This window comes from Thamnophis sirtalis, unplaced genomic scaffold (assembly GCF_051295495.1).
Source record: "Thamnophis sirtalis isolate CommonGarterSnake01/CBP01778 unplaced genomic scaffold, rThaSir2_p1.2 scaffold_15, whole genome shotgun sequence".
NCBI lineage: Eukaryota > Metazoa > Chordata > Lepidosauria > Squamata > Natricidae > Thamnophis > Thamnophis sirtalis.
The window spans coordinates 27,587,629-27,659,717 of NW_028261395.1; the positions used below are offsets into that span (position 1 = coordinate 27,587,629).

The 72,089-nt window shown below is 42.1% G+C and overlaps 1 long non-coding RNA gene across 1 annotated transcript; it reads right to left on the bottom strand.

The window, feature by feature from the left end:
- Positions 1-8,884: 8,884 nt before the first annotated feature.
- Positions 8,885-51,558, bottom strand: LOC148042532 (uncharacterized). The gene is made up of 3 exons (XR_015695118.1): positions 51,490-51,558; positions 13,668-13,851; positions 8,885-9,006 (listed from the first exon to the last, which is right to left on the bottom strand). It is a non-coding gene; the product is annotated as an uncharacterized LOC148042532 (long non-coding RNA).
- Between the last annotated feature and the right edge of the window lie 20,531 nt (positions 51,559-72,089).

Here is a 72,089-nt window from a genome sequence, read left to right on the forward strand (position 1 = left end):
AAGCCCTTATTAACAGTGACAATAATCATCATCAGATGATCAAACGACTGCCAAAGAGCTCTTTATGGGACTGCCTTTAAATGTATGTCAGAAAATACAAGAATATAAATGTAGTCACCAAACAGCTAACAGCAGTAAGTTTAGTGATAATGAAATGTCTGCAAGAAAACAACAAATCTCAGAGAGCACCAAGGACCCCATAGTCCTGCTCCTCCCCCTCCCCCCACTCCTCCTCTCCATACTCTGCAATCCCTTCTAGCACTGATGGTGTTACCTAGTTTGGGTTATGAAATGTCTGCAAGAAAACAACCAAGCTCAGAGAGCACCAAGGACCCCACAGTTGTGGGAGCTTCATCACTGGAGGCTTTCAAGAAGAGATTGGACTGCTATCAGTCAGAAATGGTATAGAGTCTCCTGTTTTGGCACTAGGTTGGACTAGATGACCTATAAGGGCCCTTGCAACTCTGTTAAATACAAGATCAATACTTTATTCACTACATAGGGCAATTTGTAGATGCTCTGAAGATCACATAAACCTTTCACTAAAATGTGTTTGTTTTTTCTGTCCCTGGATTTTTTTAAGCATTCAAAATGTCAGGGTTCCAAGTAACACCTCAACAAAAGAAGACTTCAAGACTTGAGATTCCTCAAAGTTCTATTTTATTAGAGATGTCATATTGGCACATCTGGGAAACTCCAATTCTGAAAGTTTCCAGGTTTTCCCCACCCAAAAGAAAGTTCAAGACCCTGCCTAGCACCCACATGTCCATCACATGGCCCAATCAGGCACCATCCAAAACTGGAGATGCCTCCAAGTGACACCATCACAGCTGCAGGGCAAGGTGTCCTTGACTCTCTGAGAAAGGAATGTTATTTTGACTATATATCTCCCATACTCCATATCATCCCCCCTCCCATTTTCCCTCAGTAGAAAATGTGGCAGGCCTGAAGGCCTACATGTAAAAATGGCTTCCAGGTCTCACACAAAAAACAGGAAAGTACATTGCTCAAAAAATTATTAGAAATTCAGTTTGGAATCAAATTTATTAGTACAAATAATCAGTTATATTGATCAGTAAAAGCAGTAATTAACAGTTAGCAGTCAGATACAGAATCTTTTCAAATAAATGGAGGTACTAAACTTCTTACCAATATTATTTGGCTTTAATATTAGCAAAGAATAAGAGAAAAAATAGCAACAATAGTCTTAAAATAGAACATGATGGAATTGATCTGTTTTCGGATGATAAAGTTTCCTAGCCATCGAGAAAATTATTTCTCAACTGATGTTTGAATTAAAGAAATGTCATTTGGCTGAACATTTAACTTCAGTAACTTGTCTGCTATATTAATTAACTGATAAAATAAATCACAGAAATGGCTTCAAAAAGTTGGACCCTATTAATCCAGGTGGATTTAGATATCTAGAAGCAATTATTATAAAAGACTGGCATCAATGGCAACAATAGAATTAGGGAACCTTTTTTAAATAAAACTTTTAAGGTTAAAACAAAATTTTAGTCATGGCCAAACCTCTCTGTGTGTCAATGGTAGGAATGGATGATGTTTGCAATTGAGGCCACCCTATACGGCTTCAAACAATTTCACTACCGGAGTAAGGCAGGGGTGGGCTTCAAAAATTTCAGTAATGGGTTCTCTGCCTGGTTGCTGGGTGGGTGTGGCCATGGTGGGTGTGGCCTAGTTGGCCTTCTGCACCATGGCAGGGGGGCGGGATTTCCCTTTCCCCAGGCTCCGAAGGCTTTCCTCAAGCCTCTAGGAGGGCAAAAACTGCCTCCCCTGGGCTCTGGAGGCCCTCTGGAGATCGGAAATAGGCCCATTTTCAGCATTCTGGAAGTTCTGGGAAGTCCATTTCCCCCCTCCCTGAGCCTCCACGTGGGCCCTGCACTTACCTCGCATCCAAAACGGGCCACGTGGAGACTCCTAGGAGGGGTGGGGTGGGAGGGGCAGGGTCGGGTGGGCGAGGCCAGCCAATGATGGGATTTGGAGATTCTCTGAACTGGCCATAATGTTATCTACGGGTTCTCCCAAACCCGGGTGAACCCATAGCAGCCCACCCCTGGACTGAGGCCATAATACTTCTTATGAATGCTAAGATAATGCATATAAAAACTGAGGTTTAGTCCTGAAGAAGGACCTGTTCAATCTTCCCTTTTATGCAATAGGAAATGGATTCCTTAGCATCTTTCAGAAAGTATCTTACATCCAAGAAGATAATTCAGCTCATAATTAACTTGAAATTCAATTACTTTGGTACTTGAGAAAAATAGAACTCATAGGTCAGTCGGAAGAGTAACTTACATACCTTGAAAAGCAGCCAACCCAGCTCTAAATCGAGGATAGAGGAAAAAATGTCATGGTTAAAAAAATGCTGCCTGCAGGCTTGAGTTTGGCACGTAAGACTCAGTTACATCAGACAGGATGACACAATATCTCCAGTACCTTTCATTTGCTGCCATAATCCAACCCTTTCCTGCATTTGAAATTGTTTTGTTTTTCTCCTCTTTCTGTTTTTGAGCTGTCATGGTGCAGTGGTTAGAATGCAGTTCTGCAGGCTAATTCTGGCGATTGCCAGCAGTTCGATTCTCACCAGCTCAAGGTTGACTCAGCCTTCCATCCTTCCAAGGTCAGTAAAATGAGGGCGCAGATTGTTGGCAGCCATATGCTATTTCTGTAAACCATTCAGAGAGGGCTGTAAAGCACTGTGAAGCGGTATATAAGTCTAAGTGCTATTGCTTTTGCTTTGAGGCAATGTGACAAAATAGATTATGGGGAAGATGCAGAATAATGCAGTTGCTTTTTAGAATAAAAATAAGACAATCACATTACCTTTTATTCCATAATGTAAAGGGGGTTGTAAATAGGTTTCCTTAAAATTATGTTAGTTTATGTTTTTATAGAGTATTTTCTTGGGCTTCACAGAATGATTACTTATGGTTTATATTTCACAAAGTATTTGTAAGTTAGTAATCCTTGTTTGGAAATAAATACATATTTCAAAACCTATTATTCTGACACCTGAAAAATCTTCTTGGGCTAGAACTTCCAGACCAATGCATCTATTCCCACTTCCCAAACCTCTCCCTTTGAAATTGAAACTGCAGTTTAAATGAAGTACTCTTTTTTACTCTACTTTGAGAATTTTGATACTCAACCATCACATGCAAAGAAACCACTCTTGTGCACTGTAGTATGCCATTTCTGGACGCATCATGTAGACTTCAACTCCCAGCTATGCTGGCTGGAGTATTCTTGACATTGAAGTACACAATCTTAAAGTTAACAAAGTCAGGAAATCCTGCTCTAGAAGAAAGTCCAGAAACTTCCATTGGTACAACAAAATTATTGATTAGAACTGGACATATTGTGTGTGTGTGTGTGTGTGTGTGTGTGTGTGTGTGTGTTGTCAAATCACCTGGTATGCCCAAATATGGAAGGGAGGATACTGCTTCCCTTTTGCTTTTTGTGTTGCATTTGTGCTGATAAATAAATAAAGGGAGACTAGTATAGATCTACTTCAAGCTATTTAGCGCTCGTCATCTAGCCATAACCTTACTAGGATTTGAACCTGTGGTCTTTTTACATGTTAGGCAGTTGTATTAGCCACTAAGCCACTAAGCTTTCCTCCCTTATCAGCTGAACCAAGGAAATGTTATGTCAAAGCATATTTGGGCATACCAGGTGCTTTGATATAACACTTATTTATTTCCTTGGCTCAGCTGATAAAGGAGGAGAACTTGTGACTTAGTGGCTAATACAACTGCCTAACATGTAAAAAGAGCACAGGTTCTAATCCCAGTTAAGGGTATGGCTAGCTGATGAGAGCTAAATCGCTAGTCTCCCTTTATTTATTATATCTCTTCACTGGTTCCCTGTTTATTTCTGATCACAATTCAGGGTGATGGCATTAATCTAGGCTTTCATCATTTAGTACCATACCGCTTTCCTATATATTTCTACTACACTCTGGGATCAACTTTGATTGCTCCAAGTGCGGTCTTAGGTTGTGGTGCAGTGTGTAAACGTCTAGAAACAGGGCATTAAATGGTCTCTGGAACCTATTGAAGAGCCCACCTTATTCTCTTTTTTCTGCAGTACAAAACCGTTTTAATTTTCTCAAGCATTTTAAGCTGTTAAAAAATGTATTACTGTGTGGTTTGGAGGTATTACTGTTGTGGACAGGAATGCTGTGCAGCAGTGGTGGGATTTAAATTTTTTTAGTACTGGTTCTGTGGGCATGGCTTGGTGGGCGTGGTGGGGCTGGGTGGACATGGCTTGGTGGACATGGCAGGGGAAGGATACTGTAAAATCTCCATTCCCACCCCACTCCAGGGGAAGGTTACTGCAAAATACCCATTCCCTCCCGATCAGCTGGGACTCAGGAGGTAGAAAATAGATGGGGGGGTGGGCCAGTCAGAGGTGGTATTTACCAGTTCTCCGAACTACTCAAAATTTCTGCCACTGGTTCTCCAGAACTGGTGAGAACCTGCTGAATACCACCTCTCCTGTACAGGGAGTGGTGAGGACAGCAGAAAAGATTATTCAAAGTTCCCTTCCTTCTTTCCAGGACATAGTATATAAGCGCTGCTGGACCAGGATCCGCGGTATTGTCTGAGATGCTACACATCCTCTCCATGACAGATTTTCTTTGCTAACTTCTGGGAGGATGCTTTGTATTATCTGAAGCAGAACAACTAAATTATGTAATAGCTTACAGTATTAATATATAATATATTATTATATATAATATATTATATATATATATTATATATATATATATATTTATATTAATATTTATATATTATATAAATATTATATATTATATATTATATAATATATAATATATATTATATAATACAGTATAGTATCAACCTTGTTAGCTCTCAATACTCTTTTTTCTGCTATGTATTTTAAATGGTCTGTGATTAATATATATTAATATATATAGGATGTGTGTGTGTATGTGTGTGAGATGGCACAAAGAGACACAAAAAGATATATGCTCAGCATTACAAGACAAGATAAAAAGACCTGCACATGGATTAGAGAACAAAAGTATACGATATCATCAAGAGAGTAAAAGAATTGAAATGGAAATCAGCTGGTAACATAGCAAGAAGAATGGATGGCAGCTGAACCAAGGGAGTCGTAGAACAATTGCACTTAATAAAAAGCATCCACAAAAGAGACCTAAAACAAGATGAATCAATGACATCAGTGAGTATTGTAGGCCCAATGGCAAAAGAAAGCTCAGGGTCATATAGGATGGAAACAAGTGGAAGAGGCCTTCATCCTGCAGTGGATAGACAATGACTAAAATGATGATGAGGATGAGGATGAGGATGATGAGGATGATGATAGCAAATGTATATGTATGTGCATGAGTCTATATATTTTATTTTGAGAGTGGGCATCAGAATTTCATTTCAGCATGTTCACAGAAAAAAGTGACAATAAAAGTAAGATTATGTCATCTATTCTTTGTTACCCTGTTTCCTTGAAAATAAGATCTCCCCAGATAATAAGCCCAAACAGGCTTTTGAGCGCATGTGCTAAAATAAGCCCTCTCTCAAAAATAAGCTCTTCCTGAAAATATTGCAACATAGAAGCAGTCATGAGGTGACCACACTCGCTGCCTCCTGAACCTCAAAAATAATAAGACCTCCCCGAAAATAAGGCCAGGAGCTTATTTTGGGGGTCAAATGAAAATAAGTCCCTGTCTTATTTTTGGGAAAACATGGTATGTAACATGAACTTCTATGCATGCACAGTGCATATACAGCAGTCTCAGCCAACACAAAAGGACATGGGAGGTGGATTCCTGTACTTGAGCAAAATAAAGTGCTATTAAGGCAACTTCTAGCTGATCTGCACTAGCTTAGTATACATAAACTAGTTGAAATGGATTTTCTCTAATCTTCAGTTGCCAAATGAAACTTCAGTATCAATTATTTTAATGAGATGGCCCCTTCTATAATCATCAGTGAAATGACTTGGAATGGCAGTCTCGCCTCTTTTAAAAGGAAAGATTTACTTGCTACAATATCGTTACAGAAATAAATTTGAGTAAAACTGAAAATAGCTATTGATATTAAGACTGTTTTATATATTTAAGCATATAAACCCAGTAGCAGGGCTTCCATTAGCCTTTTTCAAGAGATCTGAAGTAGGATCATCAAAAAACGAGACTGTTCTCCTTCCTCAAGTACAGGATGCAAACTCTGAACTCTGCAAGATCTAATTCTGATCTATGTTCTTCACAGATAATGTGTCACTAAGTCAAACTGTTTCCTTAAATCAAGAAGGTAGCAGAAGGACTTCCTGTAAGTTCATCATTAGCCGTTTAACCTATCTTCTCAAATATATTTTCAACAGAGCCTATTCGTGGCTTCACATCCTGGAGTGTATTTTTTTCATTCCCTGATTTTCTCCATAAATTAATGTCTCTTAAACTCTCCATGACCTTCATCAAAGGGCTATTCCATTGAGAATATGGTCCATATCAATGCCTAGGCAAATTTGTCTTCCTGTTCTTGACAGGGAGTCATGATGCAAATCAGGGTACACGGAGGGCAGACATAATGGAAATGGAAATGCATCACTGAGCAAGAACAACTTTAAAACTTAATAGGAAAACTATTTATGATTCTGTTGCTATGTTCAAAGCAATAAAATTACCTGTATACAGCAGAGGTGGTATTCAGCCAGTTCTGACAGGTTCTGGAGAACCGTTAGCAGACATGTTGAGTAGTTCAGAGAATCGGCAAATAGGCACTGAAAAAAAAGAGACTTATGACCAGTTTTCACACTTACAGCCATTTTAGCATCCCCATGGTCATAGGATCAAAATTCAGATGCTTGGCAATTGACTCATATTTATGACAGTTGCAGTTCCTGGGGTCACATGATCACCTTTTTGCGACCTTCTGACAAGCAAATTCAGTGGGGAAGCCAGCTTCATTTAACAACAGTTTGACTAACAACTATGGCAAGAAAGTTTGTAACATGAGACAAAGTCACTTAACAAATGTTTCACTTAGCAACAGAAATTTTGGGCTCAATTGTATTCATAATCAAGGATCACCTCTATTTAGATATTATAATCCACTTTTAAAAATATGTTGTCAGTATGGCATATAATACAATGTAATATTTAGCAATATTTTTAAGTTATAAAAATAGCCAGTACTTTAACAGAAAAATATAACACCTGCTAACTTCACAAACAGATCCATGTTGTTTTTTTGACAGCAGTGCAGAAGGGGTTGGCACTATTTTCTTATAGGATATTTTTCAACTTTCAATCTGGAATTTCCCTATGCAACTACTAATCAACCTAACTATCTCCTTAGCTTCTAATTTATTTTATTTATTACTAGCCGATTACCCGGCGTTGCCCGGGTATTTATTTATAGGGGGAAAATGTCCAGACCAAATGTGATTTCTAATATTGGATTCTCCCCCTTACCAGAGGGAGCCCCCTTGTAAAGTATCGTGAAGCCGTTACCATGGCAACTCCACAACACTGTACAGTAGAAGCCATTTTAAGGCACAACAGGCTGTATCTTAACAGAACACCCCCAAAAAGGTGTTAGGAGTATCTTACCCGCACACTATTTTTTTTCCAGAGAGTAAGTCATCTGTGTATTAAGTATAATGGCCTTAATCCTAGATAAAGCTAGCCAAGTGCAGCAATCTGCTCAGGTAGCTTTACAAAAGCTGAGGACTCAGCTTGAGTGAGAAGATAAAGAGAAGTAGACTCAAGCCTTATTGCCTGGTGTTTACAGCAAGGGAGAAATGACCCAGGCTACTTAGATAGCAAGATATACATATTTATGAAACAAATAGCATCCAAAAGCAAATCAGAGTCCGAAGCAAAATATTGCTCAAAGTTCCAATTTATTAAGAGAACCATGTTGGCACATCTGGGAAGACCCGAATCTGAAAGCTTCCTGATTTTCCCCACCCAGTTGAAAGTTCAAGATCTTGCCCTCAGACCTACAAGTTTATCCCATGGTCCAATCTTCCACTGCCACACTTGCAGTCCCACCCATCAAATACCGGCCAGGTGCAGAGACAAAGGATGACCTTGGCTTTCTAAAAAGAATGTTGTTATGCCTACATAGCACCTCAATCCTACAACCCCCCTCCCATTTTCCCACAATAGAAAATGCATAGCAGAATAATAGAAAGGGTGGCAGGCCAAAGATCCAAAAGAAAAGATGGCTGCAGGCCTGACAGATTCATTTGATGCCCAGGGTCCACATTGATTGCTACCTGATTGCTATCCAGTTTGCTATCCAGCCCCCGTTTTTGGCATAGCAGGCCTCAGGGAAGTCTGTTGGAAGCAAAAACAGACCCCCCACACCCTGTTTTTTATGCCCCCGACCCTCCGTTTTTGGCCTAGCAGGTTTAAGGGAAGTCTGCTGGGAGGAAAAATGGACCTCCCACACCCCTGTTTTTGGCTGTGCGGTGTGCAATCGTTGGAACTTTTTTTAAAAAAACTTTTTTTAGTATTTTTTATTACTGGTTCGGGCAAACCGGCCCAAACTGGTAGCATTTCACCCCTGAACCTAACGTTGCCTTCATAAACTCTTACCAGGAGAGTTTCCCTATCTCATGACAGCCACACCAGTCCTACAATGCCCTCTTATGACTGTTCAGAGAAATTAAAGCCAGCTTCTTCGCTTCAAAAATCATGGGGGGGGGGGACCTGAAAGAAATAAAACTCTGGATAATTCCACTGAAAGATTTAAGAATGGATTGTCTTCCACTCACTGAACATAATAACTATTAAGAATCGATCGTAAAATACCTTTATTCCTATTAAGGGCAGAGAATTATTTTGGCCATCTACTATCGTAATCTCAATGTGGAAGTTTCCTCCCGTTCTTAGGGGCAAACCTGATTATTCTTCCACTCCAAATTTGCATTTTTCATAAAGTTCTGGCACAGTTCACAAGTCAGAATGTACGCACGAAAATTCATCTATCAGAGAAACGAAAAAGTGCCAAAGAAACTATTTAAAAAGTGCTCCTGAAAACTTGTTTTCTTTTTTTAACAAACTTTTTTTTATTTTTTTGTTACATAATTAAAAAAAAAAATTATGAACAAAGTGTTGTCCGGATTTTTCCTTTAACATATTCACATATGCATACCGGTAATTCATTTTACATTATCTTTCCATTTCCAATTTGGCCATATTACTTTTCTTCTCATATTTTCCAACATTTAATTTTTATTATACACATAAATAATATCATTTTTTTCTTCCCTTTAATAATAAACCAAATTCATCATTCCATTTCCATCTATTTTCTATAAGTAACATCTATCTTCCAATTCAGTTTTTTGTATAGTAAGCATTTAACATAATTATTTTGCATACTTAAAAGTATTAATTTAGCTCACACACATCTTGATTAGATACATACTATTGCCATGTTTGAAATATTTCATTTCATTCGACTAATCCAAGCCCATCCCTGAGTGACCTGTGACACACAAAGTGGGACCATTTTAGTAATGTGCTTTGTGGTCACTACCAAGACTTTTTGTATCTCCCCCCTCCCTCCTGGACATCCTGAAAGCATCAATTATAAGCAGGAAGCCATTTTGACTTGGAAACTTTGAGATGGTCTCAGCTTCAGTTAAAGCTGCTAAAGTAGGAAGTTAAAACCCACACCTCTCCTAGAAAAATGAAATACTTTAGGAAATATTAAAAAGGGCAGAATATTTCCCCTAAAAGGGAGGCAGAAACTCACCCCCACCCACAACTTTGTCAATGGGCCATTAAGGCCTGAGCCAGTTCATCTGCAACACAAAAGACATGGGCTCCAGGCAGTGGTGGGTTGCAGGTGGTATGCCCTGGTAATGCGCCTACTGGAGCCTGCCCAGAGCACTGGATACCATTCCAGTACAGTGCTCCAGAGGGCCCGCCTGCCCGCCAGAGCTCCTTATTGGTCTTTTAAGTCTTTGGTGCTTCTGTGCATGTGCACAGCACATATAGACCCTGTGCTCTGCTCCGCTGAGCAGCTGGAGCATCATGGAGGCTCAAGGAGGCACTAAGATGCATGTGCATGCTGCACACGTGTGCACGCACGCTGTGCACATCCATGTGAACGCCGCTGGGCCCATTCCAACTGTACCAGTTGGAACAGGGTCCAGAACCCATCACTGCCTCCAGGACATAATAGGACCCATCTAGCAACAGAAACTCACCACATGGCACCTGGGAAGATTACATCATCCAGCAAGGCTCAACCAAGCCTGGAACTCAGGATAGCCTAGAGAGTTGCCCCTGCATGGCCTCATGGGAGTCTGACAACCAATCAGAGTACAAGTTCAAATTCAAAAGCCCTGAGAGGATATAATATTCAGGCATTCTCAGCATCTCTCCCCCTTTTTTTTCTTCACCCCAAATTTTGAACCATGTGGTCCTGTCCATCATCAATAAACCTTCTTTCCAAGCAACTTCCATGAATCCAGTATCTTTTTCCCCACTTGGAACTGAACCCAGATGGACATTTCTTCCAACAGAAGGCTAGCTCCAAGATTTCTCTGATTGTGAGAAAGAAGCTCTTTGCATTCAGTTTTCGCCTTTGTTAATCTTTTGCCTTCTCATTTAGGCAGGAATCTTGGGCAAATGTTGTTAGAAAAGTTAAATATTTCCAAAGGTTTCCTTGCCTCTGTTCCCTGTTCAGCAATTGATTTTTGACATTCAAATTTTATTCATAGAATGGGGCTTATGCTCTCCTTGGATGCACATCCCCCCCCCCATTTATCCTTTTGTTTTCCTTTGAAAGAAATCAATAATGGCAGACATTATGAAGCTGTTCTCCTCTCAGCGCATCAGGAAAGTCAAAATAAAGAGGGTGTAAACAATCCAAATTATCTGTGCAAGCCTTTCTCTGCATAAAAAATTCAAAGCCTGCACGGGAATCAGGAGAAGAAAAGCCAGGGTGGTATGTGTGTAGTGGCCTTTTAAATGCAAGATCCTTTATGTATTATTTAAATTATCCCAGTGGGATGGCTTTGTTCATTTGATGAAAGGGATGTCTTAAAAGATCTGAAGAAAAAGATGATTAGTAATTGACCAAAATCTTTCTTAGCTGCCTTACAAAATAAAAAACCAAACGCACAGGTACAGTATATGTGGTACTGTTGTGGCCCACTGGCGGCCAATGGAGCTGGCAGCAGAGTTGGACAGTGAGGAGGTTGGGGAGGAACATGGGCCTGTCCTGGGGGCTGAGGAAAGCTCAAACTAGGGCTCTGTGTTAGAGGCAGAGGGAGCTAAACAGCAGTGATGCAGAGGAACAGCTGGAAGCCTGTTCCCAATATGTGCATGCGCAGAGCTGCCAGAAAACAAGACAAGTAAGAAAGCAGGGTTGACTTGGGAGTAAAGCCACACTTAGAGATGATTGGCCCCTCCCATGGGAAACAAAAAGGAGCGAACGGGGAATGGGCTTTTGCAAGAAACAATTCATTCATTCAGTTATTTCAAGAGTGGAAAGTTCTGTTTGTGACTATAAGAGATTCTATAAGTACCAACTTTTGCATTGCCCTATGTTTGGAAACTAGTTATTTGGCAGCTCTCCAAACAAGATAAGTTTCATGCGGATAAACATTCTGAAAATCTGTTTGCTAAAGCCTTGCTGACTGTGACTGAAAGAAATTCACAGTCGTGTAAATAAAAGGGGTTTTGCTGGGACCAAGACTCTGCTTCTTGCTTTTTAAGGAAGCCTGGGTCAGAACAGGTACCTTGCTCAATAGTAGTAACTGTGAGAGGGATCTTGGAGTCCTAGTAGACAATCACTTAAATATGAGCCAGCAGTGTGCAGCAGCTGCCAAAAAAGCCAACCCAGTTCTCCGCTGCATAAATAGAGGGATAGAATAAAGATCATGTAAAGTGCTAATACCACTTTATAAGTCCTTGGTAAGGCCACACTTGGAATACTGCATCCAGTTTTGGTTGCCACGATGTAGAAAAGATTTGGAGATTCTGGAAAGAGTGCAGAGAAGAGCAACAAAGATGATTAGGAGACTGGAGGCTAAAAGATATGAAGAACGGTTGCAGGAAATGGGCATGTCTAGTTTAATCAAAAGAAGGACTTAGGATGACATGATAGCAGTGTTCCAATATCTCAGGGGCTGCCACAAAGAAGAGGGAGTCAAGCTATTCTCCAAAGCACCTGAGGGTAGGACAAGAATCAATGGGTGGAAACTAGTCAAGGAGAAAAGCAACTTAGAACTAAGGAGACATTTCCTGACAGAACAATTAATCAGTGGAGCAAGTGGTTAGTTTGATATAAACTAAATCCAGTTTGGTTTCCTTCTTTTTCTCAGCTCAGGTCTCTAATTGCTTTGACTTACTTTCTCTTACCCATTTTTCATTCCTTTGTTTACCCTGAAAGGGGATAGTGTGAGGCATCTGCAGGTTTATGTATATCAAAATCCCTCTTCAGCTCTAATTGACTGAATTACTTTGTACTTTGACCTGAGGATGTGAACCCTGTTCAACCTGACAGACAGACATAACTGCTTTTGACAAATTACATCACACGCAGAGGTGAGTGGCACATGAATTAACAACTGGTTTACCCAGCACTGAAAATGTGAGAGTGTGCCATCTGCTCATGTGTCTGGCGTTGTGTGCATGTGCTTTGCCTTGCATGTGCGCCTTGCACACATGCATGTGGCATCAAAAACAAGGCTAAATAGGACAGCTTAGCACCGGAGCAGGTGGGTGGGGAGCAGAGGTGGGCCAACCCGCAGGTTACAATTACCGGTTTGCCTGAACCGGTCCGAACTGGCAGCAGCTCACTTCACTATCAATCCAAGGCAAGCTGCACTTCATCCTGAACTCTCAAGTGGTTGCTGCTTCTCCAGATTGCAGGTGGGCAAATGTACAGGTAGAGGATGATGACCCAGGAAGTAGACTGATGCAGAACCTTGAGCAGGAAGGGGATACTTTTGCTTGCAATATCATGTCAGAAGGGGGGATAGCGGGATTTTGTTAACCTCTAATGGAGATATCATTCACCCTGTGCACTAAACTATGGGTGGGAAACTATGGCAACTTCACAGCCTATGGACTTCAACTCCCAGATTTCCTGAAACAGCATGGCTGTCTCAAGAATTCTGGGAATTGAAGTCCACAGGTCATAAAGTGGCCACAGTTGCCCACCCCTGCTCTAAACTCTACTCACACCCTGTCTTCTAAATGCTACTCAAACAGAATCACACATTTGTCATCCAGTAATGTTAAATGTTCACCCTTCATGCCTGGAATTTACGGTTAAGAAATGCTTTAAAATATATCTCTTGTTGGTGTGACTTTAGGTTGATCATTCCTGGGAGCTTACTAAATACAATGGTGTTATAGCATTCAACAAGGGGAAATAGCAGCATAATTTGAAAAGTTGAAAGCAATGACTTCCAGCCACTTCCCTTCTTTTTATGAGCAATCATGGCAGAGAGCTCAGGAGGGAGGCAGAAGGTGGAGAAGTAGCCATCATAAATATTGGCACCTTGCCTATTGCCAAAACAAAGTAAAAAATATGGAACGGTGTACTGCCTGTTGCCAGATGCACTAACAGAGTGTAGCTAGAAAGTAAATAGGAAATCATAAATCAGGTATAGCTACTTACAGTTGTGCTTGTTCATAAAAGCTAAGCTTCATCTTTTATCTAGGTTTCAAGGGATGAAGTAAGAGCAGCATCCAAAAGTTCAAACAGCAGTAAGTAGTCCAAGCAGAATAGTCAAGGTCCAAGGGGGATCATCCGTCATCAGCTTTTGAATTGCCTCGTAGTGTTTTTAACAGCATCTTGTTATCTAAAAGGTTAAGAGATGTCTGATGTTGCTGAAGCGATTTTCTCAAAAGAAAACTTGCAGTTTCCACAACATGCCGTCTCCAACAGAAGCAATTAACTTTGAAGTAATTTTCTCTAGTATGGAGGGTTAAAGGGTTTACTGGATTAATGGTTCTGCTTGACTGATCACTTACACGTAAAATATGAGAAGGATTCAGCTTGCTGGGAATCTAAATTACTTTTCAACAATGAATGCATTTCAATTCATTCAAAATAATAATAAAAAAACACATTCATAATTATATTCTTCTGGATGTCTTTCCCCTTCAAGGAAAAACTCAATAACCCTTGTCTAATGCATCAGGAGGTAAGACCACTCAGTAACAGTCAGTTTTAGAACATAGAACATAGACTCATTGGAACAGACTCCAATGGTCCAGCCCACTGATCAAGGGAGAAGTTCTTATACTATTCCCGTCAAATGGTTATCCAGTCTATTCTTGAAAACCTCCAGTGACGGAGCACCCACAACTCCAGAATGCAAGCTACACCATGGATTAATTGTTCTCACTCAGTGGTGAGATTCCAAATCTTTTCCTACCGGTTCTATGAGAGCATGCTTTGTACAGGTGTCTGCCTAATGCACGCTTTGCACGTGCACACAGCACTCAAAGACCGCCCTTGATGTCAGCACTGGTGAGCTGAGCTGTTTTTTTTTAGCTCAGGTAAGGTGCGGCAATCAGCTGAGCTAAAAAACAAGGGAATACAGGACAGGGAACAGTGGGGGCAGGAGGGCACGGCCAGCCAGAGATGATATTTGCCGGTTATCCAAACTACTCAAAATTTCCACTACCAATACACAAGGATCAGCTAAGCTAAAAAACAAGGGAATATAGGACAGGGAACGACGGGGGTGGAAGGGTGGGGCCATCCAGAGGTGATATTTGCCAGTTCTCTGAACTACTCAAAATTTCTGCTACTGGTAAACCAGAACCGGTCCGAACCGCCTGAATAACACCTCTGTTCTCACTGTGAAGAAATTTCTCCTTAGTTCCAGATTGGCTGTCTCTTTAAAAGACTTCCACCCATCACTTCTTGTCCTGCCCTAAGTATTTTGGAGCATAAGTCAATCCCCTCTTCTCTCTGACAGCCTCTCAAGTGTTAGAAGACAGCTATCACATCCCACCTAGATCTTCTCTTTCAGAAAACCTGAATTTATCCGGGGGGCGCAGCAAATGCAGCAAACCATGACACTTTGATACCAGGAAGCAGAATTTATATGCCAGGCCAGAAACATGAAACTAGTCCTTTTGTAGAACAATGTCCACAGAGAGGTCAAGCCAGGAGTTTTCTATTACATATTCAAACTCAAGTTATGTCTCATATGTCACAACCAATTATGAAGACCCCTCTCATAAATCTATGTACTGTAACTGAATAAAGTAAGCAATGCAATGGAGGGAGCTCCTTTTGGGAAGGATGAAACACTAGGAATGAATGCCCAAATTATATATTCCCAACACAATCACTAAGGTGTGAAGGTCATCCCAGCTGCTCAGTCAAAGCAAGCATGCAATTATATCCAGTAGCAGCAAGTCCATCCTGTTTTACTACTCAGGACACAAGACGACAATAGCAACAGCAATAGCACTTAGACTTATATACTGTTTTACAGTGCTTTTACAGCCCTCTCTAAGCAGTTTACTGAGTCGCCATATGGCCCCCAACAATCTGGGTCCTCATTTTATCCACCTCGGAAGGATGGAAAGTTGTCTACCTTGTCTACCTTGAGCCTGGTGAGAATCGAACCAGCAAAGTGCAGCCAGCAGTCAGCAGAAGTAGCTTGCAGTACTGCACTCTTAACTACTGTGCCACCGCAGCTCATACTCAGTTTGGAGAGCCTTAGGCTTAAAGACTTTGTGTGAGGTCAGAGTCTAACTTCTAAAGACAGATTTTGGCACCAAAACAACAACAACAACAACACCTGTTAAAATACAGACCAGAAGAACATCACTCATAGATAAACGTTAGGCCTAAGGATAAGGATAAGGAAAAGACTAGAAGGAGGGTAACTATGCAAGGCTCGTTCTGAGTACTTATCCTGGAACCCAAATTCATACACCAGTCTCCTTAATCACTGCACTCAGAAATTTGTGCATTGGGAAGAATTTCCCCCCCCCCATGTTTTTTGGTGATAGAAGGGGAGGAGGAGAGTATTAGGGATTTATTTTCCCTCACAACATTGCTCCTGAGATAATGTTTTTTTTTAAAAAAGGGAAAGTTTGCAGCAATTGCCTTTCAAGGTTACTTAACCTCAAAGAGAGGGAATTGTTCTTGGTCTGTGATTTGGTCCTCACCCCAATGCAGTGATGGGTTCTGGATCCCGGTGCAAACTGTATGGTGCAAAGGGGGCCGGCATTCACTACATGAACGTGTGCAGCATGTGCGCGCACACACACAGCATGCACATGCATCCTTACCTCCTGCAATGCTTCCGTGATGCCTCTGTCACACTCCAGATGCTCGGTGGAGTGTCACGCAGGCGCCGTACACTCCGTGCACATGGGTGGAAGCGCCAAAGAGCTCAAATACAGGTAAGGATGGCGTGTGGGCAGGTGGGCCCTCCAGAGTACCATACCAGAACGATACCTGGTGCTCTCAGCAGGCACCGGTACGCATGTACCAGGGCATACCGCCTGCAACCGACCACTGCCCCAATACTTACCATACTGCATTTAAATGAAATTGATCTAGAAATCAGTTGGGAGCATGTTTTGACTTAATAGCATTGGAAGAAATATCCATCTGATTCTGTCCCAAGTGGGGAGAAAGACACTGGAAACATGGAGGCTGCTTGGAAACATGGTTTAATGAAGCAGAACCATCAAGCACATGGTCCTAGTGCAGCTGAACACATGGAGTGGAGAGAGATTTATACCCTCTCTTGAACCTTGCCCTTGAGCTTCCTGTTCCTGTGCAAGAAACGTATTCTATTGTAATTACACTTTCATGGGGCTATGCAGGGGTCATAGCTGATTTTGTAGGTTATCTGAGTCAAGCTTGGTTGAAGCTTGGGCTGATGCTATGAAGGGCTTTGTTGTGCAGTTCCTATTGTGACTGAATGGCTTTGCCCTGAAAGATAATTCCATCATCCTGGAGCTGAAGAGACTTCTCAGGAAACAACAACTGAATGAAAAACTGCTGTTGACCTTCTACCGCTGCACCATAGAGAGCATTTTAACTTACTGCATCTGTGTATGGTTTGCCAATTGCACAGTGGCAGATAGGAGAGCACTCCAGAGGGTCAACATCATTGCCCAGAGGATCATTGGTTGCCCTCTTCCCTCTTTGGAAGAGCTTTATAGTTCCCACTGCCTTAAGAAAGTTCAAAACATTCTCAAAGATCCATCTCATCCTGGGAACTTTTTTTAAACTATTACCATCTGGCAGACGGTACAGGATAATAAAAACAAGGACAAACAGGCTGAAAAACAGCTTCTATCCCAGGGCAATAACCAAATTGAATTCTATGGTATAGTGCAATATCGGGTCTTCAATTTCAATTATATAGAATGTAAAGGATGCATCTGTGTTTTTATTTTTATGATTGTAATGTACACTGAAGGCAGCATTTAATTTCGTGGTACCATGTGCAATGACAATAAAGTTAACTAAACTAACTGAACTGAAGGTTTTTTATTTTGTGGATAGGTATTTTATTTTATTTTTGATAGAAAGGTGGAGGCTGCTTTCCAAGAACATGTTTCTCCTTTTGGGAAATCTAATATTCTGCCTTTTTAATATTTGAGAAATATTGAAACTACTTCATTTTTCTGGGAGGGGGTGAGTGCTAACTTTCTACAATAGGAATGCAGAAGTTTGCATTGCTAGAGGTGCTTGTTACACCAGGTTAGAATCATAATAGGCCTCTGACAGTTCCAGAATAGGAACAAAACCGTGGAGACATTTAACTGCTTGTCAGTCTAAAATATAAAGGATTTTGTGACAATACCACACAGGAAATGGTAGTATCACTAATGAAATCGTATGGATTACTTAGAGTCAAACAAGCTGAAACTTTAAGAAAAATCCACGTCTTTGCTATTTTCTGAAACTTGGGAAAAACTTCATACAACAGGAAGCAGCAAGCATACAGGCCAATGATGGCAAACCTTTTTTGGCTGCCATGCCAAAAGCGGGGGGGAGCACAGGGAGGTCGTGCGCCAGCATGCCACACCCATAACACTATGCACCCATGCCCCCCAGCACACATGCATGCGCACGATCAGCAACCCCTCCCCCACTTTTACTGCAGTTTTTTCGCCTTCCCCAGGCTCCAGAGGCTTTCTAGGATCCTAAGGAGGGTGAAAATAGTCTCCCCCCCCCCCCCCAGACAGCCTCCAGAGGCCTCAGAAGCTTCTCTGAAGCCTCCGGAGGGCAAAAACTGTACCTACAGGGAACCCAGAAGTTTGGGAATGGTGACCTCCGGTTTGTCCGTAGGGCCGATTTTCGACCTCCAGAGCCTTTAGTTGGAGAATTCACAACTTCTGGAGGCAAGTTGGTCCACTGATTAATTGTTCTAACTATCAGGACGTTTCTCCTTAGTTATAAGTTGCTTCTCTCCTTGATTAGTTTGCTTCTTGTCCTGCCCTCAGGTGCTTTGGAGGATAGTTTGACTCCCTCTTCTTTGTGGCAGCCCCTGAGATATTGGAACACTGCTATCATGTCTCCCCCTAGTCCTTCTTTTCATTAAACTAGACATATCCAGTTCCTGCAACCGTTCTTCGTATGTTTTAGCCTCCAGTCCCCTAATCATCTTTGTTGCTTTTCTCTGCATTCTTTCTAGAGTCTCCACATCTTTTCTACATTGTGGCGGCCAAAACTGAATGCTGTATTCCAAGTATGGTGTTACCAAGGCATTATAAAGTGGTATTAACACTTCACGTGATCTTGATTCTATCCCTCTGTTTATGTAGCCTAGAACCGTGTTGGCTTTTTTGGCAGCTGCTGCACACTACTGGCTCATATTTAAATGGTTGTCCACTAGGACTCCAAGATCCCTTTCACAGTTACTACTGTTGAGCAAGGTACCACCTATACTGTACCTGTGCATTTTGTTTTTCTTGCCTAAATGTAGAGCCTTAATTTTTCTCCATTGAATTTCATTTTGTTAGATAGCGCCCAATGTTCAAGTCTGTCAAGATCCTTCTGTATCTTAAGTCTATCTTCTGACATATTGGCTGTTCCTGCCATCTTTACCTCTACCTGTATTTAGATAGATATAATTTTTACTGAGAAGTTTTGCGATTTAAAAAAAAGAAATTATAGAAACATAAAAAGTGTGGTCGTGGGAGAGAAGTGCTATGAATAAAAGACAAAAAGAAAACAAGGTTAATTGAAGAAGTCACAATGATCATCTTTGCAGAAGTTATAGACCTGATCATTAAGAGACCCATCTATCAGCGCAACCTGGTCTACCCAAATATGGGATGGCACACACTGCTTCCACTTTCGCCTTTCAGCCCCAATCCAGGAGCCTTCGTAGGCAGTCACTTTTTTGGCAAACTATTTTTGTGTTAAATTTGTCGGTAAATATAAATTTGACATGATCATTACTTTTTCCACCCTCCTGTATATATGCCTTACTTCCCTTCTTCCCATAAAAAGTCTTTTTCATCAGTGAATCGACAGTTCATTTTAATCAATTTTCAGCCAAATGTCCATAAAGTCTTATTAAAGTATTTTATAAAAGTAACAATTGTTCCCTCCTTAATCGAACAACATTTAGCCATCTCTGCGAGCTCTGTCAATGCATTCCTCTGTTGTAGATATTTCTGTATTCTTCCATTTTTTGTATCTAATGACTTTAATATAAAACCAATCATCCATGAGTCTTTTCTAATTTACTATCCTTAAGTCCTAATAAGAAAAATTCCACTTTTGTCTGAATGTTAATTTTTAATCCTCTCTGCATCATCATGTATACCTTCAATATGTCTTTAAGTGTGTTCAGCTAGTGCTCGAGTTATAACCACAATTGGGACCAGAATTTCCGCTGCTAAGTAAGGCAGTTATTAAAGGAGTCATCTCCAGTTTTACAGCCTTTTTTGCCACCGTTGTTAAGCAAATCACTGCAAATCATTAAGTGAAACATGTGGTTCTTAAACAAATTGATTTTGCTTGTTGAATGCCAGCTGGGAAGATCATAAATGGTGATCACATGTGCTCAGGGCACTACAAGTGTCAGGGTTCCGACGAATGCCCTAATTAAGTCATGAGCTCGAGCCAAGTTTCAAAAGAAATCCAGTTATTTATTATGAGCAACATGTCAGCACTTTCCCAATCAGCTGTGCCCTATGTAATTTATGGCCCAACTATGACCGTGTTTTCCCCCTCCTCCCAGGGTGTGTCATAAACCACATTCTCCAATAGGAGCATTGGCTCTGGTAACCTTGGATACAATCTGGAGAAAAATACGTATGGAATGTCCTTCTGGTCATGGCACCTCCCCCCTACTGCCTATGGCAACTCGAGAGCAGGCCAGGAATGCTTTGCGAGTTGATATGAAGCATTACAAATACCTCCCTGTTGCCAAGTACCCACATTTTATCACATGACAAATGGGGATGATGCAGCAACAGTTGTAAGTGCGAGGACCTGTTGTAAGTCACTTTTTCAAGTGCCACTGTAACTCTGAACCATCACTAAACAAATGCTTGTAAGTCCTACCTGTGCTGCCAGGAAAAGGAGCTACAAATATGATGCCTTTATACTGTTTTACCGTTACTTGCCCCAGCTTCTGCCAATCTAGCAGTTTGAAAGCACATAAAAATGCAAGTAAAAAAATAGGAACCACCTTTGGTGGAAAGGTAACAGCGTTCTGTGCACCTTCAGTGTTGAGTCATGACCATGGAGATGTCTTCAGACAGCGCTGGCTCTTTGGCTTTGAAACGGAGATGAGCACTGCCCCCTAGAGTTGGGAATGACTAGCACATAAGTGCGAGGGGAACCTTTACCTTTACAGACACCCAAAGGTTAAGCTGTTTTCAAAGACTCATAATTTAACCTTCTGTGAAACAGAAACGTTGTGCAAATATTCAGCGATTGATTCAATGAGAGGGGAATCTGGCTGGATCTCCAAACTGAACTGGATAGGAACATTTATCAACCTATGCAAAAATGCCTTTTTTTCCAAATGAAATTGGAGTAAATTCAGAATTGACTCCAAATGCATCTGACTGATTTTCCAAACCAAATCACTTACTGAAAGCAGGCTTTGGCATAATTTGCTTAGACTTATTTAGCAAGTACACACAGAACCAGAGGTGGATTGCTACTGGTTCGTACCAGTTTGGATGAACCGGTAGTGGAAATTGGGACTGGGTTGCCGAACTGGTAGGGATGGCAGGCTGGCCATGCCCCCGAACCAGTTCCTCGGTCCCCACTGCTGTTGCCGGCTTTTTTTAAAGTCCTTTTTTCATGTTCTGCACATGCGCAGAACAATTTGAAGTCAACAGTGTATGTGCACACAGCATGCAAAGAGAACCAGCAGCAATGCTGCCATCAACCCACCCCTGCACAGAAACTGCTAAAAAATAGATGAGTGGGTTTTCCTCAATTTCTGGTTGGCTCATTTGAATTTTTACTCTTTTCTAGGCAGCTGGCAGCTGGCCAGGAATTAAAATTAAGCCCTTGTCTATTGCGGATTTTCACATGCTCTCATTTGCAAGATGTATTATCAGCTTATTCTTAGGATTATGGTTCCATTGTTGATGCTATCATTATTATAAAAGCAAATCAATGATAAGTTTAATTTGCTTGGTTCCTTAATGTTTAAAATCGTAGTTGATTAGTTCTTGTGCCTAGTGAATACTGGCCTTTATCATGCTAGACTGAGTGGAATTACCTAAGGAACTACTGGAAAGGAAACCTCACTTTCCCATTAGTGCTGTTAGCCATATGGATTCTCACAAATTCAGGCTCAGAATCTTTCTTCTATCTTCTTCTTGCAGCATAACTCTGATGCGCCTCGAGCAATTTCAACCAAATTTGGTACACATATGACTTACCCTCTGCAAAAATACTGTGGGAGGGAAGGGGGGTAAGACACTCCTGGTGTGTGTGTGTGTGTTACAACATAACTCTGGAGTACCTGGCCTATTATGGATTTGGGGCAATGTGCCAGGGTTGTAGACAGGATGGGAAAGAGGAGCACATGGGAGGAAGGAAGGGAGAGGGCAGGGATGATGGGCATGGGAGTAGGGGGAAGAAAGGCCCCTCTCAATGGCTCCTTGTCAAACAAATGTTTTTGGGAGAAGTGCCAGGATTGTAGACAGGGTGGGAAAAAGGAGTGCATAGGAGGGGGAAAGGAGAGGGCAGGGAGTAGGGGGAAGAAAGGCCACTCTCAATGGCTCCCTGTCAGACAAACACTTTGATGTCTATAAATACCTGGGCAACACCAGGTCATCAGTTAGTTATTAATAAGAAGGCTGGTCACGGCAACAGCTACTAAGTATGTGACAATGAAGCAAATTATTTCTTGAATAAAATAATTTCTTGAATGCAACCATAATGTAAAGAGCCTCAAATACCAGGTGGACTATTTTCCACTCGATAATTATTACATTGTTGAAAATGTGACTTGAAATATTCTAACATTGCTGTTTCATACTGCACACGGAGTGAATAAGCAAGTCTAGAGACAAACATTATCCTGCACCTTTGTATTTTTCTCATCTTTTTCCAGCTAGGAAATTATTGTCTGCAGGAAACCAAAGTGCTTTTGATCACCAGTATAATGCACACTGTTTAATTGGAAAAGCAAATGAAGACATTTTCTGTCCTTGTTTTTTACTCATAATTCTTAATATAGTATAATTGAAATGCCATATATATGTGCAGTCAGTTCAGAGGTGGTATTCAGCCAGTTCTGACCGATTCTGGAGACCTGGTAGCAGACATTTTGAATAGTTCGCAGTACCAGAAAATAGCACATCTGGCTGGCTCCACCCCCATCTATTCTCTGCCTCCCAAGTCCCAGCTGATCGGCTGTGTCTTCTTTTGTTGCCCTGCACAGGAGAACGGAGCTGGAAAGCAGGTTAGTGGGGTGGGGTGGCAATGGGGATTTTGCAGTATCCTTCTCCAGGAGTGCAGTGGGAATGGAGATTTTGCAGTATCCTTTCCCGAGGAGTGGGGAGAGAATAGGGATTTTGCCGTATCCTTCCCCTGCCACACCCACCAAGCCACGCCCACCAAGCCACACCACACCTGCCAAGCCACGCTCACAGCACCAGTAGTAAAAAGAATTGAATCCCACCACTGACTCAGTTATGGGGGCCAAGGGGAAATGGGAGTGTCAAATATCATGTAAGGACAGAAATGGTGCCATGCCAATGCAATGCAAGTTCCATGCCTTTATGGTTCTGCATGAAGAAAGAAAAGGAATCACGCAGCCCATGATTTTCACTTGATACTTTATGGAAGCAAAAGTAGTACATTTAAGAAGAAAGCTATAAACAGTAATGATGCTTTTAGTCTTTGGCATTAGTGATGCCTCCTGAGAATGCCACAGATAGCCAAGGAAACAAATGGGTCATTGAACAAGTCAAACAATCATGCTTTGGATACATTATCCAAACCCAGATGCTGTTAAAATTGATGTGGCTTTCTGGAAGTATACGTTATTTTCTGCTATTTAAAAGAAGATACAATAGCACTGGGCCTCTTCAGATCAAGCATTTATTTTAAAAAGCTTCTTCATTTTGTTAACTTGTCTAGAACAATAATAAAGCAGTCTTTAAAAAATAAGTCTAATAATTTGAACATTCTATAGGCATTTATAGTTATTGACTTACCTCCTTGCAGCAAGCAGCAAACAGCAAACAGCCTATTTCAGTTTAGCCTGATTAGCACAAGAAAAAAAATCTGCCTCTGCCTCTCAGCAATTTGGCTTCTTGCAGCAAACAGCCTGTTTCACTTTCAATTTCAGTTTCAGCACAGGTTTTCTGATGATCAGCTGTTTTAGGCTGTAGGGATTGCCATAGCCTATTTTGCCACCTCCCCAAGCCCCATTTTCCCATTTGCTGCAAGGAAGTAAATTGCTGGGAGACAGAGGCCAAAGGGTGGGGGCTGTTGGGTGGGCAGGGCTACATTTGGTGTATAAGACACAGCCAAATTTTCACCCTCTTTTGGGGGGGGGAGGTATGTCATACTCTGAAAAATATGATAAGTTCCCAATATCACTATTAGGTAGGAAATTAACAAGACTAATCCTTTCTTTCTCTAGTAAGATGATTAACTCCACTTTAGGTTAAATAATGGGGAATGAGTTTGCTGAAAGCTTCCATTCTTTTTCACTTCTCTAGAGAGCAGCTGTCAACTCTGAAAAAGGAAGGAGAGGAATCTAAACTCCAAGATCTGAGGGAAAATTTTCTAGGACTCAGGAAGGAATAAACTCATCCAGACTTCTAGATACAGTGAGTGGTGGAGAAAAATGGTACTGGATCTTGATTTTATTTTGCATATATCTTAAGGCAAGTTAACATTCAAATATAGTTTTTTTAACCTCCTAAAGCCTAAGTGCCATCTTGGATGGGTCTAGTCTATGGTGCTTTACATACCCTGCTTTATTTGAAGTATACCAAGTTTTGATAAGCCTAACAACCATTTGTATTTTCTTTGTAGCAAACTGGCAGAAAAACATCTATTTAAAATAGTAATTGCAGTTTATTAATCCAGTAAGATGCCTCGTAAAGCTTCCAAATGACTGATACTAGCAAATACGACTGAATGCTACACCTCCTTGGGATATTGTGATTGGGTGAGTGTTCTGACCGCCCCCCCCCCTCCGACCTACAAATCACCCAGACACAGGCTTGGCTGTTTGCCACTCTTTAATCACGGCTTTATCAACTCCTTTGGCTGAAGGCCCAGACACAACTCACGTGCAAGACTAGTTGAAACTCCAACAGGCACAGATACATGACAGACAGAGTATTCCAATACAGTTTAAAATGGTTGTGTCTTGCAAATGATTTCTTATATACTCTCTTGGGAGGGGCCAAGCCACAACCACCTGGGCTTAATTATCGTCTTTGAGCCTTCCTCTGCAGCTGCTGCTTCCGTTTCTCTGCCCTTCTTTGTCTGGCATCAGGAACAAACTGCCTTGAGTCCTCCCCACTGCTCCATGCCTCAGGCGCATCCTGGTGGCCAACCAGCCTCTCTGGTCCCTGCTCTGAGTCTGAACCCTGCCCAGGATCCTCCACATCTTCCATAGCAGACTCATATGGTTCCTCGCTATCTGAGTCCATCAGCAGCTCAACCAGATCCTGCTGGGCCACAACAGGTGAGGCAGGTCCAGTGAATTTGCATCTCTATCATGATGGATAGAAAGCTCCTAAACATAAGATTTTAACTAAATAAAAGTGATATTAAAAGGTAAAGGTTCCCCTCGCACATATGTGCTAGTTGTTCCTGACTCTACGGGGCAGTGCTCATCTCCATTTCAAAGCCAGCACTATCCAAAGACGTCTCCATGGTCAAGTGGCCAACATGACTAAAAGCTGCAGGCTCACGGAACGCTGTTACCTTCCCACCAAAGGTGGCTCCTATTTCCTACTTACATTTTTACATGCTTTCGAACTGCTAGGCTGGCAGAAGCTGGGACAAGTAATGGGAGCTCACTCCATTACATGGCGGTAGGGATTCAAACCACCAAACCTCCGACCTTTCTGATCGACAAGTTCAGCGTCTTAGCCACTGAGCCCTTAGAGAGAGATTTACAGTATGTCAAAAAGGTTGGCTGATACTGTGAAATATTGTCTTTTCAGCTCAAGGACCCAAGTGCATCTTAATCAGTATGAAGACTGCCATATGCTTGAAATATTCCTCATCACCATAAACCAGGTAGCGGAATCGACGACTTCTCCTCTGATCAATTCAGAATTAACTTTACAATTCAATAAGCATTTATATTTTTTCTAAGCAGTCTCTTCTAGCTTGTAAACCAATAGTGGTTGCATGTGGGCTTTATTTTTTTACCCTTTAAATTGTAATTTTGGATAATAGTCTCAGCTAAGAGTTTTGTTGAAGAGGGGAGTCATCTCCTCCCCTTCATCGATCAAGGACATCTGAGAAAAGAGGGCTTTAATTAGATTTTCAAAATGTAGCAGAGGGAGAGGGAGGGAAGGAGAGAGAAAGAGAGAGAGAGGGAGAGAGCTTTCAGATAAAAGCTCCATAATTAATATTAGCATGTGATTCCCATCACCCTGCAGGAGTTCTATCAACTCTAAAGATTTAACTTTAAGGAATTTTCATGTCTATGCGTATAAAAAAGCTGAGTATGTACTGTAGTTTATGATGTTTCTCAAGGAATAACAAGACATTCATCAATTGAACAGCTTTACAGTAAGGCATTTTGATGCATGTGCCTTCAGCTCAATCTACTGAGTATGACTGAAACAATGGAAAGAGTGGTGTGGTGTGGTGTGGTGTGGTCTGGTGTAGTGTAGTGTAGCGTAGCGTAGCGTAGCGTAGAGTAGAGTAGAGTAGAGTAGAGTAGAGTAGAGTAGAGTAGAGTAGAGTAGAGTAGAAGATTTTATTGGCCAAGTGTGAGCCAGAAAAGAATATTTCCAGGCAATAGAGCAAGTACTACACTGCATTGATATAGTTACTGTATCTAGCAACCTTAGCAATCATGACAAACAGATCAGAGAAATAATAGTAAAGGAAATGGGAGAGGGAGTTAGCAGCCAGGAAGCAGGAAAAAGTAGAAATATAAATACAGGGAAGGGAACTGGAAAGTGAGGTGAGATGAATAAAAGGTTCCTTCTAGAACAGGGGACAGCAACTGACTCTTTCATCCCCTGGTTGTGGCTCCCTGTTTCCAGTCAGCACCACAATTTTGAGAGGAGCTTCTGGTTAGGGGGGTGGGAAGCAGGGCGTGCCAGAAGAAGACTCTATGGTGAGTTTTTCTGTCAGTTCCACAAGTGATAGGGCTTTTGGTTAGGACAGGTAGAGGAAAAAGGATGCCGCTCCTAGGAGGAGACTCTATGGTGGGGAAACCAGCTCCAGAATTGAACGGGGGACTTTCAGTTAGGACCTTTATGGCTCTTTGAGTGTTTAAGGTTGCGGAGCCCTGTCCTAAAAGAAGTCTAATAATTCTTTTGACAAGTTTAGTATGACAAGTTTCTCAGGCAGCAAGTATTAAGGAGCAATGCCATTCAGCCATTCCTGCAAAATTTAAGAATTATTTATTTATCTTGAAGAAGATCACTGTATTTGTCTGTTTGTTTATGCAATTTATAGGAGTCCAATTCCAAACTTTAAAAAATACAAAAGATAAATCATGAGGGGCCCCTAACACAACATATTACAAAAGGCCATCCAGCAAAGTCCCAATGTCCCAACACCTGAGAGAATAGCCAGGACCTTAATAGCTTCTGGAATGATATCAGAGCAGGAGCCAACTGAATCTCTGGGGCAAAATAATTCCAGAGAACATCAGTCACATTTCCTGGATCCCACAAAATTACAGTGCTTGATCAAAGGGCCCCAAAGCATACCCACTCTGCCTGATTTCACCAGACAGACAGAAACAACTGGAGACAGGCAGTCCCTCAAATAACCACACATATCCAGAATGGCTAATTCTCCATTTCTAAATTGAATTGTTACTCTGGATGTAATGGAGAATAATGCCTTACTTGGAAATACCAACTCAGACAACTTCTGTTCTTGGAACAAAAGTGGGGGGGAATCATCTTTTGACTCTAGCTAAAACATTCATAGATTCTTCTCTGTTGTGGCCCACAAGCGACCAGCGGAGCTGGCTGCAAACTCATACAGTGAGGAGGTTGGGGAGGAACATGGGCCAGTCCTGGATTCTAGGGAGGGCTCTGATGAGCATTCTGCATTGGAGGTAAAGATGGGGCCAGGGCCGTCCAACAATTATCAGCTATCTTCAGGACCGAGATAAGTGGGGCAGAAGAACAACTGGAGCCTGTTCCTGTTGTACACATGCACAGAGCTGTCAGGAGAAGGGAACAATTAAAGAACGGGGGCCGACTCTGGAATAAAGGCACAAGTGGACACTGAATGGCTCCTCCCATAGGGAATAAATAGGAGCAAAAGGGGAGTGGGGTTTGCAGGAGACAACTTAGTTTGTTTATTATTGTGAAGATTTGCTTATCTGAGTCCATGCCTCACAGAGACTCCTTGCCAAATATTTCATTGTACAGCGTTGCGCCTGGAAGCTATCAGCCTGGCAACTATCCAAGGACTGATAAGGTCTGTTGTTGCAATTCACCCTTGAAAGACATTGCCAGGACTTTGATGGATGTGAATGCTAGGAATTCACATTAGCCAAATAAAAAAGGGTTTTTTTGCAGGACAAGGAGTCTGTTTTGTGATTTTGTGAAGCCTAGGTCAGAATATTCCCTCCATTTCCCCATATGCTTATTCAACTTCAGGATACTTCTAAGCACATTTGATTGAAGGTAAGGAATGACTTATGTGTATATGTAGTGGCATATTTAATATTTAAAAATCATAGTGAGGAAATACAATCTATTTGAAAAGCTATCAGATATATCTTACTGGTGATATATTGAATTTGAAAGGCTTGTTTATTTCTTTGGTAGGAAGGCAAGGAATAAATGCTATTAAAATAAAGCATTACGAAGGGCAATCATAATGAAAATTATCCATTAACAGTCATCACCTGAGAAAGAGACTAAGTTGGCATCCAGATCGTTTTTGATCGAGTACAAAATACTGACTTTCTATTGAATTCCTAGTAATATTATCAAAGGTGGCATGCAAATTTGATGCCAATTATTTTGGATTATACATTTTGATGTATTTGGAAATAGCAAAAAAATGTTTCTGCGCATGCACAGAAGCAAAAAACAAGATGGCGGCACCAATGGCGCCACCAATAGAACCAGTTACTACTTACTCGGCCGAACCAGTCCGAACTGGTAGGAACCCACCTATGCAGATAACATACTTTCAATATATTTCAAGCTCTACTATCTCTTTGCCCTCTGGGGAAGAGCCCCTCACTCCATGACTCCACACTATATTCCACCTCAACTTCATATCCCTGAAAATTCCAGTCAGTTAGAATTAACTGCTGGGAAGATGGAACAATGCTGCCCTTACTTTTTAGCATTGCCTTCATTCTGAAAAAAAATAAACTCTTTTTCCATCAAGCAGAAAAGAAAGGCTTTGGGCCTGTAGTGGTATTCAGCCGGTTCGGATCGGTTTGTGTGAACTAGTAATGGCAACCTGCAGGTGGGCCCAGGCCTGACTATCCGCCCTGGCTCTATGTTGTCCTATTTAGCCATGTTTTCTAAGCTGTGCGCATGCGTGCAAACTGTGCGCATGAGCAAAGTGCATGCATGGAAGGCTGCACACATGTGCAGAAACATGTACACTCACAAAGCAAGCGTGCACTCTCTCTCACACAGTTCCAGTACACGGTGAACCGGTGGTAAAATTATGTGAAACCCACCTCTGGTTTGGTGGGAGTAATTCAAATTCAAATTCAAATTTAATGAATTTATATGCCGGCCAATCCCGAAGGACTCCCCTTGCCTACTAACTGTCAGCACCGGTGTGCCCATAGGCCCAGAGCTGCTATTCATGTGGGGGGGGGGGAGCTGTGGGGGCTGCCAAGAATCGTGCTTACCAGCTGGGAATCTCCCTCCTCCACAAGCAATTCAGCTGAGAACTCTCAATAACGCTATATGACTGACTGCCAGATGATTTCCACTGAGAACTCCATAACAGATAACTGACTGAGAACAATCCATGACTGATCTCCGGGTGGTTTTCACTCTGGGTCACGAGGTGATGGGTGTGCTTGTGCGCAGGAGTGGGGTTTAGCCTAATTACCAAATAAAGTATAAAAGGTGGTGGGGAGCACCAGATATCAGCTCTGACAATTTACTTATTAGTGCTTTGTTGGTCAGTTTGTGCTGGAGGAAGATAAACTGTATTTTCAAACTGTCTCTCTGTTTGGCTGTTTTCCTTAACTCTTTGGAACCTGACACTAACTATGTCTCAGTTCCTTTGATTGAAAAAAAAATGAAATTTTACAGCTTTACAAAATGCAGCAGAGTTGAGATCTGGGGGAGGCTATTCTATGGGACAGGCCCAGTCTCACTGATAAAGCTTTAAAGCTAGGACTTGAAGCACATCAAGTCTGCCAGAACTTTTCCTTAGTATCCACAACTGTAAGTAAGTATTAGACTTTTTTGGCTAAAGAATGGAAATAATGAATGATTTTCTGGTATTTTGAAATTATGTAAAACTATTTAAATTTTGAAATGAAAATAGCCTCTTTTCCTCACTTGATTTTGTTAGTTCTTTATTCAAACATGAGGAATATGACTGAAAGGCCTAATTTTCAGGGTGAGACATGAAGTCAGATTTGGAGCCATTCTTGACAAATTAAAAATAGCAGAGAACTAGAAAATGTAAAGTACTATAATTAGGGGGTGAAGTGGATGCCAGACCTCCAATGCCTTCCTTAGACATTACTGACGCTGGCATAAAATGTAATACTGAGCACATGTTTTCTTGCATGCAAAATATATTCTTTGAATCAGAGCTGAAAGATGGTGATCGTGAATGACAAATTATTTTCCCTATTAGAAGGATTACAAGGATAATTGAAACAATAGTCAGAGCTAGATGCAAAAGGTAAATTAACCTCTGGGGAAGAAGTAACTTCAGATTTCCACAATTAATCAGTGGAATGACTTGCCTCCAGAAACTGCGAGAGCTCCAACCCAATGAATGAATGTTGGGTTTTTTATTGCTAATTATTTCTATTCACATTTTCTTTTTGCGTTTTGTCCCGCACTCCCCTCCCCGATTATTGTAAGCCGCCCTGAGTCCCCTCAGGGAAAAGGGCGGCCTATAAATGCTTAATAAAATGATAAAATGAAAAAAAAAAAACCCTTGAGGTTTTTAAGAAGAGGTTGGACAACCATTTGACTGAAATAGTACAGTGGGACCTTGGGTGCTGACTGTAATCCATTCCAGGACTTCAGTCAGCACCTGATTTGGTTGTGAACAAAAGCAAGACAAACTGCACATTCGCGCACACAAAAAATTGGCGTGTAAGGGGAAATCACCATGGCAGGGAAAATCATGGCGACTGTGTTTATTCAGCACCCGGGGAAGTGTTTGTGACATGAGTGAAGCATTTAGCAGATTTTTCATTTGGCACCTGAATTGTTCATCGTTTGAGCTGTTTGGGACCCGAGGTTCCACTGTATAGGGAGTGTCAAACTCAATGCCTGCAGGCCGGATCTGGCCTGTAATGTGGTCTGCTCCAGTCTGCGGGGCCATCCTAGAAAATGTAAGGGGCCGGGCTGGGTTGCTTCGGTCAGTCTACCCAATGCAAAGAGGAAACATGCCAGAGGTTTCGGGAGTGGCATCAAGCTGGCCATGCCTACCCAGTTGGCCACACCCACCCAGTGGGTCATGCCTGCCCAGCCATCAGAGGTCAACCACAGCCCTGATGTGGCCCTCAATAAAATTGAGTTTAACACCTCCTGTATAGGGTTTTCTGGTTGAGCAGGGAGTTGGAACAGAAGACCTCCAAGGTCCCTTCCAACTCTGTTATTTTGTTAGATGCATCTCAATCTATTAATCACAAATGGCAGTAAAGTACAGATAGGTAATAGGAATTCCTCTATATTTCTCTTTTCTCCCCCTGTGTCTGCCTAAGTGTTAATCTCAGCATCTTTCTTCCTGCCTTGGGCCTTATTCAGTTGAGCATGATCCTCTTGAAACATATTGGATAGGATGGAGCTACTAGCTGGTACTAAGCATTTATGCCTCCCTCAAGTATTTTTCTTCTGTAAATAAACCACTTTTTTGTAAAGATACAAAACCTAGTTCAATAAACATATCTTGCACTCCCCTCGCCAGGAATACAAAAAGCTTCTTCCAACAAGTTTAAACTATCAAATGTTTACATTTTTGAGATGTTATTGTTTTCTTGTTCTTAAGTTGTTTTAAAACTATGTTTCAAAATAACCACTGTTGATTCAGGAGTCATATTCAGACTAGCATATTCCTGAGAATCATAATTCAACTTGAGGAAACAATGTATTGTTATCTTTCTAATTGCAATGGGAGATAGTTATTATAAAAATAATCTGTCTGGTTCTCTGAAATTTAGAAACAATTTGTTTAGGAAAGCAATTATAAGTACATTAAATATATAAACAGTACATTATAATATATATTTAGGCAATCGTGTTCATGATGTAAGTAAAATATCAAGTTGTTGAGTCAACCAGGTCATGTATTCAGTTCTGCGATGATTGTTGGTTGAGAAGGAACAAAAATAGCCAGAGAAATGATTGAAACCTGAGAAGCTGCTTGGTCAGAGTTCTCAAACAAATATGACAGTTCAATAATGCCCAAAGAATTGGCTGGTAAAAATGAAAAACAACGGAATAGGAACTCAACCTGCATTAGACAGACTAACTTTAAATTAGTTCTGGATTCAGCAATGATTGTGAACCCTTTGATTTCAGCTGTGGTCATGACTACTTAGGCATAGCTAAGACTGGCATATTTACTTCACCCTTCTAAATAATGTTCTGATTGGCCCGTACGATGTGTATCTTGAATAAGGATTGTTTGATTATGTACCACAATGTTGGCATCAACTCTCAGTGACTACATAGTTTAGTTTAGTTTAGTTTAGTTTATTGTCATTGCACATCATACAATGAAATTGAATGCCATCTTCAGTGTACATTGTAACTATAAAAATAAAAACACAAATGCACATCCTTCACATGCTATATAATTGAAATTGAAAACCCGATATTACCTTAATATTGCACTATAACCGTAGAATCCAATATAGTTACTTCCCTGGGATAGAAGCTGTTTTTCAGCCTACTTGTCCTTGTTTTCATTATCCTGTACCATCTGCCAGATGGTAATAATTCAAAAGAAGGGTGCCCAGGATGAGATGGATCTTTAAGAATGTTTTGAACTTTCTTAAAGGCAGCAGAAATATAAAGCTCTTCCAAAGAGGGGAGAGGGCAACCAATGATCCTCTGGGCAATGATTTTAACCCTCTGGAGCCCTATCCTATCTGCCACTGTGCAATTGGCAAACCATACACAAGGGCAATAAGTTAAAATACTCTCTATGGTGCAGCGGTAGAAGGTCACCAGCGGGTTTTCATTCAGTTGTTATTTCCTGAGAAGTCTCTGCTGGGCCCTTTTGACCAGTGCTGCAATGTGAGCACCCCAGGTCAAGTCCTCTTTTATGATAACACCCAGAAACTTAAAACTGGCCACTTGCTCCACTCGGTCTCCATTGATAAGCAAGGGATGGATGTCTGATCTAATCCTATCTATAGATAGGCCATCTCCAGGATGAACTGTGCCCAACCTGATCTTCAGGTTTTTCCAGCGCTGCCCCCATTGCCACTGTAAATCCATTTACCTTGCTTCTGGTATTCTGCTTCTCTTTCCCTCCACCTTCCTCTGCACCAGAGCTTTCTCCAGAGAACTAGTCTTTGCATCAGGTGTCAGAAATAATTTGCCTTGATTATTAGGGGCATGAAAAGTGGCTCTATTCTATTATAACAAGGTGCTTTATTTCACCTTGGAGAAGAATTAATCTAAGTAAATCAGCTTCTTCACCTTGATGAATGTGACTTCTGGGAATTTGGGACTAGATAGTCTGAAATACTCCCCGGGGTTACATATAACCAAACGTGTAAGAGTGACTTTGGATTAGTCACATTCTCTCTCAGTACAGCATCCTTAATAGGGTTGTTATTGTAAGGAAAAAACGGAGGAGGAAATCCTAACTTAGCTTCCTTGAGCTCTGGAGTGAAAAGTGAATTAGAAATCAAATCAAATCAAGTCAGTCAATCAATCAATATGTTTCAAGATTTGCTGCCTTTGTGTCAGAACTTGAACGTGACAGAACTGTAACATGAAAATACTTAGGCATGAAGGAACAAGTGCAGAAAAATATGTGCTTATACACACAGAGACACATTCACACAGAGAGATATATGTACACATACACAGACATATATTATATACATAGATCAGGGATGGGCTTCAAAATTTTTAGCAAGGGTTCTCTGTCTTGTTGCTGGATGGGCGTGGCCATAGTGGGCATGGCCTAGTTGGCCTCCTGCGCCATGGGGGGGGGGGAGTTTTTGCCTTCCCCAGGCTCCGGAGGCTTTCTTTGAACCTCCAGGTGGGGGGAAATGGCCTCCCCAGGCTCCAGATGCCCTCTGGAGGCTGTAAACAGGCCCATTTTTGGCCTTCGCAAACTTCTGGTAGGCCCGTTTCCCCCTCTTCCCGAGTCTCCATGCACACCCTGCACTTAAAAGGGCCACATGGGGACTCCTGGGATGGGAGGGGTGGGGTGGACGGGGCCAGCCAGGAGAGGGATTTGGGGGTTCTCTGAACTGCACAGAATCTTAGCTAGAGGTTCTCCTGAATCCCTGTGAACTCCCAGCAGCCCACCCCTGACATAGATGTATACATACACATATAGTTAGTTCTTAACTTACAATCAAAATCTGTGTTGCTAAGCAAGGGAGATGTCAAGTGAGTTGTGTCCCTGAAGATGCTCCCAAAATGGGTCTGTTTGGGTCTGTTACTTGGAACCTGGACACTCCTATTTTATGACTTTCCTGCCACGGTGGTTAAGCACATCCCTGCAATGTGAATCATGCCAGTTGCCAATCTTGAGTTTTGATCATGTAATCATGGGGATGCACTTATTGTCACAAGTTTGAAGGCCAGTTATGTTGCATTTTTTGGTGCCATTGTAACTGCAAGCAGTCCCTAAAATAATGATTGTAAGTCAAGGAGAACTTATACATACGTGCATGAAGTTGTAAATTTAAAATCAACATTTTACAAGTACATATTTAGTATTTTTATCCAAAACAAAAATTTGGGTTGATGGAGATCATTATCTATTACAGATTATTTTGTTAGTATAGTTGAAATTGGAGACTAAAGTTGAGTTAATCCATGTTTAATTAAATGATTTCTCAATAGAGAATTGAATAGAAGAAAAGGGTCTTCTATTGTATATAACCCTCTTACAACCAATACAATATAATTTGAAAATCTTTATCAAAAAATCCATTTGGGGCCAGTGCTAACTCTGTTAAGCACCACCCAAGGAATTAGCTTCATAGTGGTCATGGTCGGCATGGCCTAATCGGCCTCCTGCACCACGGGGGGTGGGGGGTGGGGGAGTTTTTTCCCTTCCCAGGCTCTGGAGGCTTTACTTGAGCCTCCAGGAGGGTGAAAACAGCCTCCCCAGGCTATGGAGGCTCTCTGGAGGGCAGAAACGGCTCGATTCTGACCTTCCTGAACTTCCAATAGGTCCGTTTTTCACCCACCAAAGCCTCTGTGTGCACACTGCACTTACCTGCATCCAAAATGGGCCGCATGGGGACTCCTGGGGGGGGCAGGGGGGGCAGCCCAGGAGTGTGATTTGGGGGTTCTCCAAATTCCACAAAATCTTAGTTAGAGATTCTCCTAAACCCCTGCAAACCCCAGCAGCCCACCCCTGCCTACCAGCTACCCACGTTTGATTTTGAGGATGACACAAATCTTGAGGATAACATGTAGCCATCACTACAAGTAGTAATTGTTAACTTTGTTTTGTTAACATAATTTTATTTCAGCAAAGTATACAGAACAGATGCCAAGCTCCCTAGCTTCTAATTTCCTGAGTACTCCCTGGGCCCATTTGTGAAAAAGGTGTTGAATTGGATATTTTCCAGTCCTTTGCAAAGAAGCCAGTCTTGAGAACACAGTTATCTTAGATGATCATCCATTTTATATCTGAGTTTTCAAATAATTCTCCGGGGAATTCCATCTGGACACGATAATCTACTTTGTTTTTAATATGTTAACTTCATCTTATGCAAGTGCTGTTTGGCACAAATATCTGCGTATCTCTTCTTCAGAAAAGGATGCAAATAATTTGCTTATGTTTTTTCTGTTTTTTCCCAATCATGTGTTCTTTTGATAATTCCTTAATCTTTTCTTGATGATCTTTTCTAATGTCACATAATGACCCAGTTAACCTCCATTTATTTAAAAAGAGTGTGTGTCTTCTAATTATAACTATTATTTAAACTGTTGTTACCGATCTTAACAATTCAGTGTTTAACTTCTTTGTGCTTTTTTTGGTCTTCTTATGGTTCCTCTGTTGAATTTTACATTCTGTTTTGTTTAGATAACTCTTCCATTTTCTGAAAGAAATTTTCCTTTATTTAAAAGCTTCCTAACCCTATTTACTAATCCGATTAGTGATCTCATGGAATCCTCCTTAATCTGGGGTACAGATTCCCAGTCTCTGAGAAATATAGGCTTTAATGGCAAACAGTATCTCTGAGTGTGTACAGGCAAGATGTCCTTCAGATAGCAATAGCAATAGTACTTAGACTTATGTACTGCTTCACAGTGCTTTACAGCCCTCTCTAAGCCGTTTACAAAGTCACCATATTGCCACCAACAATCTGCATCCTCATTTTACCAACCTTGGAAGGATAGAAGGTTGAATCAACCTTGAGCCAGTGAGACTTGAAGTGCCAAACTGCCGGCAGCCGGCAGTTAGCAGAAATAACCTGCAGTATAGCATTCTAACCACTGGGCCACGATGGCTCATTATCACTAGATAATCTAGTACCAAATCATTCAGATTTTGGATGATTTAGGCCCATATTTTGCATTTAGTGTGAACATCTACTCATCAGTCAATATCAAAGCAGGGTATTTATTATAGATTTCTGTCTTCAGAGGCATCAGAATGCAGGTTTGAATTTTAATTTTAATCATGAGCAGTGAAGGTAAGGTCTATTGAATCATATACAAGTTAAACAGTATGCAGTGTTGTATTGTCTGTGGATACAACCTCAACTGGCATCTTTTGCCAGGTTTTTTGACCTTCCTCACCAGCATTGGACAACTCTGAACAGGATCCGTACCTACTGCCAGAACTCATTGTTTAAGTGGGGTCTTGTCTCTACTGTTCAGTGTGACTGTGGTGCCCCTCGACAAAATATCCACCACATTGTGTCCGAATATCCATCAAGAGCTTACACTGGCCCAATGCCTGATATTTTTCAACATAGACCGCCTTGTCCTTGAATGGCTGGGTGGACTGGACATTAACACTTGAATTATTATAAATCCATGTATTTGCCATACGCTAAGTAAATAAACAATCTCAACTGATATATGAAAAAATGTATACAGTATGTACCTTATTATTTATTTATTTTTGTTTATTTCCCACTTGGGTTGTGTGGTGGCTCAGCGGTTAGGATGCTCGGCTTGTCAGCTGGAAAGCCAGCAGCCTGGGTTCGAGTGCCACATGATAGGGTAAGCTCCCATCTTTCCCTCAGCTTCTGCCAACCAACCAGTTCGAAAGCATACAAATGTGAGTAGATAAAGAGGTACCACTTCAGTGGGAAGGTAACAATATTTCATGATGTCATGCTGGCCACATGGCCGCAGAAATGTCTTCAGACAATGCTGACTCCATGGCCTTGACATAGAGATGAGCACCGCTTCCTACAGTTGGCAACGACTAGCAGAGTAAAATCCACAGGAACTCCTTTACCTATTTTAATTCCACCTTTATTATTTTTATCAATAACTCAAGGCTGCAAACAAATCCAACATCCCTTTCCTCCTCCTATTTACCCCACAACAATAACCTTGTGAGGTGGATTGAACTGAGAAAGAATGACTGGCCCAAAGTCACCCAGCTGGCTTTCATGCCTACTGACTTGCCAACACACTTATTTCTGAGTAAGCAAGACTATTTGTAAGCAAGATTTTACAAGCAGTATTGAACTGATGCACGTCTTTTTTTCATCTGTTTCTTCTCTGCATTTATATTAATTTGTTGGTATCTGGTGGGTATATGTTTGTGTGTGTGTGTGTGTGTGTGTGTACACACACACACATACACACAGGATACATGTTTTGCATTATGCACATACATACAGTATTTACCTTAAATAGTCTTCTGTCTAAAAGCTGGAAGCTCTGTTAGCAAATAGAAAAAAATATTTTACAAATGTGTAGAATTGTTTCAAGTGCAGAAAATCAAAAATTGCATGTCTTCTTTAGTACAAATATTCTCTGTGTGTGCATATACTTACCCAAACACACACACACACACACAATCCAGATGCTATTTAAATTTGTCAGTCTTTTAGCTGTTTCTATGATTTCCTAGGCTGTGGTTCAGTGGCTAAGACTGAGCTTGGCAATCAGAAAGGTTGGCAGTTCGGCAGTTCAAATCCCTAGCATGGCAGAACGGAGTGAGCTCCTGTTATTTGTCCCTGCTTCTGCCAACCTAGCAGTTTGAAAGCATGCAAAAATGCAAGTAGAAAAATAGGGACCCATTTGGTGGGAAGGTAACAGCATTCTGTGCACCTTCAGCATTTAGTCATGACCATGGAGACGTCTTCAGACTGCGCTGGCTCTTTGGCTTTGAAAATGAGATAAGCACCACCCCCTTGAGTTGGGAACGACTAGCACATATGTGCAGTCTTTTCAGCAAAGGAAATCTTTACCTATGATTTCCTTTGCTGAAAAGACTGTTTATACCAATATAGTAGCTCTGTGTTCTCCACAATTTATGAGGGTAAAGAAGGACTACCGTAATTTTGGGAGTATAAGACACAACTTTTTCCCTCAGAAAAGAGACTGAAAATCTGGGTGCGCCTCATACACTGAATACAGCATTTTTTGTCTCCCAAAATCCTGCCCCCTTCACCAAAATGGCCGTGCAGAGCCTTATGGAGGCTTTCAGAGTACTTCTAGGGGCTGGGAAGGGCAGAAATGAGTGGAAAATGGGGTGTTTTTTGCTTAATTCCCCCCCCCAGCCCCCAGGAGCACTCTATAAACATCCTAAAGGCCATCCATGCCCTTTTTTTAAATTGACTGGGCCCATTTTGGTGAAAAATGGGCCATTGTTGCTCATTTCCCCCCTCCCCCACTACAGCACTCTACAAGTCTCCTAAAGGCTATTCATGCCCTTTTTTTAAAAAAAATGGGCCATTTTTGGGAGGTTTGCAGAGTGCAAAAACTTTTTTTTATTTGCCTCTTCAAAATCTTGGTGTGTCTTATAGTCCGCTGCATCTTATACTCTGAAAAATGCAGTAAGTAGGATACGAACAGCAAGCTTTCTGCCTCTCACCTCTCACCCTCTTCTTCTAACTGGTGGATGGGATTCTCTTGCATTAAGAGTGTCCAAATCTGAAGTCCCTGAATGGTGGTTATGAATCTAATTGTGTCCTAGTATTTTTCCACACTAGGGCTAAGCTTGCTGACAAAATTAGCTTGGGGCTTTACTGTAGTTACTATGGTAATAAATTGCTGAGGTTTGAAGTTTCACATTTCCCAGATGGCCTTTCCTCACTGCCTTTACTGGCCCCAATGCTACAATGATAGCGACAGTCTAGTGGTCATCAGTGCTGTATAATTAGAATGGATATTATTGAATATGATTTTAGACAGCATTATACCAATTAGACTGAATTAACTTACTTGTAATCATGTTCATTAATTTACATCAGAGAGCAGAGGGGGGAAACTGGAAGAAGTAAGAGTAAATTGTTGTAAGCACATGTTTATTATGTTTATTATGCCTTGTGCATTGGCTACTTGCTGCTTTAGTAAAAGGAGCCATGGAAAGCTTGAAAACAGCATATTATTGCTTTCATTGTGCTGCAGAAGGCTCACAGCTCTATAGTATAGCACATGATTTTCATGTAATCATTCCAGATCCAATTCCAGCATTTTCAAATACTATATTTTTCGGAGTATAAGATGCACATCCTCTCCCAAAAAAGAGGGTGAAAATTTGGGTGTGTCTTATACACCAAATGTAGCCCCCCATCCCCAACAGAGGCCAAAAATGTCAGGCATGGAGGCAGAGATGGTATGTGGCAATTCATGCAGCCTGGAACAGCTGATTGGGGGTTGAGGTTTGAGGTTTATTTTATTTATATGCTGCCCTATTCCCTGAGGGACTCAGGGCGGCTCACAAACCCAAGGGGGGGGGCGGTAAACACAAGAAACTACAACAGAAAAGGTACAAGGGAATTTAAAAGACAACCAACAGTCACACGATTCGAGAGGGGAAGGGAACTGCCGACACAGCCAGGTTTTAACGGCTTTTCGGAAAGCCTGGAGAGAGGTGAGGGTCCGAATCTCTGCAGGGAGCTCGTTCCAAAGGGCCGGAGCAGCCACAGAGAAGGCCCTCCCCCAGGTAGTAGCCAGATGACATTGGCCAGTAGATGGAACCCGGAGGAGGCCTAATCTGTGGGATCTAATGGCCCTTTGGGAGGTAATTGGCAGCAGGCGGTCTCTCAAGTACCCAGGTCCAATACCATGAACGGCTTTATAAGTGACGGCTAGCACCTTGAAGCGTATCCGGAGACCAATCGGTAACCAGTACAGCTCGCGGAGGATAGGTGTAATGTGAGTGTACCGAGGTGCACCCACAATCGCTCGTGCGGCTGCATTCTGGACGAGCTAAAGTCTCTGAATGCTCTTCAAGGGCTGCCCCATGTAGAGTGCATTGCAGTAGTCCAGGTATTCCGGCAGTCCGATCCACCCACCAATCAGCTGTGCTGAATCAGGTTGCAATAAGTGCTGAAGCTGACCTGATCAGAGTTTGCAGCAGCAATCACATTCAGAAAGCATACACAAGTAACTGATTCAGCAGGATTCAAAATAATAATAATATACAATACAATACCAAAAGCAGGTTTTCCCACGTAGCAGTAAATACAAACAAAACACAAGCAGTTTTACTTTCAGTTCTCAGCTAAGCCAAGCTCCTTCCAATCTCCTTGTTCACACAGGAAATAATGTTTCAGAGTCCAAATAGCCCTCATTGGTTGACAGTTGTTATGCCTATTCATTGGCTGACCTTCTACTATGTGGTCCAAGTCAGGAAGCTAGCCAGATGATGCTGGTAGGCTGTGGCAGAATTTTTCTTCGTCTTATTTTCTTCCTCAAAAGCTAAGGTGCGTCTTATACTCCAGAGCGTCTTATATTCCAAAAACATGGTAAATGTCAGAATTTTGGGGGTTTTCTTAGCAAAAGTCTTCTAATCTTAGTTCTTATTTTAGTTTGTAGAAACTGTACAAAGTTAGCACCCACCCCTCTCCTAGAAAAATGAAATGTTTTGGGAAATTTTTAAAAGCCGGAATATTATATTTTCCTAAAGGAGAAACATGTTTATAAAGACAGAAAGCAGCCCCCAAATCTTTCTTAATAGCCCCAGGAGGACTGGGCCAATCTATCTACAAGACAAAAGACCTTCAGGTCCAGGGTGATGGGATTAAGACATGACCCTCCAGGACATAATGGGATTAACCCATCTGGAAGCAGAGCTCACCACATGGCACTATCTCCTAAGGACATTGCATCACCCAGCAAGCTTCAACCCAACCTGGGAGCTCAGACCACATCAGCTATGACCCCTGCATAGCCCCAAGGAGTCTGACAGCAGACAATAGAATACATGTTCTTGCACAGGAACAGGAAGCTCAAGTTCAAAGCCCAAGAGAAGGTATAAATAGCCCTCACTCATAACTCTGTGTGGTCAGTCACCCAGAACCAGGTGCTTGGTGGTTCTGCTTCATCAATAAATAGACCATCTTTCCAATCAACTTCCATGTTTCCAGTGTCTTTCTCCCAGCTTGGAAATGAACTAGATGGATATTTCTTTCAACAAAGCAACACAGGGGGGGGGGGTCATTTTGATGAAACAATTGAAATTGAATGGGAAATGAAGAGTTAGATCTCCCGCCCTCTCTCCACATTAGAGTTCTCAGCCGGTATGCTGCATCCTGTCTTATATTACAGTTGACCACAGAGTCAGCCAGATGCCTAGAGTGTCTTTGGCATTTTAATTCATCTATCAAGTCCTTCCAAGGACCTGGGATACTCAGATGTTATTTGATAGTGTTAAAAGTACAGTGCAGTGTAGGCTGTAAACTGTTCCAAGTAAAGAAGCCTGTTGCAATTGGCCAATGGTGATCTTTGTCAATGTTAATGGTGTTCAAGTAGTGTTCCAGCTGTTTTGGGATTGTACCCAAGGCATCAATTACTATTGGTATTATTTTTGCATTCTTTTGCCACAGTCTTTTACTTGTATTTGCAAGTCTTTCTTTTTCTCTGGCTCTTTCTCTTCTATTATACTGTCTACAACAGTGATGGCGAACCTTTTTTGCCTTGGCTGCCAAAAGCATGCACATGCTCCCTAATTGCGCGTGCTCACATGCTTACTCCCATAATTTAATGTCCCACCTGCACTGTGCCCCCTGTACATGCACATGTGATTCCCCCTACTGCCCTGTGCATGCACACATGGCTACCTCCCAGTCTCCCCCGCTCCCCTGGAGGCTCATTTTCCAACTTCTAGTGGGTCCAGTAGGTTCGTTTTTTGTCCTCCCCATGCTCCAGGGGATTTCTACACCCAACACACAAAGTGGAAGTTCGGGAATGGACTCGTGGCTTGCCCATTGGGCCATTTTTCTCCCTCCAGAGGCTTCAGGACTCTTCCCTGAAGCCTCTGGATGGCAAAAAACAGCCCAACACACAAACTGGAAGTCCGTTCCCAAACTTCCAGTTTGTGTGTTGGACCTTTTTTGCCCTCCAGAGGCTTAAGGGAAGCCTCTGGAGGGTGAAAAATGGCCAAAAACCAAGGTTGAAAATCAGCTGACCAGCACGCACCTGCGCACTGGAGCTGACAGGGCAACACCTCGTATGCCCTCAGAAATGGCTCTGTATGCCACCTGTGGCATGCATGCCATAGGTTTGCCATCCCGGGGCTACAGGAATAGCAAGGTACACTGTCCAAATTTTGGGGGGGTTTCTTATTAACAATTATTAAGAGTGGGTGAGGTGTTATGTTGTCGATGCTTGTTTGAATTTTAAAGTCCCAGAGCACTATAGCTTCTTCATTTTCTATTACTTTATTTTGGGGTCCCAACAGTTCTTGCTTGCAGACAAATGGTATTTCTTGCAGATCTTTCAAAGCACCATTGTAACTTTGTCATGCCTGTCAGGGTTCCAAATAGCATCCAAAAATAAATCAGAGTCCAAGGCAAAGTATTACTCAAAGTTCTAATTTATTAAGAGAGCCATGTTGGCACATCTGGAAAAACCCAAATCTGAAAGCTTCCTGGTTTACCCCACCTAGTTGAAAGTTCAAGATCTTGCCCCCACACCCATGAGCCCATCACATGGTCCAATCTCCCACTGCTGTGCTGGCAATCCCACACATCCAGTTCTGGTCAGGTGCAGAGGTGTAAAGACAAAGGATGACCTTGGCTTTCTAGAAAGAATGTTGTTGTGGCTACGTAGCATCTAACTCTGTACAATGCCCCCTCCCATTTTCCCATAATAGAAAATGCATAGTAGAATAACAGAAAGTGTGGCAGGCCTAAGACCCAAAAGAGAAGATGGCTGCAGGCCTGACAATGCCATTGTTTGTAATCAACCTGTATGTTCTTCTTGCCGCAGCTATCTAGGTGATTTACTATTTGTTCAGCTGTCTTTGCTCTTCATTTCTCCTGTTTGTTGCTATCATCCCAACTCTGGCTTTGTATGCATTTGTTCTTAAAGCTAGTCTTGTGCAGCCAGAATTATCCTACTGTCTCGTTCTTCAAATTTTCTGCTCACAACTATGGCCAGTTCTTATTACCTGCTTTGCCTGCTATTTCTCTCCCCCACCCCCTCTGTATTTGCCATATGTACTTTTTCTTGCCATTTCTCTTGTCTATTTCTCTCAGTCTTTCCTGTAGGCCAGTTTGGTCTCTCCAAGGTTCAGAAAGCCTTCATGGCGCTCCAGTTTCAGTGCATCTTTTTCACTGTCCTTTAGATATTGTTCCAATACCTTTTTTTCTTCTTTTACTGTCTGATGTTACCATATTTTTGGAGTATAAGATGCACCTTCCTCTCCCCCAAAGAGGGTGAAAATCTGGGTGCATCTTAGACACTGATGCACAACATTTTTGGTCTCCCGAAACCCCACTCCCTTCATAAAAATGGACATGTAGACGTTTTGGGAGACCTGTAAAATTCTCCTGGGGGCTGGGGAGGGCAAAAGTGAGCAAACAATGGGCCATTTATTGCTCATTTTGCCTCCTCTAGCCCCCAGAAACAGTCTACAAACCTCCTAAAGGCTATGCATGCTTTTTGTTTTGGCAAAAAAGGACCCATTTTCATGAAAAATTGGCCCTTTTTTGCTCATTTTTGCCCCCCCCAGCCCCTAGGAGCACTTTGCAGGCCTCTCAAACTCCATGCATGTCCCATTTTTCACAAAAAAAGAGGCATGCAGACGGTTTGGGAAGTCTGCAGAAAACAAAAACTTTTTTTAGATTTACCTCTTCAAAATCTTGGTGCGTCTTATACTCTGAAAAATACGGTACTTGCAACACTTCACACTCACCTATGCTCCTTAATAACGAAAGTCTAAAACATCACTACATGGATGAAGGGCACGATTCATTGTTATTATTCTACTGATCTTCATATCCAAGGCTTTTAGCTATGTTTGAGTCCAGGCCACTATCCCAACTGTGTATGTAATGACTAGAATTGCCAGATATTAATTGCCTTGATAGTATTTTCTCCTCTAAGTTTGGAGATCTCTTCTTAAGATCTTCGCTCTCATGATATCCTCCCTTCTATAACCTTCTTGACTTCAATGTTGAATCAGAATCAGAATAGAGCTGGAAGGACCTTGGAGGTCTTCTAGTCCAGCCCCCTATTCAAGGAGGAGATCCTACACCATTTCAGACAAGTGACTGTCCAGTCTCTTGTTTTTCGCCACATTAAGTTTAATTTTGTTGGATAGGGCATATCGATATGCTTGATGCTGTCAGCTTGAAGGATGCCCAGGTATTTGTAGCGATCTTCTTCATCCAGAAACCAATTTTCCTCTATTCATATTGAAGGTGGCAAATTTGTCCAGTCCAAACACACAATCTTGAACAACAAGAGCTTGTTTGCAACTGTTGAACTGCATCAGCTATAACACCAGTTAGCAATTTGAAAGTTGTTGGTAAGCAAGTATTTGGACTGAAGTTATCCTTTTGCTGGCTCTTTCATTATCAGATTGCGTATTGTTAACAACACTTCAATTTCACCTTCTTGCAGTGTGCTTTAAACTGCTTGGCAATGATTGGGCGTACAATAGTTAGATGTTTCAAACAAACAAACAAACAAGATTCAGTTTATCTTCACCAGTGTTGACCAATTCTTGATCTTTGCCCTGTTCTCTACCATGCCTGCTGTTATTACAAGTTCTTTCATTTCACTTTCTTTTTTATTCTTATCCACCTTCTTTACTTATGTTGCTTTTTTTTCCTATGGTTGTATTCAGGATTGTACTGGGTTTTTTTCTTTTCTTTATGAGTTGACTGGTTCAGTGCAATGATAGATTGACAGAAATCTTTCTGATTTGATTGAAATTGGAAATTTTCCTCATAATGTGCAATTTGAACTTTATACCTGTTGATCTTCTTTGCTATAACTGTTATTTGCAGCTTTATTATTCCAGGGCTTCCTCAATCGTTGTTTCTAGGTGATATATCTTGATCAGGTATTCTTTGGTTTTCTTGTTCTTTGGTTTCTTTTCTTTCACTAGTTTTAGCTTTACATCTAATCTTAGCACGCTGATCTTACTTTTCAGCCTAATCTTTCATTTTGGAGATGTACTGTGTGGCTTTTTTCTTCTTTCTTGATTTTGCATCTAAGATATTCAGTTATAACTGCAGCCATACAGCACATTAGTTGATTTGTTTCTTGTAGTGACCTGGTCCTTAGATTGCATATTACAGAGTTGGCATCTTTGAATACTTGTGCTAGCTGCTTCTCTGGAACAAGTTTCAATACAGACAATCTTATTCTGTTATTTTTGTGCTGTTCTCGGTGCTCCGTTATTCTTTGGCTCAATATCTTTCCTTTTTTAATTAGAGGACTTTGTTCTGAGGAGAAGGCAGAGCCTAATCTGAGAATGAAAACATCTACAGTGCTAGCTATTTCTGGCAGGTTTTTTATTTCTTTGACATGGGTAGATCTTTGCAATACTTACAATTATCTGTTTGTGAATACTTTACTTATATTATGAATTATGTATTATAAATTGATGATGATCTATAAGCCTCTGTTCTGTTCTCTCTAATTCTAGATATTGTCCTTTCTAGAACTAGTACCTACTTTTTGGATATCCTTTTCTCATTACACTCATTTGTAACAACAGAATGATGATCGTTATTTCTTTGTTTTTAATCTTTGTTATTATCATTACTATGATGGTGATAACAATGGCAGGAAACTCACCAAACATTTGGAATTTTCAGTTTTCTGGGTTTGCTAACCCAAAACAAAATATCTTGCTTGAAACTTTTTACATACAGTGATACTTCCATGGCTCCTAAATATATGGTTGAATACTTAGCCTAGAATGTATGATATTCATACTAAACAGAATGATGAGACAACAGTAATAATTCAGACATTCCCAATATGGGAACAGCAAATTGTTCTGTCCATTCTTATAACCTGAATCTGAGCTGAGATTCCTTTTGGTTTCTGTATTTGATCAGTATTAGGCCAACTCTGAAATTTGGCTGAGTTGTAACTGGGTAAGCAATTATGTAGTTGGCAGGAAAATATATTAGATTTTATTGGCTTGACTCCTGTACTCAGCCATGAAATTGCAGCCGTGAGATTCCTTCTTATCTCTGCATCAATTTGCCCTTTGAGACTTTATGTTTAAGGCTTAGTAAGGACACTGAGATGACATCTGTAAGGTCACTTCATAGTTAATAAATATCAGCTTTAAACATTTTGTCTGTCCCAAAAGGAAAAAAAAATACCTTTGCCAGGTTAGTTGTCCCTTTTAGATTTATTTCTCTTTTGACAGTGGTGTTGCAGAGCTTTCAACTGAGACAGGAATAACAGTGTGACAATGAAATTGCTGGGCTACCTTTTTTTGTAATGTGTCTTTTAAAAAGATTTTATACAATTTTTAGTTATATTATTGAAGGTTTTCTTGCCAATGCATATGACTTCTAGTAAATATCCTTCTCTAAGATTCCAAGGTATTTCCCAGTGTAACTAAACTTTCTAAATAGCTATTTAACTGATAATAAGTTCTAAGTTATAGTAATATCACTTTGGGGACACAGTGTCTCAGTGACTAAGACACTGAGTTGGTTGATCAGAAAGGTTAGCAGTTCAGTGGTTCATATCCCTAGTGCCGCACAACAGAGTGAGCTCCCGTTACTTGTCCCAGCTTCTGCCAACCTAGTAGTTCAAAAGCACGTAAAAATTACAAGTAGAAAAATAGGAACCACCTTTGGTGGGAAGGTAACAGCGTTCCGTGCACTTCAGCATTTAGTCATGCCCGCTACATGACCATGGAGACAATCTTTGGATAGCGCTGGCTCTTCGGCTTTGAAACGGGGATGAGCACCTCCCTCTAGAGTCAGGAACGACTAGCACATATGTGAGAGGGGAACCTTTACCTTTTAAGATCACTTTTATGAGATGCAAATTCACAGAATTTATTTTTGATTTGCTCTTCATTTATTTTATTTAGCACCATATGTTTCTCGTCTATGGTTCTGTGACTCTCCCTCTCTTTCTACTTGTGACATTCCCAACTCCCAACTGTCACTAGAATCACACAATGGCAAACAGCAATTATCCTACTGCAATGACTATATATTTATATCCTACTCTTCTAGATTGTCTTACAACAACAACAACAATACAGAAAACCAATATTAATTATGACAAGGCTGGCAATTTAAAGTACAGCTTGCAGTTAAGATTCAAAGGAGACCTGAAATAATAGAAGAAACAGTCAATCAAACTGCAGAAGGATATTGAAAACTATGTCTTAACAAAACAGCACAGGAATCTTTTTGTAGCTAATGACAGCATATAAAGAGGCCACCTCTCTTGTATGAAGGTGCAAAAAATAAGGTCTTTCCAGCCATATAAAAGTTATCTGTATGAAGACACAATATGGATAGTGGTCCATTGGATTAGAACAGGGGTGTCAAACTTAAGGCCAAGGGCCCGGATCTGGCCCACAGGTTGTTTAGATCTGGTCCATGGAGCCGCCCTGGAAATAACAAGGGACTGGCCCTCAGTGCCCCTGCCAGTGAAAACAGAGCTTGCAAGGACCACACGCAGCCCTCCCAAGCTCCATTTTTGCTGGCAGAGGGTTGCAGGAAGCCATCATAGTTGAAAACAGAGCTTGGGAGCCCGTTTTCACTGGCAGAGACTCAGGCCACCACAGGCGCCCCAATGTAAGTGACATCATGCTGACCACGCCTACTATGGCCACGACCATCCCTGCCCGCCAAGGTCAAACACAACCCTGATGCAGCCCTTAATGAAATTGAGTTTGATACCAGTGGATTAGAAGATTCTATCTCCACTCTATTGTGTACCACTCTGTTATTTTTAATGTATTGATTGTAAGCTGCCCAGGGTCATGTCATAGTGGTGAATAAATTTAACAAATAATATCTTCAACAATTCTCTGTTTATTTAGGGCAAACTAATCTCCCCTGAATAAATACATTAGGATTCTATTGTGTTCCATGCTAATTGTCACCAAAGAACCAATTATAGAGATAATATCATTCTGAATTCTCAAGAAAAGTCTGATTATTCCTTTGGATCAATTGAATCTTGTGATTTGCTTCATTTAAGGTTGATTCACATAAATAATATTGCATTTGTCTTAAATAAACCAGTTGTTACAAGACAATGTATCTAAACACCCCTGAAAGCAGAAGTGGAATTCAGCCGGTTTGGACCAGTTCGGGCAAACTAGTTGTTAAATTTCGTGCAGTTTAGAGAACCGGCTAATTGCATCAATGCCACTTTGGCCTGCCTGTGCCACCCACCCTGCCATGAGTGATATCTAGTTGGCCGTGCCCACTTACTCACATGACCCCCCAGCCACACACACCTGGTCATTAGGAAGAACCAGTTGTTAAATTAGTTGAATCCCACCACTGCCTGAAAGTGATGTGAAAAGAGTATATCAATCTTGTGCTCCTAGGGCCAAATCTGTTGGAACTGCAATTTTTAGATCCCCATGTCCAAGCTGACTTGGGCCTCTTGACTTCACGATCTATAAATATCTGGAAAATACTAAGTTTATGCAAGATTCTGTGCATGATCAACAATATCATTTCCATAGTGACATCTCCTTCCCACTAAGGTTGCAGACATTCCTTGCAATCTCTGGAAACATCAACTAAATGATGAAGCTAAGGAAAACTAACTAGTTAGATATATGACACAGCACAAGAGCATTTGTAGGAAACACGTTTAGTAAATAGTTTCTTTTTCGGTTCTTTCATAGTGAGTGTGATGGCAGGTTGAACATAAAAGATTTCAAGAACCATATTTAGTAGGGCTCTAATAAGCAATCAAAAGAGATGCTTCATGAAGCATGTTAACATGAACAAAGCATATTTCTAATTAAAGTATGAAAATCACCGCGACCTTTGGAAAGTTCTTTCTTTCTTCATTTCTTTGAAAGCTGTTCCCAGTGTTCACTTCCTCTCTCTCTCTCGCTTCTCTGGGTATGTGTGTATGCATACACAGCAATTTTGCTTTACCAATAACAACCTTCAAAGCAGCCAGGTGAGTCTTCCAAAGGATATGGTTGCTTTAATCCTTCCAAAAGAGTACTTTATGATAGCAATAGCACTTAAATTTATGTAGTGAACTAGGATTAGGATTGGGATTAGAATTAGGATTAGGATTAGGTTTGAGATTGAGATTGGGATTGGGATTGGAATTAGAATTAGAATTAGAATTAGAATTAGAATTAGAATTAGAATTAGAATTAGAATTAGAATTAGAATTAGAATTAGAATTAGAATTAGAATTAGAATTAGAATTAGAATTAGAATTAGAATTAGAATTAGAATTAGAATTAGAATTCTTTATTGGCCAAGTGTGATTAGTCACCCAAAGAATTTCTCTCCCATGCATAAACTCTCGATGTACATACAACAATATTGAGAGATCATGATCATAGTCATTGTAAAAATACATTCCTCCCAAAACATTAGATACAACACTTAGTGATAGGCATAGATACTAAATAAGCAATCAACATAAGCCATACAAAGATACTAAGTAAACAGTATAAATTGTAAGATACAAGCAACAAAGTTATAGTCCTAAGAAGATAAGGAGATAGGAAATAGGGAAGTTGAGAATAATGATGGTAATACTGCCTTTCTGGATAGTTTGACAGTGTGGTGGGAATTAGTTGTTTAATAGAGTGATGGCATGGCGGGGTGGGGAAACTGTCCTTGTGTCTAGTTTTTTCTGATGTGCAGTGCCCTATAGCATTGTTTGGAGGGTAGAAGTTGAAAGAGTTTATGTCCAGGGTGCGAGGGATCTGTACATATTTTCATAGCCCTCTTTCTGGCTCATGCATTATAGAGGCCCTTAATGGAAGGCAGGTTGGTAGCAATTGTTTTTTCTGCAGTTCTAATTATCCTCTGAAGTCTGTGTTTACCTTGGTTGCAGTGCCAAACCAAACAGTTATAGAGGTACAGATGACAGACTCAATAATGCCTCTGTAGAACTGTATCAACAGCTCCTTGGGATGTTTGAGTTTCCTGAGTTGGCGCAGAAAGAACATTCTTTGTTGTGCTTTTTAGATGACATATTTTGATGTTAGGTGTCCATTTTAAGTCTTGAGACATTGTAGAACCTAGACATTTGAAGATCTCTATTGTTGCTATTGTGTTGTGAGTGGTGGTAGTATAGGAGAGCTTCACCTAGAATCTACTATCATTTCTACAGTTTTTAGTGTGTTCAGTTTAAGACTGTTCTGGCTGCACTACAAGGCTAGTTGTTCAATGTCCTGTCTGTAGGCAGATTTGTCGTTGTCTCAAATGAGACTAATCACTGTTGTATCATCTGCAAACTTCAATACTTTAACAGAGGGATCCTTTGAGATGCAGTCATTGGTATAGAGGTAGAATAGTCTTCTCTAAGTAGTTTACAATGTTAGCATTCCCCACACATCAATCTGGAACGGTAAGACACCCCTCATGGGGGGGTGTTCTGTTAGGATACAGCCTGTTGTGCCTTAAAATGGCTTCTACTGTGCAGCACAGTGAAGTTGCCATGGTAATGGCTTCACAGTACTCCACAAGGGGGCCCCCTCTGGTAAGGGGGGAAATCCAACATTAGAAATTACATTTGGTCCGGACATTTTTCTCCTTTAAATAAATATCTGGGCAATGCCAGGTTATCTGCTAGTTATCACTAAAATGCTTTGGAAAAATACCCCTTTGGATGCTTGCCACAGCTCTAACTGACAAGTACTTCAAACTGTAACACATATTCAAGTACTCATCAATATTAAAACTGTGAAGTAACTGCTTATTTGCCAATCTGATTCAAAAGAAAAAGTTTTTCTTCCTAAGATTGCTTCAGTACATGTATTTGGAAATATTCTGAAGATGTAAAGTGGAGATGTGTCTGGTGCAGATAAAATATTAGACATGAGTTCAGAGAACTCTACTTACAGTTCATTTCATAACAGCACGCACAGCTTCCTCAGCCTTCCAGTGTCTCAAAATCATTCTGTGATCCATCCTTCGCCACGCTCTCCTCAGGCAACAGACAATGGTGAAGGCAGCATGGAGAGTGTAAAACAAACTGCAATTTTGCGCAATGTATGTACTCTGCATGTGCTCCAGGCATCTGGTATTGACATTTACCTTCTGTTCCTTGTTATACAAAATGAAAAAAAAAATGGATCACAAAGGATGTAAGGAAAACAATCTTTCAAAAAAATAACTTTTGAACAGATATGCAAACAACCCATGTTTTCATGTTGTCCAAGTCATGTTGTTTTCCTAGGTGACATGAACATCTTTAGAATATAAAACTGACTTTCATTTTTTTTTAAAAAAAAGAATTCTTTTTTCTTACAATTGCAGGCTAGGAGTGTATGGAGGGAAGGAAAAACAAATTAAGCCTTATCTAATTCATTAAGATCCTGCGGCCTTTATATATGTACTAGCTGGATACATGTGCTTCGCGACGAAACTATGTGATTGGGCTATACAGGAGAAATTCTGTTCACAATTCGTTGGCTCAGTGGTGGTTGGTGATTGAAACACATAAGGGAATATTGGTCCCACCATCTTGAGTCCGGAAGCAGTGCCATAGGGTGGAAGGCGTAGACATTTTGGTGAGGTACTGACATTTAGAACTGTAAGGAGCCCCACACCGCTCCTGAGTGAAGGAGCAGAATGTCTGTCAGTTTGAGCTGAGGTAATGTCTCCGACAAATGCGTGCACGACAAAAGTGCGCCGACAAAACCACGGCGAAAAAACCTCACTGACAAAACCGCGACGTCGAAATCATGGCCACAACAGCGCACCGACAAAAGCGCACCGACAAAAGCGCACCATCAACAAACAACGCGAAAACAAGGTAATAACCCTAACCCTAACCCTAAACCTAACCCTGAACCTAACCCTAACCCTTACCTTAACCTAATCGCGCTTTTGTCGGCGCGCTGTTGTCGGCACACTGTTGTCGACACGATTTTGACATTGCGCTTTTGTCAGCGCGCTTTTGTCGTGCGTGCATTTGTCGGGTCACGAATGGAATGTGAGGCAACTGGCAGATGGAACAGAGTTCTTTTCAGGTGGGGAGGGGGAGTAGAATGTGTAACTCCTTAGCATCAGAGTGGGTTAATATAAGGCAACTGACAGTTGGAACATAGTTCTTTTCAGGTGGGGAGGAGAGTAGCATCAGTGTGTGTTTAGATTTTTAGATTTTATTAATATTTGTAGGCCGCCCTTTTCCCTGAGGGGACTCAGGGCGGCTCACATAAAATCGGGGAAGGGGAATACAGACGTTAAGATAGAGACATATAATAAAATAGTAAACAACATACACTCATCATTCGGGAGGGGTAACTATCCTTGTCCCCAGGCCTGACGGGCGAGCCAGTTCTTAAGGGCTGTGCGGAAGGCCTGGACGGTGGAGAGGGTGCGAATCTCTACGGGGAGCTCGTTCCAAAGGGTCGGGGCTACTACTGAGAAGGCCCTCCTCCTTGTAGTTGCCAGCCGACATTGGCTGGCCGATGGAATGCGGAGGAGGCCTAATCTATGTGATCTTATTGGTCGCAGGGATGTAATTGGCAGAAGGCGGTCTCTCAAGTATCCAGATCCACTGCCATGTAGGGCTTTATGGGTGACTAATAGCACCTTGAAGCGCATCCGGAGATCAACAGGTAGCCAGCGCAGCTCGCGGAGGATAGGTGTTATGCGGGTGAACCGAGGTGCACCCACAATCACTCGCGCGGCCGCGTTCTGTACTAGCTGAAGTCGCCAGATGCTCTTCAGGGGCAGCCCCATGTAGAGCACATTGCAGTATTCCAGCCTAGAGGTCACAAGGGCCCGGGTGACTGTTGTGAGAGCCTCCCGATTCAGGTAGGGTCGCAACTGGCGCACCAGGCGAACCTGGGCGAATGCCCCCCTGGTCACAGCCATTAAATGGTGGTCAAACGATAGCTGTGGATCCAGGAGGACTCCCAAGTTGCGAACCCTCTCTGAGGGGTATAAAATTTGACCCCCCAGCCTGAGTGATGGAATATTGGTCGAATCTTTGGGAGGGAAACACAACAGCCACTCGGTCTTTTCTGGGTTGAGCACAAGCTTGTTAACCCTCATCCAGTCCATAACAGCTTCAAGGCCTCGGTTCATCACGTCTGCCGCTTCATTGAGTTGGCACGGGGCGGACAGATACAATTGAGTATCGTCCGCATATTGATGGTATCTAATCCCGTGCCTGCGAATGATCTCTCCCAGCGGTTTCATGTAGATGTTGAATAGTAGGGGGGATAAGACCGAGCCCTGAGGCACCCCATAAGTTAGGGGCCTAGGGGACGATCTCTGCCCCCCCCACTAACACCGACTGCGACCTGTCCGAGAGGTAGGAGGAGAACCACCGCAACACGGTGCCTCCCGCTCCCACCTCCCGCAGTCGTCGCAGAAGGATACCATGGTCGATGGTATCGAAAGCCGCTGAGAGGTCAAGGAGGACCAGGATGGAGGAGTGTCCTCCATCTCTGGCTCTCCAGAGATCATCGATCAATGCGACCAAAGCGGTTTCTGTGCTGTAACCGGGTCTGAAGCCTGACTGGAAGGGGTCTAGATAGTTTGCTTCCTCCAAGGACCGCTGGAGCTGGAAGGCCACCACCTTCTCAACAACCTTCCCCAGGAAGGGGAGGTTGGAAACTGGACGATAGTTATTAAGGATAGCTGGATCCAAAGATGGCTTTTTCAGGAGGGGTCTCACCACCGCTGCTTTCAGTGCGGCGGGGAAGTTCCCCTCCCGAAGCGAGGCGGTCACAACCGCCTGGATCCAGCCTCGTGTCACCTCACTGCAGTTAGTAACCAGCCATGAGGGACACGGATCCAGTACACAGGTGGAGGTACTTACAGCCCTCATGGCCTTGTCCACATCCCCGGGGGTAACGTCCTGAAACTCAACCCAGAGCTGTTCTAGTTGATCCTCCTGTGCCTCGGCTGGAACTGCGGGGGTGGAGTCCAAGTCCGACCGAAACCGAGCAATTTTGTCCGCTAAGAATTGGGCATAATCTTCCGCTCTGCCCTGCAAGGGTTCCCCCGCTTCCCTTTTATTCAATAGGGAGCGGGTTATCCTAAACAGGGCGGCTGGGCGAGACTCAGCGGACGCAACCAAGGTGGCTATGTGGGATCTTTTTGCAGCCCTAAGTGCCCTGGTGTATTCCTTGGTGCAGGTGGTTACCATTGCTCGGTTCGATTCGGACTTATCGGACCTCCAACGGTGCTCTAGGCATCTCCTCCGGCGCTTCATCTCCCGGAGTTCCTCGGTGAACCAAGGAGGTCTCCGGGATCCGCCGCCTCGGAGGGGCCGCAGTGGCGCAATCCGGTCGAGGGCCTCCGATGCTGCCGAGTGCCACGCAGCAACCAGAGTCTCTACCGGACTGTGGGCGAAAGTGTCAGGAATAACCCCAAGCTCTGTCTGGAACCTTGACGGCTCCATAAGGCGCCTGGGGCGGAACCACCTGGTCGGTTCCTCCTCCCTACAGTGGGGGTTTGGTCTCTGGAAGTCGAGCCTCAGTAGGCAGTGGTCTGACCACGACAGGGGTATGATGTCGTTCCCCCTCAGACCAAGATCACAAATCCACTGCTCCGAGAGAAATACGAGGTCAAGCATGTGCCCCGCCGAATGGGTTGGGCCTCGAATTACTTGGGTCAAGCCCATGGCTGTCATGGAAGCCATGAACTCCTGCGCCCCCTCAGAGTTTTCACCGAGTGACGGCAAATTAAAGTCCCCCAGGACCATCAACCTAGGGAACTCAATTGCCAGCTCGGCTACCGACTCGAGGAGCGAGGGGAGGGCTGCTGCAACGCTGTTGGGAGGCAGGTACGTTAACAGCAGACCCACTTGACCCTTGAGGTCCAACTTTAACAGCGAAGACTCACACCTGACAATCTCCGGAGCAGGGACCCTACGAGGAACTAACGACTCCCGGATAACAGCGGCCACACCCCCACCCCTTCTCTGGGCTCTCGGCTGGTGTAGCACCTGAAATCCTTCTGGGCACAGCTCTACAAGGGGGACTCCTCCCTCTGGGCCCAGCCAGGTTTCAGTAATACATGCCAGGTCTGCCCTCTCGTCTAAAATTAAGTCCCGGACGAGAGGAGCTTTATGTACGACAGACCTGGCATTTAGCGACAACAGCCTGAGACCAGGGTCCTGACTACTTACGCCATCTGGTCTCGGAGTGGGACTCCTAGGGCCGGAAGGAGGGATCTCTGTAATGTAGCAAACCCTCCTTCCCCGGTAATGGCCTGCCCTAAAGTCCCCGCCGTATCTGCCCCTCCCTGTTACGACCGTAATACCCCGACCCTCTCCCGTGTCTCTAGTCCCCTCAACCACCCCCATGGCCCCCGCATCTCCCGGCAGGTCCTCCGAATCATGCATACTCATACACTCCCCCAAACAGTCCCCACGTAAAAGTTAAAAAACACAAAAATTTTACAACAATATGATCATAAAAAGTGGGACATTCATTCATCTCACGCATATCTCATACATATCCCATACAAAGAGAGAAGAAAAGATGAAAGAAAAGAAAGAAATTAAAAGTTGCGCAATTGATTAATTTAAGGTGCGAGTTCAGGTGGTAAAAATCGGCTCTCAATGTTCAGAGTTGAAATGGCTGAGGACCAGTTATAGTTCAGATAGAATATATGGGGGAGTGTCTTATAACCCCTCTCTTTTTCTATAACTTTGTTAGTCTGAAGGTCCTGTGGGGGTTCAAAACAAACACGCAGTGCAATCATCATCTGTCCACCCGCAGTACAAATCCAGAGTCTTCCTTCTGGAAGTAAGGCCACTCCAAGAGGTTCCCAGAGGCACACCATTGAAAATAAATGGGAAGAGATGGAACAGGCGTTGTAATTGCCTAGAGACCCCGTTGCTGTTTCCAAGATGGAGCTTGCTCCCTCAGTGATAATTAGCCAAGGCAGCCTGAAAAGCATCGGAATCTCTGAGGCCAATGGGATCCTCCAGGTCTGCAGGATCCAGGGGCGGTCTTTCCAGTTCCGCAATCCCACTGCAGGCAAACGGGGGGCAAAGGTGGGGGGGGCAATGGGGCCGCCGAAACACGACACCACTGCCACCGAGCTGATATTCCTCTCCTCGCCGCCGAACAGCTGATGTAAATGAAGCAGCACGGAGATCGCTGAGACCGCCCAAACCCCCACAGTCCGCAGCTGCAGCGTCCTGACGGCCCGGAGATGGTCCTGGGGGTGGTCGCACAATCGCGGGGGGCTCCCGTCGCTAGCAAACACAGTTAGAAGATGAAACAGGCGACGGAGCCACCAAAGAACGCCGCCGCCATTTCCAGACCGAAACTCTCCTCCTCGCTGCCGAGCGGCCCGACCAGCATGGAAACCGCTGAAGACGCTGGAGCCCTCGCGGCTCGGGGCTATCCCCAAAGAGGTAGCCCCTACCGCTAACTGATCTTTTTGGGCTCCCTGGGTCTTGGGCTTCCCGAACGAGCCTCTTATATTATATTTTGAAGTTATTACTCGCGGTTTTTCCTGCATTTCGTCGATAGTTTTTAGAGCGGACGGAGCCTTGCAGCCATCTTAATCCTCGCACAGGCGCACTCATTAACACTCTGTTAATTATTGTATAAGAAATACTGATGATCCAATGGTCCTTTTGAAAAATCCTTTCTTAGCGAGCACCTAGAAGCCAAGAGGAACATACGTGCTAAATTTCAAGTTTGTAGACTTTACAAATTGGAGATTCTGTGATGAGTGAGTGGTACTCGGCTTTTATATATATAGATGTTTGTCTCAGATTCATTGTGCTGAAAGTTAATGTTATTCATTGTTGTAACTTACTAATAAATGAATCCATGTGCATTTAAAATAACAAACAGACCAACGCCCAACCCAGATACAGTGGTTACCAGAGAATTTTGTCCACACACACAAAACAGAAATAGGGCTTAGGCTTTTGATTGGTTAAAAATCATAGTCAGTTAGCACATTAGATATTATTGACAAGGTGGCCTTAAAAATGATAAAAAAATATAAACTACTGCTTTCATTAGAGAAACTCTTTTGCAAAAAGTTTTCTTTCAACTAGATTCTATGTTGGTTCCCTGATGGATTGAACCAGTAACCAGTAACCAGTAGCAGGGCAGAGATAGGAAGATACGTTATTCAGTATATGTATTTGTGTGCCATGGAGAAGTATCATGTATTCATCTGGGGTGAACACCCAAAATACATTGAAGATAGATGCATTTCATCTTTTCTTGAAGTTCAGAGATGGACAGTTTGACAGCCTCAAGGCATCTCCAGATTTTAAAATACTCAGTGCGCTAATAGTTAAAACCATTCTCCACATAATTATTTTACAGTGGTTACTCCCTTTTTTATTCAACTTATTCATCACCCATTCATTCTTGACTCTCTCTCTTCTTGCTTAATATTCACACTTCTTCAGTATTACCCTATTCCAACTGATTGTTGTGGTTCTTCTGAAATATCTAATTCTCATTTCAATATAAAATAACTAGGTGTCAGGCTTCCAACCGATGCCCTAATTAAACCATGAGTCTCGAGCCAATTTCCAAAAGAAATACAGTTATTTATTAGGAGCAATATATTGGCACATACCCATGTGAAGTCAGCTCTGCCCCACGTAATTCACAGCTCAACTATGACCCTGTTTCTCCCCCTTCCCCCCAGGGTGTGTCATAAATCACATTCGCCAACGGAGCACTTTCACAGGCTGTAGAGATCACGCCTCTGGGATACAGCCTTGAGAAAGATATGTGTGGAATGTGCCTCTAGCCATGGCTGTCATACTGCTGTGCCAGCTCTCCCCACTCCTGCCCATGGCCACTTGATAGCAGGCCAGGAATGCTTTACCAGTTGACACTAGGAGAAACAGACTATTATATATAGCAATTTTGCTTTTTTTTTTTTTTTTTACAAGATTTATTGTTTGTTATGTATGAGCTGGGCTTGTGGGCTGAAAGTCAATAGCCCTGGTTCAAGACCTGAGCACTGTATGACAGGGTGAGCTCTTGTTACTTGCTCAGGCTCATGCCAACCTAGCACTTTGAAAGCATGCTAATGTAAATAGATAAATAGGTAGCACTTTGGTAGGAAGGTAACAGAGTTTCATGCACCTCAGCATACAGACATGCTGGCCACATGACCACAGAAAGTGTCTTCAGACAATGCTGGCTCCCTAGACTAAGAAACGGAGATGACCTCCCCCTAGAGTCAGATATACGAGCTACCAAATTTTTACTATTATTTGCACGTCTTCAAATCTCCCGTTTCATTTGCTCATCTTTGTTAAACATTCCATGAAGGCACACAAATATATCTATTTGTTATCATTTATTCATGATCTTCCATTATTTTCTCTATTTCTCCTGGAAAACAAAACTACTTCATAGATCAATACAAAATGTTGCATCGTAAAACATATCTAACATTCTCTGAAATTATTTCAGTTTTCAGTCAACCACATGGCAACACTTACATGTAAACCTCATCCTCGTACATTCATATTCCCAACTGATGCACTTCTAACCTCACCATAAATATTCCCTGTTAATTTATCCCCCAATACATTAAGGAACCAAGGGGATATCACATATCCTAATTTTATTCTCTACTGAATAGTTTTTCATATCCTTTATTTCCATTTTATATAGCACTCATCTCACTTAGCAAGCAAACCTCATATTTATGTAAAACATTCCATAATTCAAGCCGATATATTTTATCACTTTTTCTCTAAATCAACAAATGTACAATCATTTTTTCACATTCTTTTGTCTCTCAAGGACCTGCTGAAAAATAAAATTCCTGTCTGTACACTATCAGCCACACTAAATTTCCCAGATTTTGCTTTTTCTCAATTTCATATCTTTTCAATCAGAATTTTGCCAAGCAATTATCTAGGCACATTTAATAATAATAATAATAATAATATTTAAAAAGTCCCACAGTAATTTTTACATTCATTCTTGCTATTTATTTCTTTGCAAAGAGGAACAATAATAGCAGTCTTCCAACTGTCCGGCACAGATGGAAATTTCAAACCTATGTTAAAAAAAAAAAATCTCCAATGTGAAACCGGACATACATTTATTATTTTCTTTTCATCATTTTCTCTTGGACAATATAGTAATATGCTCAAGAGTGCAAGTGAATGGAGTAATTCATTCCAGCTCCACTCTTCAGCATATCACAAATATTCCAATACCATTGTCTAAAACATTTCTTGCTGTATTCCTATACTTTGAAATGCCAGAAGCATGCTTTTGCCAGAAACTCCACTATCAGAAAGTATTTTTTTCAAGTTTTTTATTTTATTTTATATATAGATATCAATCTGTGAACAGTGTGGCACTTGGGTGTCATACATTCTAATACAAATTGAACTAGTAGAATTAATCATAGTTATTACATTCAACCAACTTATATATTTCAAATATTATATATTTCTAATACACATTTATATTAAATTATTGTCTATCATTATTTAATTATTCCATGTTTTCTCTTGCAATTGCCTTTATTTTATTGTGTAAAAGTGTATACACTAATATCATTTCCCCTTTCTCTTATTTCTATCTTTTATTCTAACTTTTAATCATGTCACCCTTTTATTATTCTTTCTATCCTACCTAACTTTTAATCATGTCACCAACCTAAAAAGGAAAGGAAATAGAGGGGAAAAGAAAACCAAATCAGAACAACAAGAAAGAAAAATCATCTATCCATTGCCCGCTTTAGTACTTTAATTGCTATGCTTTTTTTTGACTTGCCTCCCATGTTTTGTTATTTACCTCAAAATGACGCAAAACAATTGCACACTGGAACAACTAGACGTGAGGACAGTTTTTCCCTGAATGCTATCACCCTGCTTAACAACTAATTCCCTCAACCTGTCAATAATTTTACTAAAACTGTGTTACTATTATTCTTCTCTTCCTTCCTAATACCTATCCCCTCCCACTTATGACTATAACCATGTTGCTTGTATCTTTCAATTTATATTGTTTTATTGGTTTCCTAGTACTATTTGATAGCTTATTAGTAATCACTAAGTGTTGTATCTTTTTATCCTTGATGAGTGTATTTTATTCTCCTTATGTACACTGAAAGCATATGCACCAAAGACAAATTCCTTGTGTGTCTAATCACACTTGGCCCATAAACAATTATAATTCTAATATTCCTTTCTTAGATCTTCACTTTGCATCTACTTCTTGGCTATTCAATCTAGGTATTTCTCCTGTTTCTACCCTCTTCCACGATTGGAAAGCTTCAACTTTTGCTTTCCATTGGTGACGTTTTTGAAGAGGAAGCCTCTCACCATCACCTTACATTCTTCTGCCCCCTATCAGAGCCCACAGGTAATAGTGAGAGTTATGTAGCTTGCTGCTAGCTAAACACAAAGAGCCAAAGAGTAGTTGGAAGAACACTTGACACATAATCTACTGGGGACTGCAGATGTGAAATCTCAACCTGTGGTCAGTTCAGATAGATGGAAAGTCAGAAAAGTAATACATTCTGGCGGCTTTGCTATATATGGACAGCTGCAGTGAAAGAACCAATTAGAAGGGGAAACTGTCCATCTGAGATGGCATCATACCCTAAGACATTTTGAACTTCAAAAGAAAGATGCTGTTGCAAAGAGAGATGAAGAAAAAGCCAAACACCATTTCCTGTGTTCCTGGTTTTCTCCTATCAATTTGTTCCTACTTCATGTAGCCCATCCTGAATAGATCAGCCATGGAATGACATTTCCTCACAGCTTATTACGTGACTTTTCCTTTTCTCTCTTTTCTTCTCCTCTCCTTCTTTTCCCGTGTCTTCTTCTATCCCCTCTCCCTGTCCTTCTATAGATTACACTGTGACATATTATAATCCATTGCTGAGATTCAAGCAACAGATAAAACCTTTATATAAACCTTTGAAATTTTCAGTAAAACCCAAATAATTGTTCCGGATCTTGCTCTTTAACCTATCAGCACATCCTACTGAAAACATTACATGGGGAATATAATTCACATGTTTGAATAGCACATGGTCATGTCAAAATAAAGAACTGAGTGAATGGAGAGAAGATAATTTAGGAGAGCCCTAGTAGATGTATTCTCATGATTATCTCTGGTTTGATTTAATCAGGATTTCCTTGAAGGAGAAGAATATCTTAAAACAACAAACTGATAAATCAGATATTATGGGGTGTTCTAAAGTAATAACCAGAGCTAGAAGTTTGATATGGACCTACCACATAACTCAGAATTAAGTAAGGATTTAATTTCATTTATTTTTTCTCATATTTCAAATCATCTATCTACATAGGTAGAACCTTTTTTTTTCATCTTACTTCAACAGATCATGTCCTAATGTTGCATGATTCTGAATATGGGTATCACCAAAAGACTAAAACACAATGAAGGCAAATTTATCTCCTGATGATTTCCAACTTCTTTCTCATTTACCCAAATCTATTGTCTCATAGCTTCTTTTACAAAATTATGCATGATTGTACTATAGCAAAAATTTCCAAAAGATTTCTGTACCAAACTGAGAGGAAATTTGTAATAATCCAATCCATTTATGTTCAGTTTGTTTTAACTTGGAACTATTTCAGTATCATTTGATCAATCAACAATTGATCTTTTCTTCTTTGTGCATTTTGGCACTTATATTTTAGTTCATGCAATGAATTTTTTCTTAACGTAGCTCAACATCAGTTACAGTACATAATCTAATATATCTGTTAGCATTTTGAATACTGTTGGCAAACAAGTAATTGGTTTGTAATTCCTTGCAATTACACCCTTGTTTCTGTCTTTTATTATTTAAAATGTTCTACCAGTTATTTCAGCTTTTTCAATGTGTAATATTTCATTAAATTGAGTAGCCAGCCTTTCATGGAGAGTTGTCAAATGTTTAAGCCAAAATTGTTGTATTTCATGTTTTCCTGGTTCTTTCTCTTCTTTGTATGCTATTTAAAATCATTTTTGATGTTATGAAAATATTATCCATTTTGACTGAGCCAAGGTTCTCAATTTTGTTTACCAATTTGCATCTTTATTATTTTCTTTTTGATTATCCCATGCCATATGTCACTCCAAAAATGTTTGATCTTAGATGTTTCAGATGAATGTTTCATCTTCTATGTTTGTAGTTTGTTCCATTATTGCTTATAAAACGAATGTTGGTTTGTTTGAAATGGTGAGTTTTATCAAAATTCACTCATTCTGTCTTTGTATTCATTTTCTTTGAAATAGCCATATTATAATATTTGCATCTTTCAGAATTTTGGATAGTTTACTCGTCTTTTCCAATGGAGGAATCCATACATGGTAGCTTGAATTTTTCATAAATAATCGTTTCTTTTAGCTCCATCAGTCTGCCAGAGGACTGAGATGTTCATCATTCTTTTGCTCAATATTTTCATTTCTTTCATTATCATTATTACCTGTCTCATAAATGGATATAATGTAATATTGCTCTTCAAACATTTAGCTCATTTAATGATCTTCAGTCTTGGTGGTATTTTTATTAATTCTACTTAGCTTTTTCAGCTAGCGTTTCCAATCCTTGCAATTTAGCATCCATAAAAGGTTTTCTTTTAAACAGGTATCTTGTTCACTGTCCATCAATTTCTGAGTCTAAATGTTTGTGTTTCCATATTTCAGATTTTCTTTACAAATTCTCTATTTTTTTTTTATTTGATCTGAAATAGCATTTTATTGATAGCTCAAGTTTCTTCAATTGATCTTGACCACTCTGGTTGTCTAGCAAGACCAGATGACTCCTATACCCAGTTGTGGGTTTCAAAAATTGTTTGAACCTACTCTGTGGGTGTGGCCTCCTTTGTGGGAGTGGCTTGCCACCCATGTGACCGGATGGGAGTGGCTTGCCACCCATGTGACCGGATATGAAGATGCCGACAACACTTGTCAGAACCACCTTAAATTACCTCACACACAGCACTGGCATGCATAAGAATATGATGTAAACTTGTTTTTTAAAAGGCATCTTTGGCTTGCGTTAAAACAACTTCAACACACACAATGTTCTGATTGCACCACAAATGCAGTAGTCATCCTTATCTTTCACAGAGGCACTGAGTTTTATAAATATGAGCATGAAAGTGTAGAATAATCATATCCAAGGACCAGTGGTGAGTTTCAAAATTTTTTTGAACTTCTTCTGTAGGTGTGGCCTGCTTTCCAGGTCCACTGGTGGAACTTCTTCTAACCGGTTCGGTAGATTTGATGAACCGGTTCTACCAAATAGGTGCAAACTGGTAGGAACCCACCTCTGTATACCTCATGTGTCCCCAGATGCCCAGGAGATATAGCCCCAGACACAGTGTTTGTTGAACTGTACAACATTCAATCTGGTAAAAGATTTTCCTTTTGTGAGTTCACCTTTGAAAATGGGGTTGTACCACACTTCTTGGCTGCCAAGAAATTAAAAGACACTTGCTCCTGTGGAGGAAAGCTATGGCAAATCTAGACAGCATACCAAAAAGCAGAGACATCACCCTTCCAACAAAAGTGCGTATAATGAAGCTATGGTTTTCCCAGTTGCAATGTATGGCTATAAAAGTTGGACCATAAGAAATGCTGAGCACCAAAGAATTGAGGCCTTTGAACTATGGTGCTGGAGGAGACTCCTGGAAGTCCCTTGGACTACAAAGGTTAGGGGATTCAAATTCAAATTCAGGGAATTTGCCCCATGACTCATGTTTATTCATGCACATATATTCCACTTCCATATCTTGAAGTACCAGAAAAAGAATAACAATAATAATACATTTCTGGAGCTGACATTCCCTGCATCAACTTTTAATTGTGCAAATAAATCTGTAGGCATATAGGCACTAGTAGATGAGTTAAATGATGTATGCACATATCAACACAAAATCACAAACATTTTCTCTCTCCAAACTATGCTGCCAGATTTCTTTTCATGTTGCTTTGAAAATTGGACTCCTACTGAGATAAATATTTCATTATTGCAGTAGGAGATAAGTTCAGTATCCCTTAGCCAGAAACCTGATTTTCTATTAGTTTATTTTTAATCAATTGTCATTAGGTAAACAAAATTAGAAAGCATAAGAAAGCAAGTGAAATGAAATACAATTATCTTTAGAAACCTGATAACCTGAGACTCCATTGTAAATCATCTTCATTCTTGAAAAATTACATACAATTCATCTATTTAGCAAGTAAAGATATTTACATTTGTTTTCTTTTAATTTTGGAGTGACAGAGGGAATGAGTGAGTGAATGGATTTAAAAAAAACTTCAGAAACTCAGTGAAATATTTTATAAACATAAGTATTAGAATTCCTTAAGACAAAATGATGATCCAGCAATATTTTTTTCATCATTATGATTCCAGCATTGTCCCTTCTACTTATTTTATTTATTTAGCAAATGGCATCTACAGAGTTCTGCAATCACTGGTATATACATTTAGTTTAAATAAAGTGTCAGCATAGAGAGATAGGCAGGCAGGCAGGCAGATATGTGGACAATACAATATAGGAAATAATACATTAAATTAAGATGAAAAACATAATAAAATCACCATAATATGGAGCCGTAGAATTACAATGGGATAGATGTTATAATTTGATATCTAAGGAAGGTAGATTCTGCCTGGAATCCCACTGTATATCAGAAATTAATATAATCAAGCGGGTCCAGAAGTATTTCAGGAGAAGAGTCCTCCTCTCCTCTGCTCACAATAGAATCCTTTACACCACCAGGCTTGAAATTTTGGACGTGGACAACCTTGATCTAAGTCGCCTACGGTCTGACCTAAGCATAGTACACAAAATTGTCTGCTACAACATCCTACCTGTCAATAACTACTTTAGCTTCAACCTCAATAATTCTCAGGCAAACAATAGATGCAAACTCAAGGTAAACCACTCCAAACACGATTGCAGAAAATACGACTTCAGCAACAGAGTGGTCAGCGCTTGGAATGCTCTACCTGACCTATTGTCCCCATTTATTTGTACTCATTTCATGTGCTCATGGTCATGTTTATACTTATACCTGTTATCTCGTACATGTTTGAAAACTAACTAACTAACTAAATAAAATAAATAAATAAACCATCCTTTTGGTGTGGCTGCAAAGAGATCATTCCAGATGCCTTGAAATTTCCTGAGGAGACATTCTCCAACGATGTGTTATAGTTTGTTCTGGTGCACCACAGTTGCATTGCAGGCTCTCTCCTCACTTAAAGAGATTCTCCTCAGAAAACCTTTATGAGGAAATCTTGAATTCAGAGCTCTGATTACTCTAAGCTGACCAGATTTTCAGATTGGAAAAGAGGGACGCCTTTGACCGGGGGGGGGGGGGGGGGCTTGATTAAAAAAAATTTTTTTTGTCAAAAGGTCACCCCAGGACACTGAAACCAGCATAAATATGAATCTGTTGCCAAACAAAATTTTGATCACGTGACCATGAGGATGCTGCAACGGTCGCTAAGTGTGAAAAATGGTCATCAGTCACTTTTTTCAATGCCATTGTAACTTTGGTCACTAAATGTTTTCTTTCCCCCTCCCCGAGACTCCTCACTTCTTCCTTCATTCCTCTTGCTTATCTACCTTCACCTTATCCGTCTTCTGCTCTTTCCCTCCCTTCCTTTCTCCTTCCATCCTCTCTTCTTTCCTCACTCACTCCCTTCCTCCTTTTCTCTTCCTTCCTCCTTCCATTCTTTCAGCTTCATTTCTTTTGCCTATCTACCTTCTCTGTCTTTTTGCTCTTTCCATTTCTCTCTTCCTCTTCGCTTCTGTTCCTTCCTCCTTCCCTCCTTTCCTATTTTCCTTCTGCCTATCTACCTTCACCTTCTCGGTCTTTCTGCTCTTTCCCTGTCTTCCCCTTTCCTCCCTCCCTTCTTTCCTTTCTAGTTCCATCTTTTCTTCTTTCCTCTCTCCCTCCCTTTTTCTTTTTTCCTTCCTTCCTCTTTCCTCTTGCCTATCAACTTCATCCTCTTTGTCTTTCTGCTCTTTCCCTCTCTTCCCCTTTTCTTCCTACCTCCTTCCCACTTTTCTCCCTCCCTTCTTCTTTTTCTTCTTTTTTTCTTCAATCTTCCTCCTTCTCCTCCCATTCTTTCTCCTTCCATCCATCTTTTCTCCTTCCATCTTCTCCCCCCTCCCTTCTTCTTTTTCCTTCCCCCCTCCCTCCCTCCTTCCTTCCTCTCCTTCCCTTTCTCGCACACAGGAAGGGGAGGGGAGGCTTTCTAGTCGCTTTCACAGCATAATTTCTTTATCTAACTTTTAAAAAACAGTGTGCAAATCAAACTTGAGATTTTCGTAACCTGCGAAGCACCAAGTTATTATCTTCTGTTGTTACAAATTCGCAGCTACTCCATTCTTTCCGATAGGGAACTGCATTTCCCAAGATGCCTCAGGTCCTCAAAGCGCTGAACGCGGTTTTGCAATTGACTCCAGCGAGGCCTGGTAGCCGCCGGCTGGGGTGGCTGTCAAGGCGCTGACAGCGGAGCAGACGCGCCGTTTGTTACTGCTTCCAGCAATCGAGACGGACGAGGGAAGAGGCGGTGGCGGGAAGCAACCAAGCCTTGCAGACTCGCTTCCCACCGCAGCACAGGGGCCACACAGGCGTGATTGCTTCCCACCCGGAGGTGGCGGCAAGAGCAGTGCGTTGTTGTTGGTCCATGGCTGGAGCCGGGCAGCGACTGTAAGGACTGCTCGGGCGAGGTGCGGAGGAAGAACAGAAGGTCCCTAACGCCCGCGATGACGGCTCCAGCCATGGACGAGCAGGCTGGCCCCAACAACAACAACGCGCTGCTCTTGCCGCCACCTCCGGGTGGGAAGCAACCAAGCCTTGCAGACTCGCTTCCCACCGCAGCACAGGGGCCGCACAGGCGTGATTGCTTCCCACCCGGAGGTGGCGGCAAGAGCAGTGCGTTGTTGTTGTTGGGGCCAGCCTGCTCGTCCATGGCTGGAGCCGGGCAGCAACTGTAAGGACTGCTCGGGCGAGGTGCGGAGGAAGAACGGAAGGTCCCTAACGCCCACGATGACGGCTCCAGCCATGGACGAGCAGGCTGGCCCCAACAACAACAACGCGCTGCTCTTGCCGCCACCTCCGGGTGGGAAGCAACCAAGCCTTGCAGACTCGCTTCCCACCGCAGCACAGGGGCCGCACAGGCGTGATTGCTTCCCACCCGGAGGTGGCGGCAAGAGCAGTGCATTGTTGTTGTTGGGGCCAGCCTGCTCGTCCATGGCTGGAGCCGGGCAGCGACTGTAAGGACTGCTCAGGCGAGGTGCGGAGGAAGAACAGAAGGTCCCTAACGCCCGCGATGACGGCTCCAGCCATGGACGAGCAGGCTGGCCCCAACAACAACAACGCGCTGCTCTTGCCGCCATCTCCGGGTGGGAAGCAACCAAGCCTTGCAGACTCGCTTCCCACCGCAGCACAGGGGCCGCACAGGCATGATTGCTTCCCACCCGGAGGTGGCGGCAAGAGCAATGCGTTGTTGTTGTTGGGGCCAGCCTGCTCGTCCATGGCTGGAGCCGGGCAGCGACTGTAAGGACTGCTCGGGCGAGGTGCGGAGGAAGAACGGAAGGTCCCTAACGCCCGCGATGATGGCTCCAGCCATGGACGAGCAGGCTGGCCCCAACAACAACAACGCGCTGCTCTTGCCGCCACCTCTGGATGGGGTAGATTGATGGGGTATTTTAGAATTCAATCAGCGCAATAACAACTAAACAGGCAGGCATGCCAAGTGGCACAGGACAGGCAAGAATTTACCAGGGGCTTTTTAATTAGGGGTGGAGGGAGATGGACCTCAATTCAGGAGGGAGTCCTGTTTTTTCAAGCAAGAATTCTCAAAGAGCAGTTGCTGCCGCGAACGAAAAGCAGTTTTTAACCCCAAGCGCGATGCCACGAATGTCACTATTTCCATCCAAGCCGCCACCACAATCCTTGCAAGCCGGCAAGAAAGCGGAAGCAAGAAGAAAAAAATACATGAATAACCACCCTCCCAAGCAGCCGGAGCTTGCAAATGGCGACGTTGCAATGAGGGTCGTACTCCTGACCCTCTAAAACTCTCGGGAAACTCCTTCGCAGCCACGGGGGGGGGGATCACAGGAGCAGCCCCACTGGCGGGAGAACGATGGGACGGCTGCGAAAAGGCACAAGGGGAGGGGGAGATTGACAGCAAGGGTTCGTCCCGCCGCTCGCCTTAAAGTTCTCGCCTAGCCGAACTCTGGGGTTGCAGCCGCTGCTCGCCATTCCCTCAACTCAGAGTACGGAGCGCGCGCAAAACCCTGCCAGGCGGGACTCCCCGCAAACCTCTCGCATATTCCCCCCCCTGCTTGCTCCGTCTTACCAGATTTTGGGGGTATCTGTAGAGGAAATTGGACGGGACATCCACCTCTTCCACTCCGGCGTTCTGCCAGCTGGTGAGCGCTCCCATGCTTCAGGCACGGCGGCAGAGGGTATCCGGGGTTGCAGAGGGGGGGCAGAGAGGAGGGGGGTGCGTCAGCTTCCCAGTTCGTGGCAGACCTTTTCTAGCCAGCTCAAAGGACTTCCCCGGACTTGCTTTGCTGAGCAGGGGCTTTAGTAGAAAGGAAAGCAACTTCAGAGCTGGTATCGGGCCAGCAAAGGCTTCCCACTGCCGGCATGACTTTGAAGTGCGGCTTTCCTTCCACCCGGGCCGACATGGAAGGCAAGCCAGCCCTTCAAACTCATGCTGGCACTTTAGTGTGCCCCTCGGCTGCCATTCAGCGAAAGATGTTTCGCTGAATGGCGGGCGAGTTCTAAACTGCCGGCATGACTTTGAAAGGGCTGGATTGCCTTCCGCGCGGGCCGAAGTGGAAGGCAAGCGGCAAGCCAACACTTCAAAGTCCTGCCGGCAGGCAGGGCTGGAGCGAGCGTGCTCCGTCCCGGTGGGTGCATGAGCGGGGCACTTTTCCAGCGCTCCTGTGCCTGGAGAGCTCCCTCTGCATATGAGCCCGGGATCCGCCATTTGCGCTCCCTTCCTCTGCCTCGCCACCCGCCTTCCCTATCTAGGGACTCCTCCAGCAGAAATAGCAGAGTCGCGTCGAGCGCCGCTCTGCCTTTCTCTGTGCTCTTCCCGCCCGGACGCCCAGAGCCTCCCAGTCCGCCCGGCCCGGGGTGAGTCAACTGCAGTGCAGCGGGTGGCGATCCCGCCACCCCCCCCCTCACTCGCCCCGCCCGTCACTTACTCTGAGTTCGGAGAAGAAGCGGCGGCCCCAGGTGGCACTTTTCGCAGAGGTTTTTCCACAGCTTGTCCGGAAGTGGAGCTGGAAAGGCGAGCTCGCTCCCCGCTCACTCGCTATGCTACCCCGCCCATGCGAGCGGCAACGGATGGGCGGGGGACTCATGCGGCATGCTAAGCGGACTCCAGCCAATCAGTGAGCTGGCTGGGATGGAAAACTTTAAGCATGCCGCGGTTTTCCATCCCAGCCAGCTCACTGATTGGCTGGAGTCCAGGCCAATCCAATCTGTGAGCGGCAGGCTGGGCTGGCTTAAATTTGTAGGTAGGAGGTAGGATAGAGAACAGAACAATGAGCCAGCCCAGCAAGCTAGCAGCTGATGGGCGGGAGCTGCGAGCGCCAAAAAAAGCATGCTTTTTAAAAAGGCGGGCGGGACGCGGGAAAATGCGTTGGAAGGCGGGTGTGTCCCGCCAAAAGCGGGACGTCTGGTCACCTTAGATTACTCACTACATCTCTAGAAAACTGGGTATATGGGCTTCCTTTCTGAGTCACCAAAATGACACACGATTGAAGTGAACTTAAAATTCCTTACTCTGCCCACAGCTGCTGCTCTTCCAGAAGAATTCAAAGAGCAAAATCATGTGGTGTAGTCCTATTTTTCTATTTAACTTCTAAGAATTTTGTTTTATAGATCTACAGGGTGCTGCTGATCTGATTAGATTAGAAAAAAAATAATGGGAAAAATATATTTTGAGATACTGTATATACTTACACCAGGGAGAATAAATTTTGCCCAATGCTGGAAAAAATATAAAATTCCAGAAATATCTGATTGGGAACTTAAACTTGAAAAATATGCAGCAGTGGGAAAATTAATGGTATATATTCACAATAGAAGTTTAACCAAATTTAAACAAACTGGTTTCCATACATATATCACATAGCACAGCAAATATAATTATTTATAATGAGGCTTTTAAAGAGCTCAAATGTTTATAAATGTTGTAAATTAACAGACATACAATAAGGAGGAAGTTGGAAACCCAAGAGTTTTTCTGTTTTTTTCTCCCCCTATTTTTCAAATTTTAATTGTTGTCAAATTTACTATGTTTACTGAGTTTTTCATCTATCAATATGTAAAAAAATTAAACAACAATATAACAGAGATCCTAATGCAGCTTAATATTAAAACCTTCACTGAAAAACGTTAGCACAATTTATATAGTGGTTTTTAGAATTATTTTTTTAAGTTCAAGTCTGGATGACAGAGTCCAATCTTGTGCAGATTTACACTGAAATCCTATATTGAAATTAATATTGATATAATACCTTTTTAAAATCCTCAACAGTGTAAGTTATCTTAATAATCTTCAAACAATAATGTAGAACTATCACTGTACTGAAATAATGTAATGTATTAAGATTTACAACATAGTTTTAAAAATCATAAATTAAAAAAGTATGAAAAACAAAAGGGATTTATCAAGCACTCAACTGCATAATGTATATATTTCAAACCCATTCTCCAGAATTTTGAGGAAAGGGAGATATATAACAATGGAAAAATAATTTTATTTTACTTAATTAATCTTCAATAGGTATCAAATTTAATTTTCAGGTGCTCTTAATAGGTGCATAAAAAGTGGAGACCATAGAGCTTAATTATATAATGCAATGTAAGAATATATTATTGCTCTATAATTGTAAATGCCCATTCCATTAAAAGTCAGAGATGAGCTCAGCAGACAGCCTCAGGGTGTAGTAATTAGGGCACCCCAAAAGGCAGGAAACACACATAACTGCTTCCAATCCTTCCACACTATCTAATAAGGTGTCCAGGGTATTGCAATGTCCAGGGTTTTGGAGTGCTAGCACTGATGCAACCAGCAGCACTCTCCTGTCCTGAAGAAACACAACTCTGAATTGCCGTTGATCAGTGTGGTGGTCAGGTTTCCAAAAGATGCCCTAATTAATTCATGAGCCTCAAGCCAAGTTTCAAAAGAAATCCAGTCATTTATTAGGAACACCATTTTGGCAATACTACATTGTAGTCAGATCTGACCTCATTTAAATTATGGCTGAACTTTGCCCCTGTTTCTTCCCTCCCCTCAGTCTGTGTCATAAATCACATTCTCCAATGAGGTGCATGCCTCATAAGCCTGCTGAAGTAATCTGAGATCCAACTCTAGCTGAATGTATGCATGGAATGCGATATCCCCTTTCCTCACCATGGCAACTTGATAACGGTCATTCAAATGATTTCTGAGTTGACAGTAGTATTCAGTTCATTCGGACTGGTTCGGGTGAACTGGTAGTG